At 36.8% G+C, this 61,374-nt stretch overlaps 3 protein-coding genes across 7 annotated transcripts; 1 reads left to right on the top strand and 2 right to left on the bottom strand.

The window, feature by feature from the left end:
* Positions 1–2,048: 2,048 nt before the first annotated feature.
* On the bottom strand, positions 2,049–7,580 carry LOC592796 (aprataxin). Its single transcript, XM_792301.5, has 7 exons — positions 7,408–7,580; positions 6,380–6,565; positions 5,760–5,878; positions 4,478–4,537; positions 4,136–4,239; positions 3,480–3,561; positions 2,049–2,920 (listed from the first exon to the last, which is right to left on the bottom strand). The coding sequence occupies exons 2-7, from the start codon at positions 6,539–6,541 to the stop codon at positions 2,845–2,847; spliced, it is 603 nt and encodes a 200-aa protein (XP_797394.3). The 5' UTR covers positions 6,542–6,565; positions 7,408–7,580; the 3' UTR covers positions 2,049–2,844.
* Positions 7,581–8,861: 1,281 nt separating this feature from the next.
* On the top strand, positions 8,862–18,806 carry LOC592782 (KICSTOR complex protein C12orf66 homolog). 2 transcript variants are annotated; one of them, XM_030982318.1, is made up of 11 exons: positions 8,862–9,021; positions 10,418–10,570; positions 11,506–11,684; positions 12,021–12,107; positions 12,720–12,912; positions 13,466–13,564; positions 14,691–14,785; positions 15,267–15,432; positions 17,134–17,241; positions 17,801–17,912; positions 18,567–18,805. In XM_030982318.1, the coding sequence occupies exons 1-11, from the start codon at positions 8,902–8,904 to the stop codon at positions 18,629–18,631; spliced, it is 1,377 nt and encodes a 458-aa protein (XP_030838178.1). In that variant the 5' UTR covers positions 8,862–8,901; the 3' UTR covers positions 18,632–18,805. The 2 variants fall into 2 exon arrangements, with proteins under 2 accessions (XP_030838178.1, XP_030838179.1); XM_030982319.1 differs by lacking the exon at positions 17,801–17,912 and having other exon boundaries at positions 18,567–18,806.
* A 2,297-nt stretch (positions 18,807–21,103) lies between these two features.
* On the bottom strand, positions 21,104–57,906 carry LOC585374 (phospholipid scramblase 2). 4 transcript variants are annotated; one of them, XR_973837.2, is made up of 9 exons: positions 57,841–57,906; positions 57,425–57,459; positions 56,287–56,508; positions 39,631–39,708; positions 39,120–39,249; positions 37,988–38,162; positions 37,272–37,433; positions 25,313–25,428; positions 21,104–23,204 (listed from the first exon to the last, which is right to left on the bottom strand). XR_973837.2 is itself a non-coding variant. In XM_003727680.3 (8 exons), the coding sequence occupies exons 2-8, from the start codon at positions 57,429–57,431 to the stop codon at positions 23,136–23,138; spliced, it is 843 nt and encodes a 280-aa protein (XP_003727728.1). In that variant the 5' UTR covers positions 57,432–57,459; positions 57,841–57,906; the 3' UTR covers positions 21,104–23,135. The 4 variants fall into 4 exon arrangements, 3 of the variants coding, with proteins under 3 accessions (XP_003727728.1, XP_003727726.1, XP_030838177.1); XM_003727680.3 differs by lacking the exon at positions 25,313–25,428; XM_003727678.3 differs by lacking the exons at positions 21,104–23,204; positions 25,313–25,428 and adding an exon at positions 32,997–33,474.
* Between the last annotated feature and the right edge of the window lie 3,468 nt (positions 57,907–61,374).

Below are 61,374 nucleotides of genomic sequence, written 5' to 3'. Positions count from 1 at the left end.
AAAAAATCAAAAATGATTTGTCGAGGATTACCCCCAATAATAGTATATTGAAACAAAAGATCATCTTTTGCAGTTCATCATCTGTTTAGAGCCCAAAGTGCATTAACTTGCCTACTTCTACACTGAGTTAATGCACTGACTCCTGGCTCTGGAAGTACAGTAGTTTTATGTCACTGTTTTATGTGTGATGACGAATACTGTGATAGGAGGGAACTTTGAAGCTCCTGGAATTGACCTATGAATGGTTGTCACAACTATATCCCTCGGTTAGCTAAAGATCCGGGGGGGGGGGGGGGGGTGTTTCACAAAGATTCTAAGTTGAACTTATCTCTAAGTTGGACTAGGTAAACAATTATGTAAAGCCATTAGCATCCTTGAAAATATTTTGTAAAAGTTATTTTAAAAGGCATAAATTGTTGATTCAAATCATTCATATTTTCTATTATTAAGGAGATTTCATGTTCTTGATATGAAAAGTCTAAAATACTTGAATTTTTGCTTTGGAATATATTTCAAAATAAGGCTACAAATGGCTCCCCATAATATTTAAGTCCAACTTAGAGTTAAGTTCGACTTCAAATCTTTGTGTAACACCCTCCCCCAGGGCTCGGCATCAGTGCCAGAGATGCCAACTTTTGGAAAACAGAAATAGGGAGGATTTGTAACCGACACCAAATAATGTGCGCGTAGCGCACATCTCGAGCGCGTAGCGCCCGACCCAAGCGACCGGGGTCCAGGGCCCGCTTTAGGGCCCTGGAAGCTCTGGGGTTCTAGATGCTCTCTGGTGCAATCTGAGCCTTATTTTGCAGCATTTTACATGTCATGATGTGTATTTAGTTAAATAATTCCCACTTTTTTTAAAAATAACATACAAATTGTACAAAATGCATGATGAATTCCTTTCAGACTTCCGAATACAGGGGTACTTGATACTGTATTCGGTCTTATACTTCCGAGACCATTTCTTGGTCTTCTTTTGCTGATTTTCCGCCATTTGGATTCTGTGTCAATATCCACGCATTGGTTACAGCGATCCATACATGTATGCTGAAACAATCTTTCGCTACTCTTTGTCTTTTATATGTCTTTTAACATAGCGGAATTACTACATGCTTAAGTTAGCAGACGATATTTCTCATTCAATTCACAGATATATATACTGATAAGCGCCCCCCCAAAAAAAAAAAATCATAATTTATTTTAATTTTTTTTTTATTTATTTATTTTTTAAAATAAATCGGGAGGATAATAATAATAATAATAATAATAATAAAAACGTTACTTATAAAGCGCTTACCATCGAAGTCTCTAAGCGCTAAGGATGGATGGTGATCGTAAGGTCGGGAGTTGGGGTGAATTATCGGGAGCCTCCCGATGAAATCGGGAGGGTTGGCATCTCTGCAGTGCTTGCCAAAGCTCTCCCAGCTCCCACCATTCTTTCGCTCACTTTCTCTCATCTCCTCTCTTCAGTTTTATCTCGTGCAAACATCTTCCAAGAAGCTTTCTTCTTGCTCATCCCAACAACTCTTGAGCCGTTTTATAAAACTTGTTATCAATAATAAGTGTCGGAATTCAGTGACAACTTTGATCACAGCAAATCAAGTACAATTTCACTACCTTATAACGGTTATACCAACTTGTTATGATAACAAGATTTATAAATGGCTTGATTTCTCCCTGATTTTACTTCTCCCCTCTCACAACATAAACAACTACAGATAAATCAAAGAAACGTAGGTTTTTAGAAAACAGTTTATGAACAAGTACAAATTCCCTCTACATCATGATCAACATTTTGAAAGGGAACCAAAAACAAAAACCTGTCGTACAAATTTTAAGTGGTAAACATGATTATTACTGGTTACACAAAGTGGGGTACCAAGCATTTCATATTAAAGAAGAAAAGTCCTTGATTTTTCTTTGATGGGAGTTTAAGAATTCCAGGATAGTTACTGGACTCGTCATTTCCAGTTTGAGACATGGACATGATGTTCAGACCGAAACCGAAAGCTTATTTTATTATTATTATTATTATTTTTTTTTGGGGGGGGGGGGGGGGGTAAAAATGACTTGACTTCAGGGATTTGAGGGATTTTTCTCAAATTCCAGACACTAGTGAACTCATTTTGCAGGTTTCCCCTGATTTTCAGGATGGCTTGGAACCCTACAAGGGTACTATAGAAGCACTAGCATTCAGAGTGGGTCACAAATACAAAGAAGAAAAAAGAAAATCACATAGGATTAAAACTCGTAGTTTGTTACTTCGCAAGTCTCCTCTTTAACCTTCTTACCGGATCCATTCTACAATGCCAGATATTGGAGGGGAGGAGTGAGAAGTGAGAGAGATGAAAAAAGAAGAAACAGTGTGAGAATGGGGAAAGATGAAGATAACATGAGGTGATTATCAGACACGATACATTCCCCTCTCATGCATGCGCTCCCCTGACTTGATGGCCGTATTCTCTTGCATTTCAGCAGCTAAGTACGACCATGTTTTCCTTTAATACTGAACTATCTGGATCACAGTAAGATGAGATATTTAGCCCCTCCAGAGGCTTCTGTCTGGATACGCCACTACTGAACAATGTCTTTGTACATGTTACCCATCTACATGTATCAAACAAAAATCATGCAACGTAAAAGTCCCGAGTACAGTTGAATTCCAGGAACTAATTTCCTATACCATGTGAGATATATGCAACTGTCTGAACACACTTGTCTGTATGCATATCAATGGAGTCCAAGGATTTTTAGTTCAGTTCTTTCACTCATTCTTCAATCCAGAGTACATCACTGTCTGAACAGCTTCATGTCCTCTCCCAAGACCTTATCAAACGCTTTGGGTCACTTCTTGATGTGTTTTACGATGTGTCCTTTCAGCTTTGGCATGTTGGCAAATTGTGATTTGCAGACGTGGCATCTGGAAAACAGAACAAATTTTTCTTCAATTAAATCAAGCAAAAGCAGCAATCTTAAAACGATTTCTATCTCCATTCGTTGTACACAGAAAGAATATGTATAACTAAAATTAGAATCAGTAAGCTCACCGTTTACTCTGAATATATTAGATTTCATACTTGTTAAGACCTATGAAATCTTGATTATTAGTTTCCTCACCTCACCAAGCAATGAATTATTGTCGGAAATTTATGTCTGTTGATGTGTATGGTGGGCAGTATACAAAGATCACAATAGCTCCAGTTTTAATCAAAGGAAAACAATTTAAGTGTTAAGCTTTCTGAATAAAAAAAACAATGATTATAACATCAATTTCTATGTGTAGTAGTCATACCTCCCACATAAAGTGCTTTAGGCGTACCAAAATCACTGAATTAACCAAGATATTTTGCAGCTAAAGGGAACCACTTTCTATTAGGTACCTATCCAATACCCTGGGTGGGTAGTGGCAAATGCAGACTAATGTCTTGCTAGAGGACATTACACAATGAAAGCTTAACTCTTATAAATTATAGCTGTACCTTAGAGGCTGTTTGAGGAGTTCCTCTCCATTTCGTCCCGATGTATCCACACATCCGTTCTCTTCCAACTCCGCAATCAATTCTGAAACACATATGTGGAAAGGTTGAATGTGGACTTACATGTATACAGTCACGTTTCATTCACTTAATAAGACCTGTGCACCGCCCCCCCCCCCCTCAACACTAGTACTCACTCTATAGATAAACCCAAGCTACAAGTATACCATTGCATGATTTCGCATCAGCTCCCAAGACCGAGAGCTCAACAAAACTTCTGAAAGATTTAGTTGCAGGTTCATGAGACTGACAGCCGACAATGTTGGTCTCATGGGTCTTCTTCTGACAACTTTTCTGAGTGCTCGAGAGAGAGAGAGAGAGAGAGAGAGAGAGAGAGAGAGACCAACATTGTCCATCCTCTGGGCTATCTATCTACAGGGAGGTCTTCATTTGAGTTTCATCACATAGTATGTACTAGGGGTCATCAGATCAAGTGAATATAGACCAGGGCCCTGTTTCATAAAACTTGTTATCTACAACAAATGCTAAATATCTATGACAAATCTGCTCTCAGCCACCACCATTTCAGTAGCTTATAACAGTTATTGTAAATGGTTATTGATAACACGTTTGAATGAACCAGGGCCCAGTCATCTTACCCATTGAGTCCACAAAGTAGTCGGTTGTGAAGGAGTTCCAATGCTTCTTGTTTTTGAGGCATGGGGAATCAAAATCTCTGGAGATGGCATGTAGATGCAGATGACTATTGACCAGGGGAAACAAATTTGCAAAGTTTGATTAATTAATACATGTCATCAATGAAATTTACAACTCTTTTGTATCAATTTAGGGAAAAGGTAAAGAGTGTACCAATAAACACAACATGGTGCTTCCTACATTCTCACAGAGAGAATTTTTATTTTGAATAGCGATTCTTGAAAAGGATGACTTGCAATTAGCACATAGCAAACAAAAATGTGGTAGGAGCACAGATTACTCACCTCATACTTGGTATTGCGTGGTATCCAAGTTGGTACTTTAGCTCTTCTTCTCCTATAGACCTATGGTGTCATTCATAAAAAAGGATACTTTTTAATAAAACGACGTCACTGCAGGACAAGGAGTTGGTGACCATGAGACTAACATTAGTAAAATCTTGCTGATGCATGCTGACAAATTCAACAAACAAAGCAAATTTGGGGTAACTTTTTCTAGAAACCAGGGTGTTGCTGGACCATTAAAACTTTGGTGTAATACCAAATTTGATGAAAAAGTTACATGTAGCTATAATTTTCAAACAAGCAAAATGAAATCTCCTCAATTTCCAAAATACACTACAAATTTTGGGGAAATCCTAAATTTTGCACAGAAATGTCTGTATGGGAGAGGGGTAAACCCCCATACCACCCCCCCCCCTCAACCCCTCTTCATGCTGTACACTACTGGAGTAAGTCATTATGGAAAAGCTACCTACAAATGAAAGACAAATTTCCCTTTGAAAGTTCTGTGGGTTTATACAATGTATATTGTGTAAGATGGCCCCCCCCCCCCTAATTAGCCTTGCCTTGTTTGATTATGGTAATGACTAAAAGGGCGATGAAACCTTGTTATGAAAAACACTGTTATAACAAACTTGTTTTGCTAATCCCACTTGTTTGTAAGTGTTATTTTATTTATTTTTATTTATAACTATTTTTTTAAAATTATTATTATTATTTTTTTTTTTATATGTTTTTTTATTTTTTATTTATTTGTTTATTTATTATTATTATTTATTTTTATTTATTTTTATTTTTTTTGTTTTTTTAATTTATTTATTTATTATTTATTATTTATTTTTATTTTTTTTTTTGGGGGGGGGGGGGGGGTTACAGCCATTTCAAGGTAATTTCCCACGGTGCTTGTTATATAACAGTATTCCACCATACCAAATTATTTAATGAGGCATTCTACTAATTCAAACGAGAATGGTTCTTAATCATCTAAAGAGAGCAAGAAGGGCATTAGGTATTGCTTTTACACAGAGTTAATGCCTTTCTGGCTCTCCACAGACAAACTATTATGCATACATGCCAACATTTGAAAATCAGAAATCTGTACAAATTATGCTATTTAAAAAAAAAGAGGAACAATCCTAACTCTCCTATTCAATACTACAGACAAATTTGTACAGGAAGAGGAACACCTGCATTAAAATGATAATTATCTTCTCCCAAAAAGAGGAATGTTCCTCTTTAATCTGAACAGTTGGCATGTATGTATTATGGAGTCTTCTGTACTTACTCCTTGATGATTCTTTTGCCTACTTCATGCATGTGATTGAGTAGTGGCAGATGCTCAGGTTTAAGGGCCTTCAGATTATTGATTTTCAGTCTTGGGCACACTAGGAAATGGTGTCTGGCCTAAAGAAAGGAAAGAATGGGAATAAGATGGAATTACATCGTATTTTAAAAAAGAAGCATGTATGTTACTATTATACTGTAAATAGGGAAAGTAAAACACAGATTCTTACAAACAAAAAAGGTTATCTTACAATTTACTCTTCCCCCACCCACCTAATAAAAGGGGTTGATTGTCAAAATTGTAAGTGACTTTAAAAAAACTGATAAGAAAATAAAAGATATCAGATTTGCCAGTACTTCAGGGTTAATAATTTTTAAAATTAAAACAAAAGATTAAGGGGTATTTGACATTGGGATTTTAAAGGCATGCACAAAGCTAGACCGAAAGCTTCAGTCTCTGATATCGATGGTTGTTCCGCTGAGATTGCATCTGGCTCCTCTGACCGCCTCTATACAAATGTCAGTTTTATTAAAGAAATGACCCATATCAGACGGTTATTTCTGTCTGGCACAAAGAATGTTCTACCTCCCTCATCTACTACATAAGGCCACTGATCATACCTTGGGGTATTTATCCTTGATAACGACGATCTTGTCATCAGTAAAATGCTGCAGGGCAGGGTCCTTCATCGAGTCCAACAAACCCAAGGCCCAAAAACCTTTCTTCTTGGCAGGCTGTCCATTATCTGTGGCTCCACCCTGGGAACTCCTCTTTGTCGCCATCTTTAAAGTATCTTAATTGAAGTACTGAAGAATTAAATGCACATGGTAAAAAGATTACAATTAATTGTAGTACTAGTAAATTTAATAAGCCAAATATGATAGAGACTAGAGTATAGAGTCAGATCATGCATGTATACATACTTGCATGAATAGTCTAACTCTGGTACTATGGGCCCTTGGAGGCTGAACCCCCCCCCCCCCCTCCCCAATTACAAGTCCATGCCCATAGCCTGGCCTAGTGGTCATAAGGCCGCAATGAACAGCTACATACAATTACAAGGTGAATGAGCGCGAGCTGTGGCTAATAATTATTTCACATGAATGTCACAATTTCAATTTTGTGGGGTTAAAAAAAAAAATCTAGTAGGGTCTAGACTAGATCTAGTCTATAAGTATAGACGGATCCAGGGGGGGGGGCACAGGGGGCATGTGCCCCCCCCCCCCAAATATGTTAAAAATCAGCCCTAAATTCGCCCAAAAGGTACTGAAAAACAGGGATGTATCCGGCCCCCGGCCCGGCCAGAAAAAAATTATAACATTTGTTATTTAAAAAAAAAAAAAAAAAAAAAATGCCAATAGCCCCCCCCCCCCCCCCGGCAAGACATTTTTGGATCCGCCCCACCTGATAGAGCCTTAGAGGTCTATATATTCATTCATTCATTCATTCATTCATCCATACATATGCATCCATGATCCATCCATCCATCCCATTAATTTGATTTATTCATCATGTTCATTGAAATTTTTTAGAATTAAACTTCTTTTATTCATAACTTAGTTCTAGATCTACTCATACTTTACTTTAGTCATGACAGTTATGTCTTAATAGTACAGTAGCCCTACTGGCTTGTCATGCTTTTTGTTACCTTTAGCCGCTGTTAGAGACGTGAATGGGTTAATACTGCACTGAACACTTGAAGACTTGAGACTGTTAACAACGCGCAGCGCTGCCACAGTACAGCCAGCAGGAACTCAAGAAATATTCAGCCAGCGCTAGCCCATTGGTGTATCATGACGAGAGGGTCGTTGTGCTGCAGCTTGTGGATAAAGCAAGTGGCTTCAAGTAAACAAACAAAAAATGGAAAAAAATGCCAGCTCAAGTTCAAGTTTATTTGTCTTTCTTCCAACATGAATGTAATTCAATTTAACAAATTTATAACATGTAGAGTATATAAAAGGAACACTTATAAGGAACAAGCATAATGCATTTAAGTGAAGCGAAAGAAAGAAAGCCAGCTTGATATAGAAGGAAATCATTCAAAGTTTTTTCGACTTAATAGCAAAGTATGAATGAATTATTTAATATATAACATGTAGAGTATATGAAAGGAACACTAATAAGGAACAAGTTCATATAATGCATTTGAGTGAAGGAAGAAAGAAAGCCAGCTATAGCTTTTTAGGAAGAAAATCATTCGACATTTTTTCTTCGAATTATTAAAGTATATAAATGATATAACAGAGGGTATCCTCTTCTTTATGTACTAACGTCAGCTTTTGCAGCAATTTCAAAGTAATAATTAATGATGATAATATTCATAATAATAAACAAAACCCATTTGGAGAAGAAGAAGAAGAAGATGGGGAAAATAATGACGACCAATAAAGATATAGCATAATAATAATTCCAAAAAATAAAATACATAGATTGCATGTGTTATAAGGAAACAAATGTAACAGCCTATATAACAACCTTGGGAAATGTTCTTTCAATTATAAAGAGACTCGGAGAGAGAGAAATGAAGAAGAAGACAAGAACGTCAGGCCAGGCAGGACATTAAAAAAAGGTGAAATGCTGAAAACTGCCTTGCAAGCAAACTTTAAAATGTCTCTATTGTCATTCCCAATATTGGGAGAAAGAGGGGCACGGTTTAAAAAATTAAAAAAATATAGTTTATTCGATCAATGCAAGTAACATAATATTACAAGATATTGAAGTTGCATTACTTTTCGGCCGGCGCGATTTTCAAATTTTCGGGAGCAAATTTTGGGCCCGATTTTAAAACCCCTCCCTTGAAAAAATCCTGCGTAGGTCTACGCTACTGATTACAAATGCATATATACAAAACGTGACGTTTAGCTACTAATTATCTCAGAAACATAACAGAATTATATACAGTTGGAAATTATTTCTCATTTATAACAATATAATATGTTATACACTGAATGAATAATAAAGAATAATAAATATCCCCCCCCCCCTCCCCCGCCGATCCGTTTAATACACACTGATCAAAGTGCTCCATTTTTACAGAAAGTACAAATTCCACGTTATTCAGTTATATTGACGGTACCATAGTATTTACAATCATGTTTATAGTCGTTTAACTTTAGACAGATCATCCAAAATAAAAGTCAAGATGAGTTCAAGTTCTTCGTCTGCAAAGCCGGAATCATCACCGGATCATGAAGAAATTTTCCTTGAAAATTATTTTGAGACCCTGAGCCACTTGGCATTTGACAAGGCTAAGGAGCAATTGGTAAATATCCATCTTTAATCCTTTCGTTTACTCGCCGAGCGCGAGCGAGCGTCGACCATTGTCGACGAACGTCTCAGCCGACGCGACGGCGTCGGTTAATGTCAGTGCACAGGTACAACTTAACTACAGTAGGCCTACCGCCTTACCGGTATGCATGCTGCCGGATTATGATTCACTATGTTTAATTAAGTCACCCACTTTTAGAACTTAGATATAAAATATAGGCCTAGTAAAGATATAATAGCTCATAACGGCTACAATGTGATGTGTAGGTCTATTCTTTTCTATATTTTATTCTCATTTTCTCTTCATTCATGAATGCATAATTATAATCATGCTCTTCTCGACTTCTGATTCAGTTTTTCACTGACCCTAATGATTTAAAAATTTAAAAATATAAATGTTTGCTTGTTTGTTTTTCATTACTATTAAATAAATATGGTGTACTAGTGTTTTATTTGAATTTAAGTAGTGAAGTTATTGGATGCAGGCGGATGATGTTCATTTATTTTTTGTTTAATGATAACAAATGTTGTCGTCAATCCTCTTTAATTTTTATATTTAATTTTCTTTTCACTTTCCACTTTATAAACATCTTTTTTAATATTCTTCTTCTCAAAATGTCCTCCTTCTCAAAATTTCCTCCTTGTTTCTACAAAAAGACAAAGAGCAGACAAAAAACAAATGCCAACAAAAAATCCCGGGAGCAGCAAAGAACACAGATGCTTCATCAAGAGGATGTGATTTTTAAGTTTTTGTAGCTTGGTAGATCAATCACAGTCTTTTTGCTACTCTTTGGTTGGTCATGTTAATGTTAAACTAAATGACACCAGGGGCTAGTTTCACAAAATCTTATTAAAGTGCTTTTAATCCTTGGACATCACAGAGAAAAGCATGCTGTTCACAAAATTCTTTTCAACCATTCTAAGAAAGTGTTCTCCGGACCTCCCTTACAAAGAGTTGTGATTGACTCAAATCAGTTTCAAATGATGTCTTTAAGACACGGCCTAGACTTAGCTGTTAAGGAAAGTCCAGGGTGTTATCTCACCAAGTTTTATGGAGGTTACAAATATAACTTAACCTTGTATTTGGTCTGATCCCAGCTCTAGTAGAGCTGTGAGATTAATACAATCACCAGATAAATATCACTTGTGATCAGCAACATTTGGCACAAAATAGCCTGGACTTTGCCCTTTACAGAAAGAGTCGATGTAGAGGAGGGATGCTAATGATGATGAGGCCAAGAACTCATTGCAATTTCCAATGTCATATAAAGCTCCAAGATGACCTTCTAAATTACACAGCCTGGCTCATGCACATACAGATGGTTTGATGAGTTTATGCCCTGGCCATGACATACTTATATTATTCTTATCTTTCTTTGTGTCTCTTACAGGAGAAGGAGAAAGAGGCAAGCCGGACATCAAGCAGTACTAGTGGAGGGGGTAGTTGGACCACGCTCCTCAATTCCCTGGCATTCCTCAATGCTGCAGAAAAGAGCTACACCTCACTCACTTTCCTAGAACTGAAGTGGTTCGCCAGAAAAGAGGTATGATTGTAGGACATTTTACTCAAAAGCTCTAGAGCTACACATAACCTTCCTAGAACTCAAATGTTATGCCACAAAAGAGGTCGATTTCAAATTAAAACTCAGCATGTTGGATTCAGGCAATATGTTCACAAGACTAAAGGACTGCTCGAGTTTGCTGGTCTATTTTCTTCCTTGCAAAAACCCCCATGTCAGGGAAAGACACAATATGCTCAATTTCTTTCAAAATTATTCCCATCTTATTCTCATGTCCCATCTTGATTGAACACTCTTTTGATTCATTACTCCTTTTATGGTTTGAAAAAAAACTGATACATGGTTTTATGACACATTGTCTGGTGATAATTGCTCCGTGATCGATTTCTAAATATTAACGATAAAGTTCTGACTCCAACTATGGACCTAACATTACGGTATGTCTAACCCTAAACTTAAAATAAAACCCAATCTCAACCCTACCCTCACTCTACTTTTGATAAACTAAAGCTGGGACTTATATTCGATGCAACTGGCACACAATCTTACATATTCAAAAAGGTCATTTAAAAAAAAAAAATCATGTTTAGCATCCCCACTCGCTTCCTTGAATAAAAAACATGAAAACCATACTGCTAAAATGATCTATTTCTGATTTTTTTTTTAAATATGCTGGCGGCCATCTTGAAAAATAGCCCGACTGTCAGGGAAAATGTGCCGAGCGGCCATTTTGGAAGAAAAAAAAGGGAAAAAAACGAGCCTCCTCCTTCCATTTTTTCAAAAAGGCAGGACGCTAAACATGTTTGTTTTTTGAATGGCCTAAATTAAATGGCCCTTAAACCAAAATATTGAGCGGTCCATGGGACTCCCCTCTCATGGTCAGTCCCATGCTGCCCAGAGCAAATTAGAGGGAGCATGTGTTGTATCACCTACACTTTTTTTTTCACTGTCCGAATCAGTCTACCAGGAAGGGCCTGTACACAGTGGCGATGGGGGAACTGAGGCGGATTGAAGCCAAGTGCCTTGATGTGGGGTCATTTGAAGGTCAGGGGTCATTGTCCTCTAGAGACAGACTCCTGGCTCATCTATGTGAGCAGCTGAGCCACTTCATAGAAGCCAGGCAGGACCTCATGAATATGTATCCTTTATGACCTACCAGTGACCTTGGGTTGAAGGTCACGAGGTCAACTTCAGTTTCATTGATATTTAATTTTACCCAAATAAAGTTGGGAACTGGTCATACAGTTACATCATGATAGAAACTGTCTGGAAGTGATTTGGAGAGGCTGATTTAATACATAGCTCATGAAATTATAAATGCAAACTGTGAGGTCATGGAATCATCAAATTGTTGACGAATAGACCTTAAAATATATAAGCTGTATGTGAACACATGTATTGTGAAACAAATGATCAATCTAGTAATGAATGTTATGAAATTAGATGAAATGATCCTTGACCTATCCGCTCTAAGATATGAGCGCCTGTGTACCCTCGGAATACAGAAGAATGAAGTGGACTTTGGGGAACTTAAAATAGCTGTGGAGGACATCAAAGAGAGGTGGGTTTATCCTAGATGTAGTCCAACTGCACAAATGTCCTTGCTTTTATTTGGTTAAGGTGGAATAAACTTGGAATTCTATCACAGTTTTATAGTTTAAGAAAATTGGAATATGTCTTCCGGTGAGACATTTTGTCAGCCTTTGCAAAAATCTATGCAACTATTATTCTCCCATTTCCTTTTGGATTGTAATTATTTCCATGAGAGTTGCCAGAGCCTGTTGTATCTATAGCTGATTTCCTTACACTAAACATGAATGTGTAAATTCTCATTCATTGTTTGGTTTTTTTTTTAAATTAAAGTTTGAATGAAACTTCTTAAAGTTTCTCTTTTTTAAATGTCATGATGAATGGAATGACATTGATAAATAGTCCCCTTTTCACAAGCAATACAAACAATTATTTGTTTTGATCAGTTTTTGCCTGTTGAGCTGCCTGTTGAGCTGCCAGCTTCTTCAGACCTTTGTCAAAGCTGGCATTGTTGGTAATACAGTTCAATGACATGGTAAGTGAGAAAAATAATTATTTCTCAATGTTAGATCATCAATTTATAGATGAATCTCTTCACTGATTAATCTAGAATGATGTGTTTTCAATCCTCTGTTGGTTCCAGGACCTCCAAGCGGTTTCATCACCCTGTCCTGGTCCCGATCCGTAACGGCTTCAGTGTAGAGTTAGAGCTTCTTCTCACACTAATGCAGACTGAATGTAACATGTCTTCATGGAGGTTCCTCCCTGCTTTACTATGTCTACAGGACTCCCATGCTAAGCTGGATGCATGGGGAGCTGCCTTCAAAGCTAAAGACGTAAGCTGCTCTCGAAATCTTTTGAGCATTTTGAATACATATGTGTTACTTTTCCTATATTTTTCTGTCATTTTAAAAACAAATATGACAATGATGTTCACTAGGGCTGAACTGTAATAAGGAGCTCATACATACAGGCTCAAAAGTCTCGATTCATGAACTGTTCCCTCAGTGATCCTTTTCATAAACTGAACCTACAGGACAATTAATCTGAGCTTTTCATGGCCTGTGTGTATTGTCTACTTTGTACTGCCAATATAAAAATATGAATTTCTCTGCTTTATTATTGGACCTGTCCATAGGCCTAACTGTCAATCAATAAATTGATATAAAAATATATAATGTGAATCCCCAATAAGTGTAAACTAAAAGAACAAAACAATGGGCCCTGATTGGTTGCCTGGGTTAGCAAAGCTACCAAGAGTAAACTCCTTCCGTCAGCACAGAGTAGGGTCAATGAGCTGAATGTATAATTATGCATCTTCCAACATGCCAAGATGTGTGAATTTGTTTTGCTCCTGAAAGAATATAATGTGAATATTCTTTATTACAGCCCAAGAAGAAGTTATATGCCCTGGTACAGGTGAAAAACTCAGGCATTCCTCCACTCTTCATTTGGTTGGTTAAGATGCAGGGAGCTCAAATATCTAAGGTAGGTCGTGTTCCGCGAGGGATGAGGTATACTTATCAGCAGTGAGAAAGGAATTGATGCAACAATGAGATAAAGGAAAGAGATGTTTATGAGTTATTCCTTCTGAGTGTATTGTGATAATTGCTTGGAAGTTGTTTGAAGCGAAACTCCCATGTATTGCTTCTGGTTTCCCTTTCAAGTGGCTTTGCGAATACTGTTTAATGTTACCGTACATTCTTTACATTTTACTGGTCAAAAACAGTTCCATAGTGTGTGAGGATTCTTATGCAATATGACCAACAACTTTAAATGATTAGATTTGCTCATGAAGTACAGTTCATTCTTACCTGTGGATGCAGGAGCAGTAGTTCCCTGTGGTTCAGTTTGCTTTTACTTTTGTAATGTTTATTGACTCGTACGAGAAATAAAATGTAATATCTAGATAATGTCTTGAAGGGGTGGTTTAAATTAAAAGCAAGCAGAGGAAGATTAGAAAGTGTTTAAGAACATGTATCTTACATGGTCTAGCAGGATTATTTCTGCTCATCGTCATTTTATGATTATTTTTAATTTTAATTAGGGACTGGTCAGACCTCGTCAGGTATGATAACATAACAAGTTTTTCAGGAACAATCGGTGAAGTCTGAATGGACCTTAACTCTGGTTCTACCCGTGTTGAGGGTATTTTTAGATTTCCAGGGATTAGTGACACAAAGATGTAACTCCATTGTGACTATTTTAGAAAAAGTGATTTATGCGTCACTGAGCACTTGGGCCTTAAAGACCGTCAACACTACTGGGCCAGAAAAGATCACACAGCGAGGTCACTGACAGGTGGCTATCTCATTAACTCAGCTCTCAAATAACATAATAAAAAGAGGATCATGGGGGACCAACAGGCACCGATTGGGGAAGTTTTCTATATAGAGGGAGCAAGTAGCTACAAGTAGGACAGTGGGGCTTTAAGGAGTTAAGTCTATGTTTCACTAGCCATTGACTTCAATGGGTTGTTGGGTGGAGTTTTAAGTCTTTGTGATTCCTTGAAAGCCCACATTTTTCTGAACATTTTGATATCAAATACTTATTTTGGCAAAATATGGAGTTACGTCTTTGTGTCACTGAACCCTTGATTTGTTTATATCTACAGTTCAGCCTATACTTCCACAGCACACTAAGCAAACAGGCCCCACCAGGAGAGATGAAAACACACCTGTCTAACCTTCCCATTGATTATTACAACAAGTAAGTACCTCGGCCTATACCGCTGTCACACCAACGAGACCAACAACATGCTAACTGTATTTTGCTTTATTTATTTAGTAATTTTATCATTGTTGTACTAAGTTGTAGTGGTGGTAAGTTTACCTGACTGCTAGAAAGCGTAAATGCTTGTTAGTAAGCAACCAGAGGACCAACGGCTTTAGGTCCTCTCCGAGAGAGTTGGTAATGAGGATTAATGCCTTACCAAAGGGCCCTAGCGCATCGTCTTGGTTACAAACCCGGGTCTCCAGATTACGAGACCACTGCTCTACCAACTGAGCTTTCGCGCCTCCTCGGGAGTTAGATTATTGCGTCATATATGAATGAAGCTGTAACATGTTACTAAATTAAGAGAGCGTTTAAGATGACAGTAACAGCTACTTGTACACATGTGGTTCTTGTATTATGCTGGTGTTAGTTCTTCTTATTTTCTCATTTTTCATTTTATCACCGTCTCTTTTAGGATTGTGACCTTTCAGCGTAAGACAGATGCCTACAATATCTCTCTGGTGCTAAACACCCAGGCGTCTGGCATCAACTTCCAGGGGCTTGGGTATCACTTCCCATCAGCTCTCACCGAACCCCCCACCGGTATGGACAGCTACCCTGCCATCTTCTCCTACCCAAACGTGAGTATACAATAATAATAATAACAATAATCCACAACTTAAAGTACTCTAGGCACTCTGGTATTACCCTTGCTCTATTTAGACTACTTGCTTTAGTACTCACGTCATTTAAGGAATTCCTTCCTACTATTACCCATTAAATACATGGGGGTGTTTCACAAAGATCCTAAGTTGAACTTATCTCTAAGTTGGACTTACCTATTATGGAAAGCCGTTAGCATCTATGAAAATATTTTGTAAAAGTAATTATAAAAGGCTTAAAACGTTGATTCAAATCATTCAAATTTGATATCATCAAGGAGATTTCATGTTCCTGATCTGGAATTTGTTTAAAGTCTAGAATACTTCAATTTCACTTTTGAATATATTTCATAGTAAGACTACAAATGGCTCTCCTTAATTTTTAAGTCCAACTTAGAGTTAATTTTGACCTAGGATCTTTGTGAAACACCCCCAGGATGGAGAGTGGCAAAGGTAGATTAGTGTCTTGCTAAATGACACTAGTGCTGCATTGAGGCCCAAACCCTCAACCTTCTTATTTCCATTCAAGTTCTTACCACTAGACTGCAAGTGTATAAATTTCTAGATTATACAAATATTAACTATTGAGAACAAGGAGAGCATCGACTCCTAGCGGGTGTTTCACAAAACTTGTCATCAGTGACAAATGACAGTTTTTGTTATAAGCTACTGAAATCCTTGCTTCTGATTGGTTATCATTGAAAAAAGGCTTTGTGAAGTACAGGTCCCAGTACTGTGACAAAGGACAAAGGATCTAATCTCATGATTCAAGATTCAAGATACAAGTTTTAGTGCCGATATGTAATACAGAAATTTGTTATATATTTATATGAATAACACATCCACATTAGCCACTGCAGTGCAGTGCTCCCTGCAGGGATGATATAGGCAAGAGCTTGAGAAATTAACAGTTTTATAACATGCTACTCTACTTTCAGTCTCACAAGCATTCAATTTGGTAATAAAACACTAAAGTTTGTATATTGGAATAATTGGAATATCTTTTGTCCAAAAACATCCCTGCCCTTTGGCAAGACATCAATCTACATTTGCCACTCTCAACCCAAGTGTAGAAAATGGGTACCTGCAGGCTTGATAATTACCCGATTTAAATTCCTTCCCGATTTTATCCCTTTTCCCCCCATTTTCCCCCAATTTTCTTACTCTAAAGGGGGGGGGGGTGTTGTTAAATGCCATTGTTTTTCCCTGAATCCTTTTTTTTTTTTTTTTTTTTTTACTCAGGGGGGGGGGGGGGGGGGGGGGGGCTTAAGGACCAAAAAAATCTTTTAAAAAAATATATTGTAGTGCTCACTATCACCCTTGTACCTGGTAAGAAGAAATTGACTGTTTAGAGCCAGAAAGGTATTGACTCATGTACATTAACGCTGAGTTAAAGCCCTTCTGGCTCTTCGCCAATGAATTATTCCTTGATTACTTTCAGCATCTTAGGGCATCTTGGCTAAAAGCAGTGTAATACAAATACATTTAGGTGTTTCTATTATCCCTTGACATGTATGCATGTAGTATAAATGTAGCTATCATTGTTATGATTATTACTAAATATTATATATTTCCTTTAATAAAAATATATATTCCTTGTTTTTTAAATGTATTTTAACACATATCATATCAAAACTTTTGCAGTTCTAAAGTCTTTCCTTTCTTCTTTTCCCCCTACAGGAGCGACCTACAAACCTATGGCCTAACATTGTCATGTTGATTATGACGAAACATGAAGCAGCTCCTTTAGACAGTATTACATACGAATGCGACAAGATAAGTAAACTGGTAAATGCCTTTCTTTCTACCTGTTCGAGCAGTACAATCGTTTTGAATCATTAGTGAGGCATGAATAAGACCTGAATGTAGATAATAAACAGAGCCATGGATAAATGATGCTCATCTGTCATTTCCTAATATACTGTAGTGTAGTTTCCAAAATCAAACTTTCCACTTCATTGATTTGTTTTACATTCCATCATTTCAAACATGTGTGTTTGAGAACATATGTAGCATTTTCACAAAACCATGAAAGTCATTGATTTTGGTATTTCGTTTGCCTGAATGATAATGTAAAAATTACTCCTATTTCAGGAAATTATTGTGAATGTTGATATTGTGCCAATATTTTCACGACCCAGCACATAATATTTAGACCTGTTACCAAGAGTTTTCAACATAAAATTACCTCGCCCAGCGACGAAATAACATTCATCTCTCTGATTGCCTAAGACTGAGGTATTACTATTGCACATATAACTTTATGATGCTTTCATTCCAATAAAGTCATCCATTTATCCAGATAACATTAATTGACAGTTTTGTTTTTGTTGTCGTTGCTTTGTAGCCCCAATTGATGACTTACTTTATTGGTCATGTGGACAGGAGGATGAACCTTGTCGTTCTATTTGAGAGCAAGAAATCTGAGAGAGATTCCACCACTAATAGCTTCATCCAAGGTAGGTTCAGGGAGTGTTTCACAAAGACTAAGATCAACTTAAAGTTGGACTTAACTATGGCAGGCCGTTCATGCCACTGTGTGCTCTCACCATTGGTCTCTCAATTATGATCTTCAGATAATATTTGTCTTCAATAATGAACTATCAACAGATGTAAATTCTGTAGATTTGTGACCACATTGAGTACGTTCCTTGAGAAACCAATGCCAGTAAATGATGAGAGAAAATAGTGACATGAACGACCTGTCATAGTTAAGTCCAACTTGACGTCGATCTTAGTTTTTGTGAAACACTCCCCAGACGCCAGTAATTTGAATGTGACTGAACAAAAGCTCTATGATGATGCGCCCAGTTGATGCACCTAGTTTATTTGCATTATTTTTAGCTCAACCATTTCCAAGACAATTTGTAGAAGCATCTTTCTTGAAAGGGTTTTGTCTTTTCTTTTGTAACACCTTACAGAGATGTGCAATAGCTTTATTCATGGCATGTTCAGACCATCAATTTGATTGTGACTGAACACAAAATATAATTCTTACGAGGATGCACTGGTCGTACTTATGTTATTTTTAACTCCACTGTTACCTAGAAAAATATGTGGGAGTTTATTTGTTTCCTAAAAGTTCTTCTTTATTTTCTTTTTTTACTTTACAGAAATGTGTAGCCTTCTACGAGGAAGCAGATTGCTAGCTAGTCTTAGACCTGGTACTAAAAGTTGAGCCTGGTACTTAGAGCTGAGACTAGACCCTTCATCACGATGGATTGGAACTGATTGTTAGCTAGGCTTAGACCTGGTACTAAGGGTTGAGACTAGACCCTTCATCAAGATGGATTGGAACTGATTGTTGGCTAGGCTTAGACCTGGTACTAAGAGCTGAGTCTAGACCCAGAACTGCCAACCTTGTGCGACCAAAAAAAGGAATCATGATGGCAAAAAAAAGGAATTTCAAGCCCAAAAAAGGAATTCATGAAAACGAAATTTACAACCACGCGCGACACACTTCCAATGCAGAAATGTTCATTCATCATGCTGTTTTTTCCATACAAGCAGGTACTTTTTAGTGGTTATTTTGGTATTATCGGCATTTCATTTTTGTAGAGAATATTTTTCTCTTCAAGTATGTTTTAAATTATTTTTTCTATTGAATTTGTGATCAAATCACCATTTTAAGGCAGTTGTACGACGTGGGGTATGTAAAAAAAAAAAAAAAAATTAAAACATATTTTATGAAGAAAAAACGTAATACCGTAATTGGAGGAAAAAAAACAGAGTAATTCCGGCAAAAACGGAATGGTTGGCAGCTCTGTAGACCCTTCATCAAGACGGATTGGATCCGATTGTTAGCTACTTGTCAAAAGACCGGTACTAAAAGTTGAGACTGGACCCCTCATCAAGATGGATTAGAGCCGATGTTAGCTAGTTGTCAAAAGACCTGGTCCTAAGAGTCAAGACTAGTGTAAGACCTGGTATTAGTAAAGAGTTGAGAATGATCTTCATCACTGCTCTTCCTCATCGTTGTAAAGTTAGGTTATCGTGGATTCCAGTCTAGGGTCTTCCTCTCTATATATGGTAGGCATGAACATCGTGAAATACACAGAAAATGGGTATGTTTAGAGGACATCCATGTATGTTGACTCTCGCATTCGGAAAGAGAAAAACTTTACAACTTTTCATATGAAAACTGTTTTTAATAAAAAGGATAACATTTTCCTAAGTATCAGTTTTACCCCCCAAAAAGGAAATATATTTCTCTTGTCTATCTCTTGTCCAGCAGAATGTTGTTACAATGAAACATTCCATAGCAAAATGGTGGTTTGGGCATTGTTTTAAAAGAGAAGTTGATACAGAATCAAAGTCTACTCTTTATGGTGTGAACCTCATATAAATCTACACGTTGTATGATAATTGCACGCAACCATGCGTTACTCTCTCACCCCAATTTCTTTATAATGCATACATTAATCTTACTATTTGCTAATCAAATAGGTTTTGTTATACATTTTTATATGCAAAATTGGTTTAAATTTTTGTAACATTGAAGGGCTTTATGAAGGATGTCATTTGGTCAAGATGTGCAATATTCTAAAGTTAGGGGTGTTTTTTGGTTCAAAATTGACCATCCATAATTTTCAAAATTACAAAATTTGTTAATATATTGGGGTTGCTAGTAGATGTAATGCATGATTACATACTTGTCTGTTGTCATCCTCCTCTGCCATGAAATGCATACAGGTAAAGTGCCCTTTGAAATTGTTATCAATCAATTTAGTCAGTATGGAGACTTTATATTATGTGAAATAAAATGTTATTTTTATATAAAAATTATAAGTGTGATTCCTGTCCCTTCTGTTTGACGTAGAATATGCTTTGTATTCTCAGACTGTCTTCTCTGTCTCTTTCTCCCCCCCCCCCCCCCCTCTCCCATCCTCACTTTTATCCCCCCCCCCCCCGCCATCTCTCTCCTTCCCTCTTCCTCCGTCTCTTTCCCTTCCCTTACCCCCTCTCTCTCTCTCTCTTTAAAACTCTCTCACTATTTTCTCTTCCTCCCCCCCCCCTCTCTCTCTCTCTTTAAAACTCTCACTATTTTCTCTTCCTTCCCCCTCTCTCTCTCTTTAAAACTCTCTCACTATTTTCTCACCCCCCCCCCCCTCTCTCTCTCTCTTTTACTCTCCTTCCCTCTTTCCCCTCTCTCTCTGTCCCTCCCCCTCCCTCCCTCTTCAATTCAATCATTCATCATCCAGGACCTTTAATACGCAGTCTGTGCAAACTAGCCTCACTTACTAATACATCACCTGTTTCGAGCCATAAGGGCTCTATGAAGATATAGTATACAGGTCAACGCCCTTTTGGCTCCAAATAGACCATAGGACAAAGTACAAAGTGCAGGTCATTTCATACCCCATGCAAAGCTACTTAACGACAGTTTTGAATTTCAAATGTATATGATCCAACCCCTTATCATTGCAATCACTATTGATTACACATTTGTAATGTTATTCTTTATTGGGAATCAGTGCAAGTTGCCACTCCCTTTGTCAATATATAGTTGTGAAAACAAAAATCAGCAGTGGGAAATTTATGTTGTACAAGGCCTATTCAGATTGTACTTTTTACACCTACAGACTCTTCTTAAAACAAACACCTGATATCTTGGACTGACAAAAATAAAATTCAAATTTACAAAATAATATTGCAGGCAGTTTACATTTATTCCCATAGTATATTTTATGTTAAAATGAATATGAAAGACACATACATACAAGTATAATGCTGAACATATACAATATCTACGAATATAAATAAAATAATACACTATCTGTCAATTAAAATATTCTAAAGCCTTTTTTCTTCTTCTAAAAACTACATGTATTTGTTAGACTACATTACATGAATTATAGTTCATGGTTTTTCTATCATATACTGCCCTAAGAAATAATTTGACTTCATGAAATTGCAAAAACTACAACAAATGGCTGAAATTTCAGAATTGTAAGACAACTCCTATTTTTAGCAATTTAATACAAATTCTTCTTTTGTCCCCCTTTTAATCTTTTAAATGGGTATACAGGGTAGGTATGAATTGATTCTACACAATTCCATGGAAGCAATTCAAATAAATTCTTTTCTCTCACCAAACAAAAAAAATAGTTGGTTATTATATAGCGCTTTTCAGGAACGCAGGCCCTGTCAAAGTGCTTTACAGATATATATATATATATATATATCATTACCCAGGTCATTGGATTCAGACTTACCCGCACACAATGTTACTTGTACCATTATGCCATTGCAAGTTAATTATCACCTTTCAGTAGAAAAAAAAGACTTGTTTACTAGCAGCCTCTGGAAACTAGCTCAATAACAAAATACAGTCTCTTTCGATCATAGAATTAGCAAGCATGAAACATTGTGACAGAAGAATGTTCTCTTTTATTTCAATAGATTTGATTTTTTTTTTACGTCATAGCCGATTGATGATGAAGAATGCCCATTCATGTTATTGTATGTAAATAAAAACAATTGAAATATGACACAATACAGCCATAACATACATAGATATTAATCAATAATATAAATGCACAAGCAACATGATTACATGCTAGTATTAATAACATTTAACATGATTCTATATTACAATTTGTATTACTACCACATAATCTATACTCCACTACATGTAGGGACATGTACACAATTGTAAACAAAAATGACTTAAGAACAAACAATATATGTGTACTATGTACAGGAACTGTGAACAGTTTGTTGCATCCTTGGTTTATTTCCTCTTAGTATTAAGCTGTCTCAAACAATATTTTGATTTAAATGAACACTAAGGCTATTTACTAATCTTATTTTCAGAATGATTAAAACAAAAAATGAGCATCCATCTTTAAAAGGCAATGTTGAGCATACGGTCATGGAGTTGCGTTGGAAAATAAAACTTCATTGTAATCTTGTTATGTTGATTATGGTGTAAAAATCAATATTCATGAAGGTTTTGGAAGCATTAATCATAGCCAAATCACTCAATCTTAATACTGAATATTAAAAAACACAAATTTGTGAATACCGGTATATGGGACTGCATAAACAGGTGACATAACTTTTTGGTCCCAGGCTATGAATATTTCTACTCATATTTGAAATATGAAAGGAATTTCATGAAATGCATCCAATGATTAATTATCATGATCATCTATGTGTAAATAAAGTAATGAGACAGCTCACAAATTATTTTGTTCAACCTGTACCAGTTCATGATATAACTTTTGAACCCACTAATGCCAAATGCAAAATAACATAATGTAAAGATTGAGCCTACGAATTGAACACTATTAAAATTGACTCTGAAAGAGAGATGCACAAGAGAAAAAAAATATTCTTTGAAAATATTGGTTATATCACACTACAAATTTGTTAATAGTGAAATGATCATATTAAATTAAATGAAGCCATACAAAAGAGAGAAACTTTACAATACTATACAATTAAAAAAAAATTGTTTTCCACTGTGATGTAACTATTTCATAAATGTACAGAAATTTAAGTCACTTGCCAAATCATTACTTTGATTATAGTTATCAAACTTTTCCTCTTTTAAACCTCTCAAACTGCAATGCATAATTCAAGATCACCAGTTCAGTGTTGCCAAATGAAGGGTAATTTTTCAATAGTGATGAGCAACGCTCTCGCAGTGAGTGTCCCCTCCTTGATGTGATGTTCTTCTAGTTTCTGACGAAGCCAGCGTTGTTCTGATCGTTCTTATTCCCAGACTCTTCAAAGAACATGAAGTCCTGTAGAAGGAAAGATGGCATGGACGGATGAAAGAGATGAAGAGAACGTGGAACAGGCAGTGGACAAAACAGAGGAAGATGGGGAGGGAGAAAGACAGGAGGGAGAAAGGGGAATCGAAAGACGGCAGACACAGCATGGAAATTGAGGGGAAAAGAGTGAGAGAGATTATGAAATAGAGGAAGGGGAAAGAGAGATAAAGAGGGAGGGGGAAAGGAAGAGTACACACGTTGAAGGAAAGAGAATGGGGGATTGTTCAAGGAGAAGAGGAGTGAGAAGGAAAGAAAGGACAAGTTTATAAGAAGAGGAATGAAAGAAGACGGAAAGAAAGGAGTGCATGTGTAGGAAGAGCATACAAATGGGAAGAAAATAAACAAAAAAGTGTATTGAGACCAAAGGAAAAAATATTATTTACTGAGAGCCAAAATGGCAACGACTCAAAACACTGAAAACAGAGCTAGCAACCTTCTGGCTCTCAGCACACAAATTCATAACTTGAAAATTTGATGTAATTTATATTTTCTAAATCCTAGAAAGTAAATCCTAGCTAAAAACATCAACTAACTGCTTGATATGGGGTATATTGGATATCATGCTTCATGAAAACATAAACCTTACTGCAATCATGTGAGTGTATGAACAGTGGTTAAGTGAATGTTCAAGCTATATCAGTTCTGAACTCACATAAGAAATATGGTACAATGTATGAATGCACAAATATCTTTATGATTTATATGACGATATATGACGAGAAATGATATTCTAGTTGTACATGTAAATGTATTCATATGTGGGGGTTGGGGGGGGGGGGGGGGGTGAGGGGTACAGTTAAACAGAATTTGGGGTGGTGCAATACATTGAACAGAGGCTTACATGTAGTTACACTTCATAACATACACATTAATCAATTAAACTGCAGGAGGGGGGTGGGGCTTTCTTCGTCAGCTAATGTCATTTATACAGAGGTACACAGAGGATATTAATATATTTATCATATCCTTTGCACCAGATATTCTACATGATCAAATTGACATATACGGACAAAGGCAGATCTAAAGGGGTGCAGCACAACTGACCCCATGTACCTCCCCCCCCCCCCCCAAACACACACACACATTTCTGAAACTCACAAAGCAACCTGACAAAGCAAGTACCTATAAACATAACCAAATTTGCACTGAACAAATAAAATGGTAATTTTGTTGTCGTTATTGTTTTTTGCCCCCAACCCCCTTTTTTAATTTAAAGAATCCTGGATCTGCCCCTGGGTAATGACAATTCAGTTATGGAAGTTGATATGTCACAATCAATCTGGATGGACTGATACAGGATAAAATAATTCAAGAGGAAGAAGAATCTACTGAAATATCAGCTCTCTGGGAAATGTCTTCTTTGAAAATGCCATTAGTTAAAAAAAAAAGGAAAATAGAATAAAAGAGAGCAGAGAGCAATAAGCTCTGACAGGCTATTCAACAAAACAAAAACATAAATCTATTCAGCACTCTAAAAAGAAAATTCCTAAGGCAACCATAATTTTTCATTCAACTCCCCAAAGACTTTACTATAAATGAAAAAATAAGAGCAGATTTTGACTTTTGTTATTACATTTTCAGGTGGGGTGGTTCTTTTCCTGCAAAATCCCAAAAGAGCCAGTGCTTTAGACTATTCTGTTTGTAGTGGGGGAGTGTGGTTCATGCAAGGAACAAGGAATACAAATACTGACCCTAGTGGGGATAAACCTCAAGGGAACTGGGGGTGGGGGGAGGGCAGGGAAGGCAGGGGGTGGGGTTCCAGGGGTGTATTTACATGCATACTTGCAATGCCAAATATTGCACCTACTACAGAGGAAATTTACTGATCTCAACTTTTTAGGGGCAGGGTTGGGAAGGGATTTGGGGTGAGGTTGACACAAGAATTTGGCGGAAGGGCGGAGGGTGGTACAGGGTTAGGGATGTATGGTCCAAAGTAATGTCAATACTGCACCCTGTAGTACAGCAGTGATTCATCTCAAGGTCCTTCGGGAAAGGGGGAAGGGCGGGATTTGGGCGGGGTTGGGCAGGGTTGGGCGCGGTCCACATACAAACAAGTTATGTGCATGCATATACTGCACCTTATACATTGTGATGAGTATGATCTAGATGATGATGATGATGATGATGATTAAACGGCACTGAATCCAGATTTCTTCTTGTCCTTCTTGTCAGACTCTTCAAAGAACATGAAATCCTAGAGAGAGAAATGGAATGAATGGTGGAAGAGAAAGACAGCGTGAACATTATGGAACATCAAGATAATTATGGCACATACAGTAGAGATGGCATCTCTTAAGTGGTATTTGGCATGATTCAAATGGGCCTAATATTCAAATCACTTTGCTTTAGTGTACATGTATTATACTTCCCTATTCATGCTCTGTTCACATAAACCTGTGTGTATACCATGGCAAACCACAGTATTTACCGCAGCATATGTGAATGAACCTTGAAAATCATTCCCAGAAGCATTTAGGTAAGTTTGTATGTAATTCTACACTTAATAAACGTGCATAGTGAACGGGTAGATGTATAACATTCATTGTACTTTAAATGAATCAATCATACACAGATGTGTAGGAGTCCTAAGGGTCGAGCAGATTCCCCCCCCCCCCTTTTTTTTTTTTGGTTTTCTTTTTTACTTGCTTGCCAAATAATTTTGGGGTGAAATAGCACCTAAATGTGATAACCTTTTTTAATACGCTTGTCAAAATGTTCAAAATTGTAACCCCCCCCCCCCCTCCTTTTTTTTTATTCTTCTTTTTGCTTTATGAAATCTGGATCTGGATTCATGTCTAGTTGATGCTTGAGAATGAAAATAATAATTACAAAATTACATAAAACACTTTAATATTGAGCACAATGCATATATGACAGTTACTATCATCATCTTCATTTTATAGTACAGACTAAAATGTTTTCATTTATTTTTAAAAAAATCTCATTTATGTAAACTTATTCAACTTACCACATATACAAGTAGAGATGCTGACAATGATGATTTTGTAACAAAATAATGGCATTGACATGCAAACATTTATACACACATGAATGACCTACTTGAATATGATGATTGATGAATGTCAGAGTGATATTTAAAGCATTAAAAGCTTCCCTAAAGTGTTTCAAAAGCTTGCATTTTAAGAAGAATGTAAAATAAATGTATTATACATTGTAAAGATAGGTGTAATGTACATTCCATGTTTGTAAGGATTTGAAGCAAGTATGTATGGCTATAATATATGAAACGCAACACAAACATGGCGTAAAAAAACAAACAAAAACAAAAGCAAAATAAAATAAATGCAACTAAAACAAGAGTGTTACTGTGAGCGAATTACAACAGAAAATCAAAGTCTTGGAACATTTTGTGAGCATTTTTTCTCATCCTTGCAATAAAGCATTATGAGAAAATCAGTCTTGTCAACAGTGTCATAATCAACAGCCTGTTTTCTTATGAGTTGATATACAATCGAGGATAATGATGAAATGTATGATTAGGAATTCATTATACAGATAATAGACAATATACATGTAGGAATAAAAACGATAAAACTTAGAAACTAGAAGTTATTTAGCATTAATGACTTTGGTTGCACCTTAGCAGAAGTATTTACATGAGCCCACTGGATTTGAGAGTGGGCAAAGACTAAAATACTGAAAGGTAAACTTCAAAGTCATGGAGGAAACAATCAGAATGGGATATAATAAAGAGGGTGTGTCAGAAAAGCGGATTAAGAAGTACCTGTAATCATGTAAAAAATAATATCAACAAAGCATGCAATCAGCTCACAATTAGGCAACATTAGATCATAGACGAGGAAAGAATGATATGTATACCAATATGATATGTTGAGAACCAGGGGGGGGGGGGGGGGGGGGGGGTGTTTCACAAAGATCTTAAGTTGAACTTAACTCTAAGTAGGGCTTAAAAATTATGGGAGCCATTTGTAGCCTTAAAATAAAATATATTCAAAAGCGAAAAATCAAGTATTTTAGACTTTTCATAAATTCCACAAAAAGAACATGAAATCTCCTTGACAATAGAAAATATGAATGATTTAAATCAACATTTTATGCCTTTAAAATAACTTTTACAAAATATTTTGATAGATGGTAACAGCTTTTCATAATAGTTTAATCCAACTTGGAGATAAGTTCAACCCCCAGGAGTGTGTTAATTCTTTAAAGTAAACATTGTTCTGGCTCAGCAGACAATACTCTGCATGTGATTCATTGTCATTATCCCATATTCATTTCTTCACCTCATTTCCAAAACCACCCTCAAAATGGGAAGAAAACTTCATGACTAAGGGAGAAAAAGCACATAGATATTAATTTACTTGAATGGGGAGAAAAGAATGGATATATATCATGTGTCCATAAAGATATCGAAAAGAAAATGAAAAGACAAGTTAGTGAAAAGATCAAGGATAATAATAAACAATAACAATTGACCAACACTACTGCCATAATACAACCACTCTGATCAATAACATTCCACACGTACGCAACAATCAATCTCTGTATAACCCAAGCATCCAACACTTTCCTTCCAACTAAACCAAGAAAATGCTTTGAAAACCAATCACAAACTACAGGGAAGAGAAAGTGCTACATCTTAAGAGTAGAGAAAAACAGATCATTTTCTAAAAGCCATTATTATACGGCACTCTCCACTCAAGCATTTGGTTTTTAGAGAAGTGGCCACCTGTATACTATTTGCACTGTAGACGTGAAATACGTGAACAATAAATGTATGCTGCCTTGAATAAGGTAAACCTTTTTGGCTCCAAACACACACACACAAAGAAAATGCTTACAATTTTAGAATAGAATTTATGAGCAGAAACCTAAAAGAAATTCTAATTCACAGCACACTTGAGCATTTTTCATCACTAACATGAATCACTCACTGTACCTGTCAAATATAAAGACCCCAAAAATAAAATATATGTACTTTTTTTAAATTTGTTTTTTTACTGCAATTCGATTACTGCATGACTTGGGATACCAGTACTTTAAAGATTCATGTCACCATCGCCGGCCAAGATATCTTGAGCTATGATCTGTGCAAACACACTTTTGGTTCCAAATTAAAGTCATATTCAACATGTTAGTAATATTTCTGAGATTAATAGCAATTGTCAGCATTAGCCCACGTAGGAATGTGAAAAATACATGCAAATAATTATCATGCATGACTGATATTAAAACAGCTGAGTGAATAAGTAGAATAATACGATCTACATAAAACTGATTTGATAAATACTAGAGGAACAGTGAAGCATGCACACGATACAAAATAGCGTAAAATTGCAGGTAGTTACTGTACAGAAGTGAATGAAGTGTTCAACCTGTCACTGTGAATGATTCAAACTTTATTTTCCTTAAGATACATGTATATACAGTTAACAAATTAATTATTCATATATCCCTCCTAAATTTGATGTTTAAAAAGTAACTCAAGAATGAAAGGTAGACTGGTGAATTAGGGCTTTTGTTAAATATTTTAGAGCTTATAAGCTATAATATGTCACATTCTCAAGAAACGTCAATCTGAACAAACCAATTTTTCACATACAGTCTTTGAAAAATTACAAAAACTTGGTAAGGGTATGAATATTTTGTTGTAAACTGTAAACCACATGTATCTTAACATTTTGCAAACTTTCAGAGACAAATTCACACAACACACTTCACAAATTCATCATCTCGAGTCTTGATTAAGTATGGTTTGAGCTTGAGAAATAGTCAAGCTAAAAGCAACCTTTTGAAGCCATTATTGACCAGTGTGCATGAATGTAAGAAGTTAATCAAAACAAGCCCTATAGTTTCCCTGATGCTGTATGGAAAGGGTGCACACACAAAGCAGCAAGGAATCTTTATGTAACACTCTAAAGTAAGAGCCAAAAAGCATTACAAATACTCTATGTATATTATTATATTATACAAGTTAACATTTGTATGGTTCTAAGCAGATAAAACACTTTTATAAGAACAATATGATTCCGATGACAAATTCAAACCAAACTAATTCATGTTCAGGAACAAGCAGTTTAATTGTAATACAATAACACATAATCTTTCATCATGGTACACAAATTATGCAATCATTACAATCTTGCTATATATACGTATATATGAATTTATGCCAAATATGGAATACTTGTAGAATTTTTTTCGTACACATCTAAGGTAAATTACAGACTGCAAAGTTGCAAACTAATCTAAATGTGTGATAACAGTTGCATCATAAAAAACAAAGTAATATACTTATTATATCAAAAATTAGTAAAGAAGTATAAATGCAATATCACGCCTATACCTGAAAGAATCTAAAATACCGATATGTACATTTGGAGTAATATCGTTTGTAAAAATTCCTTGGCAAAATCTGGCAGCAACTTATTTCCAAAAGTTCTATCATTTCAACTGTTAGTCTAAGTGGCTTTAGATATTACTTTTTTGTTTCTTCATATATGCCACACAAACTAAAAACAATGACTGTACAATTAAAATCAACAATCTATTTTTCCATGTTGTGAACTTATATGAAGAAAAATCTATTTTTGCCAATTATCCCTGAAATATAAATTTAAGGCGATAAAGAACACAGATCACAAAATGTATGATTTCCACTGATCACATTAATAAACAATGTATAATTAGATGGGGAAAAAAAAACTTGACTGATTTATTTTAAGTTGCACGATAATCAGATTACATGTACATGTATTCATACAAAAAATACATTTACTGCACAATTCATTCCTGAAATAGTCACTATGAACATGACAGACAAAGAGAGCGGACAAAATATACAGTTCCTCAGGTAGACAAAGGAACATCCCTTCACTGCTATTATATAAAAAGGTGAATATGCATGTGACACCTGTTCTACACATGTTTACATATAGCAGTGAAGGGATGTTCCTTTGTCTACCTGAGGAACTGTATATTTTGTCCGCTTTCTTTGTCAGTTATGTTCATAGTGAGTGCAGTAATCATGATTCAGACCCCCAAAAAGCTAGTCCTGTTTTACAAACATTTAGAAGTGGATATATCTTTTACAAATAGACTGCTACAACCTGTACATATATGTTTCCATTAAAAGATCATTAAATAAATCTAATTGATTCAATTTGTTAGCATCTCAACCATGATGAATTTGATTTTAAGTCAACACTTCCAAAGCACACCTCTATACATACCTCACTCTCACTATGAAGACTAAGTACTGTATTTTTTTCCTATTTTTTTTCTTCAGGCTGTATGAAGAATAGTCAAACTTTAAAACATTGTTTTCATGATAATAAAAGAACAATGACTCTAAAATTAAGGTACCTTGGATTAGATTTCTTTCAAAATTGAGCTATTCCCTAAACTGTAGACAGTTTTTAGATTTAATATTTGTTCTCAAATGAATTGTTTACTCAGCAATAAGAAAATCAATAATGCCCCTGCGCTTAACAGCTTTTTATACAAGTTTTCTGTAACATAGTGAAATTAGTATGAAACACGTTTGTTCATAGTTTTCATGTACCAGTGCTATTTCATGCCCTCTTTCTTCATTAAAAAAATGAAATGCTCAATTGACAGCTAGTAAAATACCAGTTTATGATGACAGCCACCTCAACCTGCCATTTTAAAATAAAATACTCTTTAAAAATATAAATTAAACATATATGTAGTTCAAGCCGTTGGTGGCCCATTGGTGAAATTAAAAAAAGCCTCTAGTTATAAATTCAGCTAAAATGTTTCAGCATCTCTGCCCTATCTTAAAAACTGTACTGAACAAAGAATATTGAATATACAAAACTTAATCCAAATGCAGTAACATTCATTGTTGTCAGCCTATACTTTATGGATAATTTATGAATTTGGGCACATCATCTGGTGGGAGTGAGATTGGTGTTAACTCAATATACTGTACATGTTTAATGTACATAAATAAGTTTAATGCCCTTCAGCCTCTCAGTAATACCACCGGTATATATGCATTTATGACCCCTACAATCCACAATTTCATCCACCCATGGTCTAGACCTAGCAATAAACTGGACCAATACAATATCACCTATTTGTGGTTCACTCAGACAATATTTTCAGGTCATAACCCATGGATATATCTGGCTTTTCAGGTCTTATTCAATTTGAAACCTACATAAATAATACTTTTAGTAATAGAACGAAATATAATGATGGTATACTGGACTAAATTTCACGAAGAAACTTTGGAGAGGCTCCTCAGCTTTACTGGCCTATTTTTAACAAGTTTTCTCTTTCAGTGCCATTGAACATTTTGTAAAATTAAAAAAAGAGTTTAAAAGCATTATTTATAAATACCTTGCAGAATCAGAAATTAGTGATAGATTTGCCTGTTGATCTACATGTATTTAAGCTACAATGAAAGTACTTTATGGTATATGTGACTTCATATTACATGTAGCTATATAAGTTGTGCTACGTGTATCATATGTTACATTTATTATTATTATTATTACCTTTCACATAAGAACAATCTCAATCTGACATAGTGGATATTCATCTTCAATCACATCAAACAAAATTTGGTGACAAAAATATTCTAGAAGCTGGATGATATTTGTTCGTATTTCCCCAGGTGGAAAAAAAATAGAAAGACTCTGTGAAAAATTCCAAAACAAAATGAATCATACAATACAGTGTAACACTAAATTGCAAATGCAGGACCAAAATCGTGTGGAACGTGCAAATCTTTTATGCTACCGGTATTTCTGAATCATGATATGTCAAGAATGATTTCAAAGTTTAGTATCAAAAGAAAGAGAGAAAAGTGTGTGACATGCAAATCACCCAACAGACACAAACATACATTAATACAGTCAACAGCTGATATACAGTGATACACCAATATACATTAGTTACAATGGTTATATGGGAACAGGCAGAAGTCATACAATGGCGAATTGCTATTTGGTCCAATGCCAATTACTCCAATCCCTCTTTTACTCTGATCCCATTATATATCTACGCCTAGTTGAACTATTCCCTATGAAATCGAATCCTCATTTCATCTACATTTACTCCCACTTTATCCAATTGTCAGGACATATAATGCTTACCGTAAACCAATTGGGCCATCATCTATTTAGTCTAGTGAAATTCCCATTTGGTGTTTGACCTAAGCGATGATTGGTCTAATTTCCATGTGGTGCAAATCAACCCCGGCAAAGGGGTTGAAGACCATAAGGAACTTTGCTGCAGGACCTACTTTAAAGACCAATCCCCAAATGGTACTGGTGGTTAAACCCAAACTGGTCATTAGACCCAAAGATATTTTTGTAATTATTTTATAATTGGCAAATTGAACTATATAAATTGGGCAAACTGCAAGATTAAACCATGTGAATAACTGACGAACTGGGTAACAACAAGACACTAAGCTAGTTTAAGTAGTACATCAGGTATATAGGGATTAATCCCTTGCCTATGAAAACCAGGTTCTTACTAAGTCTATGCCAATAGAACAATTCAGTAGTTCATGAGCGATACTACACTGATGAACTTTCTGTCCTAGCATACTCTTTATTGCACAGCGCCATCTCATGGTCAACTGTCCAACAGTTTGTATTAAACCCAAGACCTAATCCCCCTTTTGCAGACAGAGGACTCGATGCGAGAACCAACAGTGCAGCTAGGAAAGTAGTAAGTTACAGTACCATACTGCTACAGCTGACCTGAGATGGCGGTAGAGGGGATTTTGCTGCAGTGCTTCTAGTACAGTATGGCTTTAAGTGATCCGGACCCTCAACAAATTGGCAATGGACCAAATGGCAATAAACCGAGGGAATATCTTCAAAAGTACCTGTAACCATTTGAATGTGTACTGTGAATGAGTGTTGAAAGAGCATGCATGAACCATCATAAACTCCTCAAAAAAAAGTTCTGCAATTCTATAGTTTGAGCATTGATATCTCTCTCTTGCTACTATATCACATTTGATAAATGGGGATAGTCATGATAAATGGGCATAATTGTAAATGGGAATAACATGGCTTTTTAATGATACCAACATCAAGTCTGGCAATACACTAATGAGAGAGATAAACACTCAAACTTGAGTTGCAGTACTTTTTAAAGGGTTTAATGATGTCAGGTTCAGTGAGATTCTGTTCTGTTTTTCTCAACATTTTTAAAAGAATCCCACTTTAGGCGCATCTTTTTTGTTTCCTTTGTCCTCAAAGAACATGAAATCCTGTGTGAAGAAAAAGAAAAATGGACGAAGGATGGGAAAGACAAAAGCGCGTGAAAGTGGATGGCAAACAGAATTCAGTGCTGTATTAGTTAACACGTCAAAAACTAGTAAAACGCAAGTCCTGTTTGACCGACATTGATAATGACAATAATTATAAGTTGTTCCTTGATAAGTAGGATAAAAAGTTGGAAACTATAGCATACCGGTAAGCTTTCTTGGATCTGTGGCATATCCAACACCTTTCCAAATAAACTGCAGAAACTGATGCAATCTGCTATTCATGTACAATTGTAGTTATAGTTATAGGTATATAGTTAAAGTTGTTATCATATCAGTCAAATAGGACAGACCATTATTAAGCCTACGATAGAAAAAAGACTAACTACAAAGTAATAACTGTAACCATTTGAATTTGTACTGAAAGAGCAAGTTGAAAGAGCATGCATGAACCATCATAACCTCCTCAAAAAAGGTCTCCAATTCTAGTTTGAGCATTGATATTTCTCTTGATACCATCATATTTAACTTTGGTATAATTGAAAAGCTTGTTAATTCCCCTTTACGATAATGCCCCCTTTGTAATGATAATGTAATCATGGACTGTGCAGCTAGTACCCAAGTTAAAAGTGAAATGTTGCAAAATGCATTGTTATTTCTTCAAAACACAATCCATCCTCCAAAGATTCTGTTCCGTTTTCCTCAACATTAAAAAAAAAAAATCCCGCTTTATGCTAATCAGCTTTCTTTCCTTTATCCTCAAAGAACATGAAATCCTGCGTGGAGAGAGGGTGGGAAAGACAAAAACGAATGAAAGTAAACATACAGGTGAATTTGGCGCTATATTAGTTTGGTTATGTCCAAAATGAGTAAAAGGCCAGTCGGACCAGTCCTATTTGACCAATATTGATAATGACAACATCAGCTATACATGTTCAATAGTAGTTATAGTCGTTATAGTTATAATTATAAGTTATAGTTGCTATCATATCAGTCAAATGGGACTGAAATTTAAGCCTACAATTGAAAAAGACTAGTAACTGAAAATAATACCACATCCACAGATGTATTGATTGTGATTTCATATATGTGTAGTATTCAAATGAGCAAAATTCAATAACTAAAGTTTATGATGATGCATAACCACACAAATTGGATCACTTCTAAAACCCATCAATGACAAGGTCACAAATTGTGTGGTATGGGAAACTAACCTTTACATCATACTTTGAAATACTGAAACTATACCACAAGTAAAACCTTTCACAATTTCTCAATTATAATTGCCCCCACCCCCCCCCCCCCAAAACAATAATGTTAATAATAATTCAAACATCCAACCTTTTGTAGGTGAGGCTAAGCAGTGTAATGATTAAATATATAGGTATTGCTTGTCTCATAAAGGGAACTAGACTCATTTAGCCTCTAAGAGAACACAATACTGATGGGATAAAGAGGTTTATAAAACATGAATATCAATTTCACAGTGATCTAAAAGGATTGAGAAGGATTCACACGAATGAGAGAGAGATCACAATTAAATTGTTTGATCTTTTTATGTGTTAGAACTATTCCCTAAATTGTAACATCAAGTGATGACACTAATACATAACAATTATATGTGACACAGTGAATGGTACAAATCTTTGATATCCTAACAAGAGGATGAAAATCAAAGAACTGTTAAATCAATTTAGTATTTGCACTATTAATGAAAAGTGAATTGCTTGAGGATAGGTATCACATGTGAATTTTAGATACAAAAAAAAATTGGTTAATAGATAGAATGTTTGTAAACCTTTATAATGTGAATACAAAAACGTATCACATGATATTTTCAATTGTGATTTGAGATACAATAAAGTCCATTTATAGACGCAATGTATGGCAGTTAACCTTGAGTAGGAGGTTAAAATGAATACAAATATTAAACGTATAACATGATATTTCAAAGAAAATGAAGTCTTGGGGATAATTATCAATTGTGATTTGAGACACATAAAAAGTCCATTAGACACAATGTATGGTAGTAAAACTTTTTAGTAGGAGGTTAAACTCCAAACAAATATTAAAGGTACAAGAGAATATGCACAGGAAAAAAGCTGAACTCGCATTAAATTCATGAGCAAATGTTTTTATTAAAAATATAAAAAAATCCATGAGACACAATGTTTAGTACTCATTTTAATTCTTAATATCTTAGGAGGTTAAAATCACCATAACATTACAATTTATTATGTAACATTTCCAAGTAAAAAGAAAAAAAGCATAACTACCAATACCTTGAAATGAGAAAAACATTTAGAAATTCCTAAACACAACAGTTCCAAATCTTTGCCATATTTGTTCAGGCCATGTAAAAGGAACATACAAGTATGTACATTGTAGGTACATGTATTTCAGAAATAATAATACCATGATATATATATTTCAATTTTTAAAAATAAATTATTTGCCCAATGATAATCTATCTTGGCTTTATGTTAAAATGTAAAGTGAATTTGTCAAGGAAACAGTGACAGTACCAAACAGCACCTTTAAAGCCTTAGCAATACTGCTAGTCAAAGTACATTGACCCCATCATACGTTTGTGGTCTCATTATACGATTATTTACATTCCATTCATGCTTATTTACAGGCAGTAAACAAGACATGCAAGTTTTTTCTAACAATAAAAAGGGGGACAAATCTGGGTAGCATTCAGCTATCATGCAATGCCTCTCGGCTTATGAGAGACATAACAAAGGCCACTGCTACTGTCTGCTTCTATTCCTCTGCCCAAAATTCTGATGTCTGTTCATCCAATACAATTATAAGCCAAAGAGTATATTTAAAATCTCTTGTTGTGTTTTTTTGGTTTCAATTGAAACTCTTTTAGCTTTACTTAATACTTTTAGTTTACAGTTAAGATGGAAAAAAATGCAATAAAGACAACTGTAGTAAAACAGCAAAGATGGTCATTCTCTGATTCATACGTCATTCCTCCCAAGGTCAAAGTTCAAAGTTCAATCAAACTCATACTTGCATTCACAACCGACACATCATATACGAAATAAAAGGAAAATGTCATTAAAAGAGAAATCACACAGCTTACAATTCAACAGACATAATTCAACATTATCCATTTCTGATCATAGCAACGCAACAGAATCAATCAAAAATCACTTTTCAGAACACATCACAACATCCAAAATGGTTCCTCATTCAGGAATACTAAAATAGGAAACCTGTCATGACAAAAAATCTCCATGAACTATTTTTTATGAAGCTCATTGAAGTCTGCATCCAAACACAAGTATCTCATAGCAATATGTTAAACTATACAGAGTACAGTCAAAATTGTCTGTTAGAGCCACCCAAGGGAAAAGGAAAACATCGGACATTACAGTCAGGTGACCTTTACAGACAGGTTCAACAACACAGTTATCTTCTTCAGGGAGAAAACAACAGAGATATGTGGTCTTTAAAGGGAGATGGTCACCAAGTTTGATTTGTCGACCTACAAGTATGAAATGGCAGGATTGCAACGATAACAATGATGACAGGCAAGTCAGCTTTCATCCTTTCTGGACAGGCTCTGCAACACAGGTTCTCCCTATAAGGAGACAATTTAGGTGATCACTGACCACTACATTTATAGGTGGGCCTGATAACTGACCACTACATGTATAGGTGGCCCTGATGATGGACAGATAGTGACCATAGGTGACCTTTATAGACAGGTGAAGGGAAGAAGACAAGTATGAATAATTCTTTTTCCAAGATTGACTGAATGAAATGTATAAAAGTTTGAGACTTACAATGAGGAAGGTTGCAGCCAGAGTCACCGCCTTCATCCTGACATCCAGATCCATTGGGAAGGAGACACCAAAGTTATCCGCATCGGTGAAAGCTTCCTTGATGAATCCGGTCCACTGCTTGGAGATCTTGCCCACCTTAGAGCCTCCATCAGCAGACATCACCTGCAAAGAAATCAGGAATATATCAATCATCCTTAGACAGATAAGTAAATGGTTAATTATTTCTTTTAAATTAGTTTTTGTTTAGAGCACTGCAGTGAAGCCAAATTGCAATAAATTTACAACAATGAAAAAACAATTCATACAAAAAAATAAAGTAAACAGCATGACAAGTCACTGTGGGAGAAGGGGTGGAATAAACTGTCCAAGATCAGAGATCTTCCCCATCCTATTCCTAGGGCTTCCATCAGAAGACATCACCAAGAAACTGATGCAAACATTATTCTTATTTCAATTCCATTTGGAAAAAGAAAAGCAAGGACAGACTAAAGGGGAAACAAATCACAATTATTTAGTCTTTGTGAAACACCCCCCAGGACCATGTTTCATTAAACTTGTTATCAATAAACACTTACTATACTGTTATATATAAGCTACTGAAATGATTTCATTCGATTGGCCAAGAGCAAATTTGTGACAAAATGTTAGCTTGGATGTGCGCTACCCAGGAAAGCCCAGTTACACGACACCATCATCTGAAAATAGCAAAGACTTACATCGAATTCGACATCTCCGCAGCAGTTCCATTGGCAGAGGGGTCCATCGATACGCAGAATGGTTTCATGGTTCTCGTTCTGGATGGCAAACTTGGGGAAACAGAGGCTCCAGGATTGGTTGACGTAGCCAATCACGGTGCCTGGTGGCGAGCTCACTGTCAGCGTTTGCAGACAACTATAATCAGAGAAAAACAAATACCGGTAGGAGAAATGATAGTCTATGAGGTATAGTGAGAAAAACAAAAACATGAAAAAAAGGCAAACTTATGTAAATCCCCCCCCCCTTCCCCATCACCTCAAGAAAGTTTCAAATTTCATACAGCATGCAAAAATAGTTACATGAAATTGCGAAGGTCTAGCTAACTGTACTGGTAATCAGGAAAATTATAGATATCGTAAAGGTGAAATTTAACTATTAAACATACCCCCCATACATAATGTATGGATGGATTATCAAGCTTCACTTTGAAACAGATAAAATTGCCAAATATTTTCTTCTACAACATGTACACATAACTTAATACCAAATTTTTCTTTCAAATAATGTACACTGACTGAAAATTCCTAGACCTATGAAACCAATAAAAAGCCATGACTTTACGAATGACTTGAATATTAAGAGCTGAATGGGATTCTCAAATCCTTTTAATTGCATAAGCTAAAGTTGAAATATGCAGATGTAGATTAACTTTATCAAAAACATTTGAATGCAAAGTGGATTTTTGGCTACAACTTAATTGAGATTATGGAAAATACAGTCACACTTTGCTCTAAAAAAAATGTCAGGAAAAACTTTGGGCATCCCATTTGGCTCTTCATATTCAATTCATTTGTAAAATCATTCGTAACTTTATGCACAGCTTTATGAAACACCCCCCCCCCCCTCCGGTTAATTTGCGGCTAGTATGAAGGTCTGACCGATAAAGTACATTGAAAGCTATCTGTACTAGTTTATAGGAGGGATAAGACCGCCCTGCAAGGTCACTGGACAGGTGGTTATCTCATCAACTCAGCTCTCAATTAACAAAAAGAGGATCATGGGGGAACATTGGTCACCAATTAGGCATTGTTTTCTATATAGAGGGAGCATGTAGCTACAAGTAGGACAGTGGGGCTTGAATGTTTTTCTTACCATGGACACCAGCAGGTCGTACACCTAAGAGGGCGCTCTACATGAATGACCTCTCGTTGCGTGTTGTCAAGGATCTTCATGTCAAAGCAACGAGTCTTTCCGCACATATTCCTTGTGCAGCAATCACTGTCTGTACGTTCCAAAGTAAAGAGATTTACAAAATAACAGATACAATGGACATGTTCACTTTACATGCTTGTAATTACAATTCATACCATTCTCCATTACAATACACCCGTTTACGGTTACAAGAGTGTGCATGAGCAGACATGGGCGCCATATTACTTTACAGTTAATTGAAGACACATCCTTATATTAATGAATTACAATGGATTGATGAGATCTCAAATAGTCTACGACCAATACTTTTTTCTCTGTGATAATACAATTGTTTTGAAAAGATTCAAGTTTCATATGAAACGAATAGTATTTTTTTTATCGATATATAATCATTCAAATGACTGCAGACCATGTGATTATCATTATGTAGCAAATCACATTTATAACCTACCTTCTGCAGCAAAGTAGACTTGCTGTCCAACCGTGTTTTTGATCTCATACTTGTTTGCCGTTTCAAAACCAGTGAAAGCTGAAATGGAATTGAGAAAAATGAAGTACTCCAATCATTTCTATGGTTCTTAAACATTTTTTCCTGAATTTGAAAGAATGTTAGTACAGGAAGTGTGGTCTCATTTGTTGATATTTCTATTTTGCCACGTTGTGAATTAAAAATAAATGTCGCTTGGAGTCTTGGACCATAATTCAAAAACTGCCCCCTCCTACACATTCATGTACAAGTACAGTGTATATGCAGCTTCTCTATTCTGAAAGTAACATGAATTATGAAAGTAAATATTTTCAGTGGCACTATGGATACATTTCCTATTAAAAAGGGAGGGGGGTTATAGGTCATTCAACCAGGAATTAATGCTTTAGAAGAAGAAAAAAGGAGTTGGGGGTTCTTGTATTCATTTTCCACATGTGCCTCACTTATATTGATTTATAATCAAGAAAACTTTGATTTTGCAAATACAAGAGCACCACAGCATGAAGTCCTACAATAGGTTGTGATTTATCTACAGCAGTTAATTACTACAACATGCACATTTATATAGAGTTATTCCCTATCACAATACCTCAATGATTAAATGTAAAATGATATTGATGGTGTGCAGCTGTCGAGCAGCAATCAAAGTTCCCTCATCCACACTCAATAAAGCCCATGCCACTGACCCCGTTTGTTTACAAGGAGCTCCAGGGTCATTCCATGTCAAATCACCCAAAAAATCTGAAAATCTGAACCCGACCATTTTTGATTTTGATGAAACTTAGTGTACTTGTTGAGTGTGATCTCACAGCACCAAATCCCAAATTTTAGGTCAATTGGGTGGGGGGTTCGGGAGATACGGCCCACCAAATTTTGAGATTTTTGCAAAAATAGGGGTGGCGGGCCTACCTTTGAATCCTTGTATCTCGGGACCTAATGGGTCAATCTTCACAAAATTTGTATTGTTGGAAAGGGTATTCAATAAGGATTCAAAATCTGCGGCCATTTTGAAAATTTGTACATGTTGGGGTACTTTGACCTCTTGACCTAAGATTTGACCTTGAAATTGACCTTGTGGATCACGTGACCTTGACAACATTTTTCATGAAATGTAATCTCTGACATGTTCACTAAAACATATAAAAGTTTCAGAGATATAATATTTTTTGTTTAGGAGCAATAAGGATTTAAAGTATCCATACTTCGATATATCACAATAAACCCTATTATAATGTATACAATACATGCAATATGCACAGTACAACATACATCTTCCACATGCTTTTTTGTTCTAGTCAAATCCATTCTAAATGTCAGCAGTACTTGAATAGAAATAAAATGACAAGTTCATATAGGCCTAAAGGGTTAACAGGATGTATGGCTTTAGGCCTCTGAGTCGGTTCTAGGATAATTCCCCCCTGGAAAATTAACCCCCCCCCCCCCCGAGGACTATCACACCGGAGCACAATTAACCCCAGAAAATTGCCTCCTAGGACAATCTGTCCCCCCCCCCCAAGGACAATTACCCCCCCCCCCCCCTGAAAAATCACCCCTCAAGGATAGTTACCTCCCCCCAAACAAATCTGCTTTGATTAAACCAACTTATTAGCAGGATGGACTTCCCCTTTAACGTATAGGGGGGGGGGGGGGGGGGGGGTAATTGTCCGGGGGGTAATTGTCCTCGGGGGGACAGATTGTCCTAGGAGGTAATTGTCCTCTGGGTGTGATAGTCCTCGGCGGGTAATTGTCCTCGGCAGGGGGGGGGGGGGACATTTCCTGGGGGTTAATTTTCCAGGGGGGTAATTATCCTAGAAACGACTCAGAGGCCTAAAGCCATACATCCTGTTAACCCTTTAGGCCTATATGAACTTGTCATTTTATTTCTATTCAAGTACTGCTGACATTTAGGATGGATATGCCTAGAACAAAATAGCATGTGGAAGATGTATGTTGTACCAGGGCATGTGAGTTAAATGGATTCCGCATCTAAGAGGGCCCTTTGAAGCAGTCCGTTGCACCGAAAGTCTTTTTTCCCCCTATCATAATCCCCTTAATCCCCCACCCGGACCGCACAGCTCGTAAATCTCACTCCCGAAACTGAGTGACATAGGGCTCGCGAAATGCATTGTTGGAAATACACATCGGCTGCTATCGACAAAAATGGCGGCCGTACAGTAGGGAAGAGTATTTGGTAGGCGACGATTTAGACTTTCTGACTGATTTTGAGGAAGATTTGATTCTTGTATGGGAAGTTGGAGACCAATACAAGTTATGCACGTGTGAAATTCCATCAACGGAAAATCTTATTCGTTGCAGCGAACCAGAATGTACGGTTAAATGGTTTCATCGTGAATGCGTAGGCCGCTCCATGTAAATAGGCAGCATTTAAATACATGAATAGTCAATACACTCACAACATACAGTACAAAATAATGCACATAATCATCCCGATGCGGTTGATCGGCAAGTTTGACAGTAGACTCACAATTTTAATTTTTAAATTATTCTTTCTAACATCAGAAAGTTGAACAAATTGTATTTTAATGCTCTTTAGGTGTCATCAATCGTCACTATAGTACTGCCTTTGAATGAAATCAGTTGAGTTTTGTACAGTGGTGTTTGAAATGTTGAGAATCAATAGCACAACTTTGAATACATGGCCAGGGTAGTAATGCAGCTATGTGTGTTTCCACCAACAACATCCAGCATGTACAGCCCAGCGAGCACGGCGGCTTTCGCCTCGCCGGCCCGTACTCGGGGTGAAAAGTGGTGATGAATTGACAACTTCTAACCCTCATTAAACCAAATGCGCAAATATACAACACAGTTTCATTTAGTTATTTTAAGAGATAAACTTATGGACTACCTTCCTAGCTATGTAAAAATTTCGGAAACTTTCGGAAAATGTCAATAATTAGAAGAGAATGTGATGATGATGAGAAACTTGTATTCACTCTAACTCACGATTTCCTTGGTCGATTTCGCTGGTTCAGATGGCTACGTCTTCAGAAGAGTTATCCGAGCACAGCGAAAGCATTTGATAACCAGTAGAAGGTTGCCTTGTGCCATAAGTTGTCGATTTTGTATTTTTGTCTGTTATAGCTATATACATCTTCAATGAGTATGACGTCATTTTCTCGGTGACTCGCATGGCTTCAAAGCCTTTTTTTTATGACCAAGTGTTTGGAGAGCTTAGGGAAGCAGGCCGCGTTGCGTAACACTTCGTAACATTTGGATCGCCAGAGGGCATCTGTGGTCTGATAAGGGCGGCTGTTGATGGATTTGATGGCTGAAGAGGGTTAAATTACTTGTTGTTAAGCCAAGTTAATCTTGAATATCTTTCCCTTGGGAAATTCTTTCGAGACGGAATCTCCATTTAAAGTCTCACCTCCCTGGTTGTACTGTGCATATTGCATGTATTGTATACATTATAATAGGGTTTATCGTGAATATCTGTAAGTATGGATACTTTCAATCCTTATTGCTCCTAAACAAAAAATACTATATCTCTAAAACTTTTATATGTTTTAGTGAACATGTCAGAGATTACATTTCATGAAAAATATTGTCAAGGTCACGCGATCCACAAGGTCAATTTCAAGGTCAAATCTTAGGTCAAGAGGTCAAAGTACCCCAACATGTATGAATTTTCAAAATGGCCGCAGATTTGGAATCCTTATTGAATACCCTTTCTAACAATACAAATTTTGTGAAGATTGACCCATTAGGTCCCGAAATACAAGGGTTCAAAGGTAGGCCCGCCACCCCCATTTTTGCAAAAATCTCAAAATTTGGTGGGCCGTATCTCCCAAACCCCTCACCCGATTGACCTAAAATTTGGGATTTGGTGCTGTGAGATCACACTCAACAAGTACACTAAGTTTCATCAAAATTAAAAAATGGTCGGGTTAAAACCATTGGGTGATTTGACATGGAATGACCCTCCAACATTAGCCAATGTCTACATAAAACAATAGGTATTATTTGCATGTCTAATTTTTCAAATACCTCAGTGAAACAAACATTTAAAAAGATTTTTTTTTCAATTCTATACAATTAATACACCATTTTGGAGTATTAAATATCATTATAAAATGACTAGATTAATTGACATACAGGTACCTTTTAAACATGAAAAGCTACCAGTATATGCATTACACATTCACCAATCCAAAACTCTCATGGAGGTGCTTTAAAAATAGCTCTTGTTTCTCCCATTAAAAAATAGTACTTTGGCCTGTCTATCATAGAATGCATTATGTAGGTGTCTAACTGATGATTACATAACCATCATCAATGAGTTGTTACATAATTCCTCTGCCCATCATGCAACCATGTACACACTGCATGTACATGTAGCTTGATTCCATCAAAAGCTAGTTATTTATTGTAGGCAGGCCTAAGTCCGTAACTCCAGTTAATTAGGACCCAGTGTTTATGCAACATTTGACATTATACCTTTGCTACAGTGTAAATCAATCAGTGTCTATAACTTACATGTAATGGCGAGCATGTTTATTTTAACTACAGTGTATACATGTAATTGCATTTTGCAATCATGAATAAATGGAGATTTCTATCTACTAGATTAATGTGTTTTTAAAAGCTAATCTTGAACTCTGGTATGGGAATCATATTTTGAGAGAACATTGCTATGATTTATTCTGGATTGTTTGAAACCGTGAAATAAAAACAAAAGCACAAAAACTTACTGGGCATCATTATTAAAACCACACCTCCCATTCCGTTAGAATTTATTTTCTTTATTTACCAGAGCTTTAACACCTAGGACAATTTGATGGTGGTACGACATACCCTTATAGTCTGGTGACAATTGCGGTCAATTGCCTAGTACACATCTTAATATTTTCTTCTTCTTCCTCACATCTTTGCCCCTCCCTATCTTGGTCAATACACACACACACACAAGGAAGGAAGCTAGCCTACAAGAATTAAGGTCATGGTACATACATGTCGGTAGCCACAAGTACAATTTATAAGGATTTCCTTGATTTGTGACATCATAAATCAATCTAGATTACACAGTACTGACATTTGGCATCCATTAAGCTATTAGATATTAGCCTACAGTGTATGTAGCCTACTTTTAAAAAAATAGATCAGTAGCCACAATTAAGTATATGTACAAACAGTACAATGTACAAGGATTTCCTTTATTTGTGATATCACTTTGGGTATGTTTATGCTCAACTTTTTCTGACCAGCATCAGGCATCTGTTACGCGTTTAGTTCAAAACACAGTTGCGTCCTTTCTCACTTTTGTAGAATCACCGAAAAACGGCGATCGTAAACTCACAAAAAGGTGTGTTTACGATCGGCGATTCTGGGGAAGCATAAACGCACAATCATTTGTAAACGCGTTTAAATGGGGTCAATTCACTGACCTCTAGTGGGTCTACGTAGCATACGCAGTGCAGGTTTGCGAATCCAGCTGCAAGGCCACCCAGCGAGAATTGCCTGGAGGAGCCAGAGAAGTGAGCATAAACAGTACACCGTGGAACTGGGATTACGATGAGCGTTTCACATCGCTCATTCTGCCTTCAAAACTGAGCATAAACGCACCCTTAGTTAGTTTAGATTACAAAGTACCCGGTAATCACATTTGACTACACCCACACATATATATCTGGACAGGTTTGTTATCTGGACAGGCGATTTCAAATAGCGATTTGCAGCAGTTTGCAAGCAATCTGTCATAAATTTGTTAATATTTATGTTGAAATATAATATGAAGGACAGATATTTAACATGGCTAATGCTATTCAATGAATATTTTTGTTAAATCCAAAGGCAAAAGACACCCCCCCCCCCAATCCTATGTACATCATAAGTACATAAGTACCTGCACTTAACAGTCACCATTTGGTTTCTGGGTAAGCCTAGTAGTAATAGCGTCACCATACATGTATATGGCAAATGTATTTCAATGAGAAATAGAAATATAAAAATAATCTCAACTAGTTCATATACATGTACATGTAGTACACTTCGCTCAACCGTCATGAAAATTTAACTTTAGGGATGTTTCCTGCATACTTCTTTTGAAATGGCTGCAATTCAGATCATCCAAAAACTTGCTCTAGACTATACATGTACAGCTGTTTTCAAGTTTATTAAACGTAGTTCATCCCTTTTGCAGCCAACATCAACTTCTGTAGAATTTTGCAGGAATTATGAATATATGTTACTTAACCGGTATACACATACATTATGTCCTATCTGTAAAATCTAAACGCTCATATAAAATTTGTCATTCAGAGCATTTTGGATCAAAGGATATACAAATAAGATGTTACAAACGATGGCACTAAACTACTACGGGTTACCAAGGAGAAATAACTCCTTGGGGTTACAGAATCTGGATCTAATGTCCATATGTTAGAGGTATGCCGCCTACAACTTGGTTTTCACATCTGTTTATATTATTCATTCGCTCACAGGAATCGCCACCATCAATCTCCAGTGCTCTACACAAATACCAATAAGTATTTGTCATCATTTGAGGCACTAACAGGCTGTGTAATGTATCGTAGGGCCTGATTCATGTGGTCAAAAAGAATTTAACTATGACACTGATTTCAATTGCCCTAATGTTCCTCTCAACTTCGTTCAGAGACGAGGTGATAGACTGCAGCTGGGTTTTCTAATGACGTTTCAAATCATAGTAAGCTTTACATTTTCTGCATCTCATAACACAGAGCTCAGTGAATACGTGCGTAAGACGTTCCTTGTTCACATTTGCCATTCGTTTACACGTTATTAAAAGAAACGTCATGGTTTACCGCATCATATCTGAACGAGCCTGAATACATCCCAATAGACTTTTAGTACTCTAGGTCGTCAGTAACAACCATCCTACAGGATGCAGACTGTACATTATCAGCTGAAAGCCAGAAGAGTGCTGACTCTCTACATTGGTGATATACTGTAGGGCAAGATGAGAATAAATCATATTGTCATAATCATTTCATGGAAAAAGGTAAGAAAAATAACTCCAACTTTAATATGGGCAACACTGTAGTGTGATAGTACTATTCTGAAAGTAAGCTCATCTCCCGAAGAGAAAAGGGAAATAGAGTACAGAGTTTTCCTTAATTTTTCAAAGAATAAAACCAGTTAAGATATAATTTTTTACAAGAAATGCTTGGGTCTACTTAAAGGCATCGTTTAACAATGTTAAATCTGAGATGCACGGGCCTACGTGCTACCAGTGTCTGTGATATAGTGTAATATTGAAGCCCTAAACAAAAATAGCGCTTCAAAATGATCAAGAAGTGCCTCAAAAAGTAAAAAATCTTTGAGTGACCAGTTTTACCATACTCGTTTTCCCCAATAGACTGTAGTCTTATGAAAATCATTTGGTAAACGCAAAATTTGTTTTCGATTTCCAATCATAAATATCTTGATAATCAGACAGGCTATTGGCTTGTAAAAGTCATGGAGTTCCTGGCTGACCTAAAGGTTTATAATTATCATTGCAGCATAAGCTAAATCCAGGATTTTGTTTCAGAATCTGAGACAAAGTTACCGGATCCCTTTAAGGAAGTTACTGAAAGAGGTATGAATGGTTGTCATGGGTGAAGCAGCTTGGAAGGAAGTTATGTTTAATATAGCAATTGAATGAACAACAATAATCTTGCTAGAAAGGAAAGTAATCAGAGGAAGTTGGTTGATTGCTATGTGAAAGGAACAAAACCTGGAAGGGAAGTTTAAACCCTATCGGTGTACATGTACCACTTTAAACTGAACCCTTTGTCTGTGGGAATCGCTGGTTCCCTGTATTAAGCCTGTGGGAAGTAGAGAATTCAGTGGTCACCGGGTTAAATAGGACAGACCAGTTAGAGGCACGAGAATATGTAGACACAATGATTTCCCAGTATGATCACTGAAAACATCCATGTATAATGCATGGTTGGCCAATTTGGGCTGCTTTAATACCCCACATGTATGAAATTGTACATTGTAGGCCTTGGGACAACAAAAAATGTGCATTCTTTTCCACAAACATCATGAAACTGGTTACGGTAAAGCAAAATTAATGGAGTGTAAATCTGTAAAAGCTAGGGAGAGTCTGCGGTAACAAATTATAACATACAGAGAAATAAAAGCGGAGGGAATATTATTCCTGCCCCCCCCCAAAAAAAAAAAACATAATAAAAACAAGTGGTAAATGAATCAATAAATAAATGAAATACATTTATCTCTGCATAACTCAAGGTCACAGAAGTTAAATTTTCCCCAAGTCAAATACAATTTTTTATTTCTACCATTAAACTATGTGTTCATTTTTAGCACTTCCAAAGTAAAATTTTGCAGAAGTTAAACTATTTTGTTGTGGTCCCGACAGATTCTACTTTTAGAGAGTTAACTGTAATTGAAATAAATACTTTGAAATAAAATTTAAAAAGAGTTAACAATTGTACGAACATGGTACTTAAAAAAACATATGTTCCAAACCAGCAATTTGGTAGGCTCATCATGATTCTCCCTTCTGGTTTCATATTCATTCGGCTACTAAGCATTATCAGAGGCATCTACATTATCTAGTTAGTCTATAAAGTGAAAGTTCTGCAACCCTTTTTGTTCCTCACAGTGACACTTTCATCTATTTTTTAATCAACAGGATGAGCAATTGAGCATACAACGATCATGCATACATGTACATGCTGCACCACATGACTCTACTGTACATCACTGCAGATTTTAATACAACATGTTGCACAAGTTAATTTGCCATTTTCATAATGTAATCAAAATTAATGCACACGTCTTTGTGAAGTGCCTGGATATTTCATTCACCCGTTACAAAAAATTGTCTTTCGAATGTCAGAAACAAATTGGATATATTATGTGGTGTTACATGTAGTTAGGGCGAGCCATAATGTTTGTCATACCTTGTAACAACTAATGTACATGTATGCAATATGCTTTCTAACAATTGAAGTACAATGATACGGGGGAATATAATAACTTAGACCCCGTTCTCACTCACTTCGTTGGAGCGCTCTGGAGCGCTCTAACTAAGACCCGCTCCTCAGGAGCGGTTCTTAGGTGAGTGAGAACGCTCAAAGTGGTCCAGGAAGCGGACTTCTGGACCGCTCCAGAAGTCCACCTTCCGAGGTGGTCTTGAGGAGCGGGTCTTATTAAGAGCGCTCCAGAGCGCTCTAACGTGCAATGTGAACGGAAAGCGTACTTTGAACGGAAGTGACGTTCCGCGCGATGAGCGATCGGGCAGGCACTACACATATACATGTATACGGGACGCGTCGCGAACGGGACATCAGGTGACATAGGGTTTGGATTCCGTGCGCGAAAAAATTGACCCGCCTACCTGAGCTGCCATAGCAACAAGACCACTTTGACTCGTGGAGCGGTTTGAGCCATAAAAACTGCTCGGAGTGTGAACGCTCGCAAACCGTTCCTCAAGACCCGTTCCTCTGGAGCGGTCTAACTAAGACCACTTTCAAAGTGAGTGAGAACAGGGTCTTATAATAGCTTTTGCTTAAGTAGCCTAAAGCCTGAATTCACATTAAGTTAAAACGATTCAACTATATGCCCCAAACTGGTATTTATACTTTAATATTGAAAGACAGTTATAATATGTACAATGTATACGGTATTGGAAAGAATGGATTAGTATAAAGTGTAAAGATCGATACTTCGTTCATTTCTATAAGAGTGATAAGAATTCTATTTGTTAAACTTAGCACCTCACCCCAAGTGCTAAATGATACATGTATTTTGGCAAAGTGCCTGAAATTCCACTTTTAATTCAATTATTCCACACACACACACAAAATCAGTTTCTAGTTCCTACATTCAACAGTATTTTTTTCAATGTACAACTACTTGTAAAATGCTATATCTTCCATCAGAAAAAAAAACATACAGTTCCTTTAATAGTTAATGTAGTTAGGACCTTTGAGTAGGAGTATATGACACCCTGAAAGTAAACAAATTTATCATTGATTTAGTTTTCTTTCTTCTTTGTAAAACTATACTTGTGCAAATTTATGTCTTCCAACAGCAAATACATGTATCATACATTTCCTTTAATAGTTAGATAGGATCTTTGAGTAGGCGTATATACATGTACGTCCTGAAAGTAAACAAATTATCATACTGAAAACAAAATGATCTACTAGTAGTTTCTTTCTTTTTCAGTCCTCCATTATGCATATCAAGTACATCTTAGTAAGAAACTTGGGGGGGGGGGGGGCGGGCAATAAAGATTGTTTCAAATTAATGCCTAAAACCTTGAAATAACATTACCGGTATGTGATAACCCCTTTCAGCAAAGCTTATGAAGTTATAAACCAATAGCAATTTTCTTTTATATACATACATGTACATGTACATGTGAAGAAGATTTAATAACAATGTCATTTTTAAAATGCATTATATATAACTACCAGTATATTTCAATGCTGACACGATTAACTGCCATCAATCATCTTAATGTCAAATAGATTTGAGGAGATGATTTTAAATCTTTAGATAGCCGTTGGCAGTCTGCAAGTACAGACTCTAATTTGACACTTTACCACAATTCCTAAAGCCTTGAGCAGATTCTAGATATCAGTTTCTGGCTGTGTCAGAACAAACTCTGTTATAGTCTCATAGTGCAGACACTGTCATGTACAGAGACTGACTTTGTGCCTGCAAACCAGGGGACTGGTACACTTTAAAGCCTATCTGCACTAGTTTGGCCAGGGGGATTAGACCTCCCTGCAAGGTCACTGACAGGTGGTTATCTCATCAACTCAGCTCTCAATGAACATAAGAAAAAGAGGATCATGGGGGACTCACAGGCACTGCTTAGGCATTGTTTGATATCTAGATGGCGCAAGTAGCTAAAAGTAGTGCATTTGAATATCATTTTGATGACTTTCCTTAGACTTCAAACAATAAAACTTTTTCTTCTTCTGTGATTGTTGTTCCCCTTTAAAAACTAGACACCCTGCCAACCTGTCATTATGGCATCAAGGGCAGTCATCATTGTTTATGGATGATCTATGATCGTCATGGTAACAGATTTGTCTGACTCTCTGCAGGATATTTGACGGTCTCCAGGCTCCCGGTTAGATGACTCAGGGTTCATGCAACGCAGAAAATAGCTCCAATTTTACAGAACTGACCATATACATGTACATTGCTTGTATTCTCCCTGTTATGCCCTGTTATACATGTAGTACAGTTTAGCTCTCGAGCGTTCCAAAAGGAATGTTTTGGAAAATATAATCCCTTTTATTGTTTTAAAACAGGAAATCCAAAAGAAAGAGTTTACACGTCGTAGGCTTACATATCACGTTACATGTGCACTTCCTCCACTTCCTCACTTATTTCCAAACCCATGTGACATTCCATCAGCTGAGAGGAAGCAGAGCAATAACAAAATAATGTACTTTTACACAGTAAATGCTCTTCAGATTCTAGTCCTAATTACAGACAATTCCATTCTCATCAAAGTTTCTCATATTCCAAAATGATTGAGAAAGTACATGAATGCAAGATAACTGATTTTGCTTTGAATGTAAGAATAAACAGCGCTGATCTAAATTCATCTCATTCCAACTTGAGACTCAAGTTTGACATGAATCGCAGCTCCATACACAGGATGATAATATAATGAACATCTGATTGGAGATCTTGCAAATCTTTCACATCCAGAAGCTTTAGATTTCTTTGTTGAGACATTTAGAAAAGGAAAACTTGTTGTTCCCATTTAATAAAAAATTACAGAAACCATGGCTCTAAAACAGTGATAGTGATAGTGGAAGAGAAAAATGTGTCAAGTGCTGAATATATAAAAAACAAATGTAGGCGAATCCCTTGGGGGCCCCCAACTACAGAATAACCATAAATCTTAGGCCCATTGAAGCTGCTGGAAAAACATTTTGAAGAAAACATAACTTTTGTTTAAAACTACATGTACCATTTATACTAATAAACATGTTTAAAACATTGGCATCGATATTAAGAGTTGTGTGCATGTGCCAATTGTCACCAATCTGCATGAGAAAACACAGAAGAGAGGAGAGTCGCATGCATAAAAACCAGAATAATTCATCAGTGTTGACCTTATGAGAGTAGGCATTTACAGTTTTACGTTGCAAAACAAAAACCAAAAAGTGGCGAACTTGCGGTCAGCATTTCAAAAAGCAACTAGTGAGAATGAGAGGTGGGTTTTTCAATTCAAGTTTTGTTGTCATGCCAAGAAACTTCTGATGAGACTCCAGAATGTGAGGGAGAAAAAAAAAAAATTCCTGGAAGTGCAAATACCCCTAGCGCCTTACCCATAATTGAGTCATTTCAGAGGAATTTCATAACGAGATTATCACTACTCATAAAATCTTTCCTCCCATAACTTTCAGGATCTAGTTTTCAACATGTATTTTTAAAACTTGAATAAAAACACCTTGATTCTGAAATTATCTTAACTGACATATCTTGTGACTTCCACGCCCATAGATACAATAGTTCTATCCATTAATCATGGATAATAAAGCCTGATGGAAATTTGTAACCTAAATTGTATTTTACATTAAATTTTTCAGTACATGTATGCATGCCAGCTAGTACAATAAATTCAATCTAAGGTCACAAGAAGGGCATGTGTACCCAAATAAGTACAAGTAAATATGGATAAGGGACAAAGGCCTCTTTCAAGCAAATATGATTTTATATGGTAAAATACAATAAAAATACAAATAGGATTCATTCATCTTTTGTGTGGTTATGTTACTTTAATAAGTTTATTTTTAATTTATAAACCATGCATGCCCGGCTTGTAGTTTAGAGACCAAGTGAACCCTTGTTGCTGACAGTGGATCGTTGTTTAAATCTTCATAGTTTCACAAACTTGAGGTTTAAAAATTAAACTGGTACGTCCTATGTGAACATGGTTATTGTGCTTTGAAATTCAAGTGGTGATAAATTCCTTGTGTGACGTACTGGTATGCATAATTCCTAGTATTGACAATGCATCGTAACCTATCAATCTGTCAACATATACATATATGCACAAAGGTTGTCCATAACAACCTTCAGTGTACACTCTAACACTTGCTTAACAACTGAGCACTGTAAAGCATTATTCAGACAAGCAGTAAGATGATTGAATTGCTGAAGCAAATTCAAGAGAAGAAACATATTGCACTCAAATTACACACAGACACAGTATCCATACATGTACAAACTACAATATCTGTATCTTCTAAATCGTAAAATGGCTGTTACATGTTCTTTGTTGTACCATCACCATGCACACGGGCAATTGTCATGAGCAGTTTTTTAACTCTTCAGTATTGCCAATTGCAATTTATTGAAGAATAAGTTTTTATCCAGCAGCAATTTCCCACGTCATGTCTAAACAAGACTTTGGTATGAAAAATGTGACCAATACACACATGAAGCATTATACTTCTTAACTAATTAGTCAATCAATTTTCTTTTTGAGTGTGATGAAATGACAGTTGCAACTACCATTACTGGCATGCCATAGTAATCAAGGAAAATATGACTACCGGTACTAAACAGGACCTCCTGTAGTGGTGAGCTTCAACAATCTCCACAGCCATGGAAATCATGAAGAATGGAGTAATTAAATGAACAGATTGTTATAATTGATCACACTGTTAGCTTTTTTAGGGTGTGTTCTACGAGTCACTACCACCAGTATCTAAAAATAGACATGTTTTATTGATATCTTTCTCTAAAGGGAAAATCAGTCTGCTGTGAACACTGTGCATTGTAGAATACTCCCACACAAATATTCACTTCTGAGGGCGCGTTCATGCTTGATTTTGACGGCCAGAATCAGGCATCTGTTACGCGTTTAGTTTAAAACACGCTTGCGTTCATGCTCACTTTTGTAGAATCACCGAAAAACGGCGATCACGATCGCCGATCGTAAACTCACAAAAAGATGCGTTTACAATTTGTAAACGCGTTTAAATGGGGTCAACGCACTGACCTCTAGTGGGTCTACGTAGCATGCGCACACAGGTTTGCGAATCCAGCTGAAGGCCACCCAAGGAGATTGCCTGGAGAAGTAAGCATGAACACTACATCGTGGAACTGCGATCACGATGAGCGTTTACGATGAGCGTTTCAGATCGCTCATTCTGCCTTCAAAATTTAAGCATGAACGCAGCCTAATACTACTGCCTACTAAGCCTACAGCTACAGTTTATGTTTCAGATGATTTCTAATGCTCCAGTGTACTGCAAACATGTAAACAGAAATGAAAATCATATACATGTAGCCTTGTAGCCAACATGTGTACATGGACATAAACTTGTTGCATCTAGACAGAGCCCTGAGGCCCATTAGCAATTAATGACTTTCCCATTTTCTCATGTTATCTGTAGCAAAGTTACATGTAGTACAAGATGAGTTTTAAAATTGCCCCCCCCCCCCCCATAATAATCCAAGTTACCCTCTGTATGAACATTCTATGTATGGCCTGTGAACTTTTTGTTTGTTTTGTAATTGTCTTTTTGTTGAAAATCTGAAAAGACCCCCCTCCCCCCAACTCAATATTTTGTTGGGGGGGGGGGTCACATTTTGAGAATTGGATTGAATAAACTGCACTAGCTATCAATGAAAGTACATCACAATGTAGGACATTGACCTTTTTTTTAACACACAATGTACATGTAGATCTATCAAACTGTATATTAATAGATTACTATGGTACTCAGCTTGACTAAATATGAGAGGATTACTCTCAATGGCTACCAGTAGAAATTAGAAACTGAATATGAACATGTATTTATATACATTCAAAAAGATGGCAATGCATTTGGCAAATGCTACAAGTTACAAACCACATACTTTACAGCTAGACTGTGTGTACAACATACGTTAGGCTTTTTCTGTAAAGCACAGTCAGTCACTTTCATGTGCAAGAAAATGTTGAGAATTAAGTGAATGGTCCAGGGGAGTGTTTCACAAAGACTAAGATCAACTTTAAGTTGGACTTCACTATGGCAGGCCATTCATGACACTGGTTACTCTCACCATTATGATCTTTAGATAATATTTTCCTTCAATAATGAACTATCAAAAAGTGTGAATTCTGTAGATTTGAGACCTTGATTTGTAAGTTCCTTGATAGACCAATGCCAGTAAATGATGAGAGAAAACAGTGGCATGAACGGCTTGCCATAGTTAAGTACAACTTAAAGTCGACCTTAGTCTTTGTGAAACACTCCCCAGATATATCAGACTACTAGATGATATTGTCTGCGATTCACCAGGTTTCTTGCTGTCTTTAACAAGTCAAGAGTTTCAGGTCTCATAAGTTTTACAGCACCGGTAGTATGAATGGTACTAAACCATGGCATTGTATCATGTACATAATGTACAGTGATAAGGTCGATGTACATGTACATGTACATGTATACTTTGGGTTAATTTTTATTACCAGTTGTAAAATTCATTGACATTTAGATAGATTGTACAATTAGTTTATTGAACTTGGGAAACTATAAATCGTATTTGATCATCAATAAACAGCCTAGGAACAAACTGTAATGGGCGTTGATCTGTCTTTAATAACAATATCAATATCAGTGTGTAAACAAAATTTCCAAAATAGGAGCATTCTTTTTTAGACTGTCAATATAATTTGTAGAAAATGACATTAAACACTTATTTTTCTATCCTTGTGATAAAGATTTCATTTGGTTGTACTACTGACTCGGCATTACATTACCAACATTGCTTTTGATATGCTGCCTGGTCAGGCAATCCTCCCACAAGTTTAACAAAATTATTAAAATATTATCAGACTCTTTCCGGTTGTGTTCTGAATGTTTATTTTCAAGTAGATTAGCGAGAAGAACCTTGGAACGTTTTCAAATTAATAATGTGCGTCTGGTCACTCTGGTGTAAAACATCAGATGCAAGCACCACAGTGAATGCAATGGCTCAGAGAATTTGCCCCGATCAGATTATTAGCATGTTCACTGCACATCCGCGTACGACGCATCTAAAGGCAGCTTTCGATTAGCTAGATTAATTGCAAAGGCATGGATTCGTTCATAATCTGTACATCCATTTAATTTTACTTGCCAGAAGAAGAAAAAAAAGGCAATTTACAAAAAAAAAATACACATGAGATACAGAGCATGTTTAAGAGGTAGCAAATGCTCCTACATATTGATATCGTTTAATAAGTCACAGAAGGATTTTAACATTGTCATATAGACTCAATACCTTTGTGTCTCTCACAAAACCATACATGCATTTAATTCTGAAGTAAGTAGCAGCAAAAGAGGAATGAGGTGCAAGAAAAATAAAGGACTACTGTTAAACACAAAGCATTTTCATGACTGGCAACTTTCACAAATTGTACAGGACAGTGATTTTCACAACAATTAAATTTTAGTATTTTACAAATTGCAAAAATTCAGTGTTGGATGTTGGGCCAGTTGTGTACGATAATTTTATGGCATGGAACTTACACAAATCTCATCCAATTTTAAATCAGTGATCGAAATTTTACAAGCAAATTTGCAAAATTTTCAAACATAGAATATGTGAACATTTCATATGTCAAATACATATTACTAGGTTTTTTTGTGTGCATACCTTCTAGGAGCTCTGTCTTCTGGTGGACCAGGAGCTGATCAATCTGGGTGAGGTACTCCAGGCCTGGAGGGCAGTTGCTTGGAGGAGCAGGAGCCTGCATCCACTGCCCTGGAGCTCCGGGGACTCCTGGGGGAGCACCAACGGCTCCAGGTGGGTAAGCCCCGGGGGGTGCGCCTGGACCGCCGGGCTGGGGTGGTGGGTAGGCGAGGGGTTGTTGTTCTTCTACACAAGAGGAAAACAATGTGCAAGGGAAGGATATAATTGATATGACAGACATTGGACAACATGGTAGTTTATCACAAATGAGGTAATCAATTAAAGCTTCACCTACATGTACATACTTATGTCCAATGTATTTTCTAATATCATCATTCTAAAATACTGCTCCATACATCATGATCCTTTAAAAAAGGGTTTCTTTAATACCGTATTGAAACTTGGATGAAAAGGCCACTCAATGGAAACAAGGGTGGTCTTTACAGACAGGGGATAACTATAACAAAGTACCCAAATTACAGGTGTCCAATACAAAGACACAGTTCACAGGAAACAAAAAATGTGGTCTTTTTAAATGATCTACAGATAACAGGATTGGCAAGTGCGAATTTTAGAATTTGCGAAAATATACTTGCATGACTTCTTATGCGCGTTTTGAATGGGCTGAACTGCGTGAAACACAAATTCAAGAACCAGTTTTGGGGTCCGAGAATGAGGATCGTCTGCATAAACAAGGATATCCTTGTAAACGCATACAAATCACGTCCTAAAAAAATAAGGATTGTCCGCTGACGGGTTTTTTCTTCGGCGCTCTGCAGCCTGTGTAGGTTTCCTGATCTGTGCGCTGGCGTAATGAAATACCCTTAGTTCACCATCTACTTTTACGGGTTGTCTGTCTTCCCGAGGATTTATCATTCATAACATGAAACGTCTCTGTGCTGTAAATGTAATGCATCATGGAGCATCATCGCAGAATCTGTTTTTCGCATCGCCAACTCACAAATCGTTAATAAGGATCGTCCGTGAAAATCAGATGATCCTGATTTTTTAGGACGCGGTTTGTCAGTATTTACGAAGATAAACTTGATTATGCGGACGATCCTTATTCTCGGACCAGCTGATAATACAGATATCTACTTACGAGCCATAATGTCGTTTGTGAAGTTACTGGGGTTCCTGTAGAAATTCAAAAGAGAAAGAAGGTTTGGTAAATCTTACAAAATCATGGACCAACTTTGAAAATACTGAAAAGAAAAACATCAATCAATGGATTACCCCGAGTCTGACTCCAGCTCTGTACAGCTCACCGCGCATGCACCGTGTGTACACGCCCAACCAGTCGCAGGCCTTGGTCGGCAGGGGGAGTCGCTGTGCGGTGCGACGTCCACCGAAATTATGACAAATTAATTGTAACATTTTGTATTAAAAACTACGAACAGCTACAGCTAGGTAAAAAGCACACAACTATAGACATCCCCACATTTCATTAACACACAAAATAAGCTGTTTAAACAGGCATTAATGTAACGATTAGGAAAATAAGGGAGATTTCCTTACCTACAGCTGCGACTTGTGAGAGAGTCCAAAACAAATGATACTCAGAAGCGGATACTTAGGAAGAGGGGTCAACCAACTTTACCATACACGTGTTATACGAGTAGTAACCTAAATGAAGTATAACATTGATTTTATGGATAAACTCGTTTTACAATTCAGGCCTAGTCCTTTGAAAGCTGTTTTTCGGTATGAGACTCGAAAACAAGATTGAGTAAAAGTGAGAAATGTTTTCGTGTATTATATGGGATCCTCATATTTCAAACAGTCTTCTTTGCTTTTGCCCAATGTACATTCAACTCCACGCATTCTAACATACTACGAAAGTACTTTATAGTATTTTGTCTTTAAAACATACTCCCTGCTGTTATGCATGCATTGATTATATACACGAAGGGGCACGCCCATGTACTGAGTACTGTAGAGATGTTTGTATCGTTTTCATGTTTAGAGTAGATCTAGGTCTATATAGCCCAAGCTAATTGTGCCCACTCGGACATTATTTTGTTCTCCTAGATTTCGAAGATAGAATAGTCTACCTAGGTTCTTTTCAAATGAAAATGCAATTTCTTTGTATTCTTATAAGTAAGCTATAGATGTAATTTTGTTTTGTTTTAGTTTGTTTTGTTTCTGCAGCAAAAAATCCAGCAAAAAATAATGCTTTTACTTCTTCTTCTTCTAAGTTGGTGTTGTTGTTGTTCTTCTTCTTGTTCTTGTTCTTGTTCTTCTTCTCCTTCGATCTTCTCTATATAGCTTCTTCTTCTTTTTTTTTTATTCTCTTCCTCTTCCTCCTCCTAGGCTCTTCCTCCTCCTCGATCCCCCCGGCCCCTCCTCCTCCTCCTCCTCCCCCCCCCCCCCCCTCCTCCTCCCCCCCCCCCCCCCGCTCCTCCTCCTCCTCCTCCTCCTCATCCTCCTCGGCTCCTCCTCCTCCTCCTCAGCTCAGTCCTCATGCCTCACCTCCTCCTCCTCCTCAGCCTCCTCCTCCTCCTCCTCCTCCTCCTCCGTCTTCTTCTTCTAGTAATCTTTAAATGCATGGCTATGTAGCCCCGGATGAAGCCTAATTACGAGAGTAAACAAAATATTACAAGTGGCCGAGGAAAGGAAGTGTCGCCAAATAATTTTCGGCGTACTTTTGTTCATTGTTAATATGAACATGTAAATATGTCAGTTTTTAATAATGTTCCCCGCTCTTATTGATGTTTATTGTATTTTATACATGAATATTCGAAAGATTTTTCTCTGCTAGATGGCGACATTTTATTTGCAAGTCAGGCAATATTGATACATGCATCCAGCAACTTTTGTCCGGTTGGTCACCGATATTTCGTTCAGTTGGGGGGGGGGGGGGGGGGGGGTGGGGGGGGGGGGGGGGGGGGGGGGGGGGGGTAAGGTCACCTTTTTTTGGTCACCCTTTTGAATAAATTGAGGGGGGTCGCCAAATAATTTTCGGCGTACTTTTGTTCATTGTTAATATGAACATGTAAATATGTCAGTTTTTAATAATGTTCCCCGCTCTTATTGATGTTTATTGTATTTTATACATGAATATTCGAAAGATTTTTCTCTGCTAGATGGCGACATTTTATTTGCAAGTCAGGCAATATTGATACATGCATCCAGCAACTTTTGTCCGGTTGGTCACCGATATTTCGTTCAGTTGGGGGGGGGGGGGGCGGTAAGGTCACCTTTTTTTGGTCACCCTTTTGAATAAATTGAGGGGGGTTGCCCCCCCCCCCCCCTCCCCCTCCCCCTCCCCCTCCCCCTGCGTACGCGCCTGTGTGAAACTTAAGTTGCAATTCACTAGCATTGTTATACAAGGGGTACAGCGGGGCATTAATATTAGAACACTTTGATTGATTTTATGGTTTTTAAGGGGAGGGCCGGGACTCGATCGGATGTTACAAGTTCAAATTCAAGTTTTGTTTGTCTTTCTTCCAACATGAATGTAGTACAAACACGAATATGTCACAGAATACATTAAAGGTTTATAAGGAAACAAGTTCATATAAAAAGTGAGTAAAATAGAAAGACGAGGAGACCTTAAGAAAAGCATGGCTTGTAAAATTCAGGTCCCTCAAAGCAATATAATTTTTTTTTTAAAACAGCCTGGCAGTAGAATATTAATACAAGTAATGTTCGTCAAAAGCGCTCGATCGAGTACTAAAACAAATAATAAACACTTTAACTGAATCATAAAAAGGGTGGGGAGGGAGATACTATTTACCATTATAGGAGGCGATAAGAGTGAACATGGGATATAGAAATGGAAAGAGGGGGTGGGAGAGGGAGAGAGTCTGACTATGAACAAAAATACTCGTATATACTACAATAAGAATCTTCAAGGTTGAATGGAATAGACTTCAAGAAGAGAGACACCATGATTAGTGACAGGTCGAGTTTCACAGTAATGTGAAAGAAAACTGTTCATAAAAGTAAAGTGCCGACAATTAGGAAACACAAAACTTTTCAAATTATGGATTACCAGCTGTATTGGATCCAATTCTGGATTCCCAAGTCATTATACTTTTTTTTAATTTTTTTAAATTATACTCCTTGATATAAATCCCGATGTTCATAACAAATTATTTTGCCATCTAAATCTCAAATCTCAAAGTTCATTTTGTCGCAAAAACCATACATGTTATTGTAGGTCTATCAAGATCTATTATTGAATCTTTTTCTCCCTCCTTTCTTCTTTCCTTCGCTATTTCCCCTCTCTCTCTCTCTCTCTCTCTCTCTCTCTCTCTCTCTCTCTCTGGATCTCTCCCGGCCTATCAATCAATCCCTTTCATAGTTCATTTTCCTTTTTTCTTTAAAAAAATGTCGTGTTTTAGCAGAAAGTTTTCAGTGGGTGCGCTATTTGGAAGCATAGCTTATCAACATTCTTCTCTTTCATCTGTATTTATCTCTTAGTTGCTACATATCTATTCTCCATTTCTTTCTAACTAGCTCTCTATTTCTCCACCCCCTCCCCAGCTCTCTCTCCAATTATTTGTCTTTCCTTCTTTCTCTTCTCTTTCCAGGGCGCTCCCTCCCCCCCCCCTCTCTCTCTCCCCCATCTCTCTCTCTCTCTCCCTCCCCCTCTCTCTCTCCCTCCCCTCCCTCTCTCTCCCTCCCTCCCCTCTCTCTCTCTCTCTCCCTCCCCATCTCTCTCTCTCCCTCCCCTCTCGCTCTCCCTCCCCTCTCTCTCTCCCTCTCTCTCTCTCTCTCCCTCCCTCTCCCTCTCTCTCCTCTCTCTCTCTCCCTCTCTCTCTCCCTCTCTCTCTCTCCCTCTCTCTCTCCCTCTCTCTCTCTCTCCCTCTCTCTCTCTCCCTCTCCCTCTCTCTCTCTCTCTCTTGTCCACTCCTTTTCATCTCCTCTGTTCCTCTTAGAGAAATAAAATTATGAAAATACAACAAACATTTGCAAGTATTGCCAAATATTTTAATTTCCTTAAAAATAGGACAAACATAAATTGTACACGTTTTACATAATAAATGAAATAAATTCAGCCAACATGACAGCCTGCAATTGATATGCACATGAAGTAAAATACAA

The sequence above is a fragment of the Strongylocentrotus purpuratus genome, unplaced genomic scaffold, assembly GCF_000002235.5.
Source record: "Strongylocentrotus purpuratus isolate Spur 01 unplaced genomic scaffold, Spur_5.0 spur5_scaffold_12, whole genome shotgun sequence".
NCBI lineage: Eukaryota > Metazoa > Echinodermata > Echinoidea > Camarodonta > Strongylocentrotidae > Strongylocentrotus > Strongylocentrotus purpuratus.
The sequence above is the reverse complement of the archived record's forward strand: the minus strand, read 5'-3'. Positions and strand labels throughout refer to the sequence as shown.

Excerpts from the sequence above, each read along its gene's own strand:
- LOC592796 (XM_792301.5), bottom strand. The coding sequence starts at position 6,541 with ATGGCGACAAAGAGGAGTTCCCAGGGTGGAGCCACAGATAATGGACAG. Across the intron at positions 4,538-5,759 it reads GGCAAAAGAATCATCAAGGA|GTCTATAGGAGAAGAAGAGC; the intron begins GTAAGTACAGAA and ends ATGACACCATAG. Across the intron at positions 4,240-4,477 it reads CACGCAATACCAAGTATGAG|TCATCTGCATCTACATGCCA; the intron begins GTGAGTAATCTG and ends CCTGGTCAATAG.
- LOC592782 (XM_030982318.1), top strand. The coding sequence starts at position 8,902 with ATGAGTTCAAGTTCTTCGTCTGCAAAGCCGGAATCATCACCGGATCAT. Across the intron at positions 17,242-17,800 it reads GCGACAAGATAAGTAAACTG|CCCCAATTGATGACTTACTT; the intron begins GTAAATGCCTTT and ends GTTGCTTTGTAG. Across the intron at positions 17,913-18,566 it reads CACTAATAGCTTCATCCAAG|AAATGTGTAGCCTTCTACGA; the intron begins GTAGGTTCAGGG and ends TTTACTTTACAG.
- LOC585374 (XM_003727680.3), bottom strand. Across the intron at positions 39,709-56,286 it reads GAAGACAGAGCTCCTAGAAG|CTTTCACTGGTTTTGAAACG; the intron begins GTATGCACACAA and ends ATTCCATTTCAG. Across the intron at positions 38,163-39,119 it reads ACGACCTGCTGGTGTCCATG|TTGTCTGCAAACGCTGACAG; the intron begins GTAAGAAAAACA and ends CTCTGATTATAG.